Here is a 71190-nt window from a genome sequence, read left to right on the forward strand (position 1 = left end):
GATGTGGGGCTCGATCCCATCACGCCAGGATCACGCCCTGAGCCGAAGGCAGGCGCTTAACCGCTGTGCCACCCAGGCGCCCCGACTCAAGCTTTTTTAAAAATTATTTTAGGGCACTAAATATTTACTGTGTATGAAGTCTCTTAAACTGGTATAAATGCAAATGTAATGATCACACCACCATTTGTAATAAAAGGCAGCACTTAAATTTTTTAAAAAAGATTTTATTTATTTATTTTATTTGAGAGAGAGAGAGAGAGAGTGAGAGTGAGCAGGAGATGGGGGAGGAGCAGAGGGAGAGGAAGAGAGAGAATCTCAAGCCAACTCCCAGCTGAGCACAGAGCCCCTTGCAGGGCTCAGTCTCAGGACGGTGAGATCATGACCTGAGCTGAAACCAAGAGTTGGACGCTTCACCTGAGCCACCCAGTGGCTCAGCACTTAAATTCTGAAGCTAAATTTTAGATGATTTGTATATATATATATATTTTTAAATCCCTAAAAGCAGTATTTTCTATTTTGCTGTAAGCCAAGTTAGAAGCTATTCAGCTACATTTTTCTTTTTTGTTGTTGTTCAGCTATTTCTTAAATACTATTGAGCTTTGGGGTACTTCCTCAAACTGAATTCATGAATCAATGCACCTTACACATTTAAACAATTTTTGTAAATTTCTCAGATTTTTGGTGCCTATAAGCTAAATCACATTCAGGATATATGTTTTGGCATTTGAAATACTTCCCACAATTCTGTAAATTAAAAGAATACGTATTTGCAGTTCTAGGAATTGTGAAATAAATGTTGCATTGAAAACATGAAAATGAAGAGTATTGGTTTTGCATTGCGAAAAAATTAAAATAAAAACTAAAATCTGTTATGGTTTCCTCCATCCACTTTGTAGGTACAGTAAATATTTGGTAAAGGATAGCGGGGCAGGACATAGAATTGTAATCCATACAGTGCAGTAGTTACGAGTGCACATTCTGTCCTCAGAATCAGGCTTTAAATCCCTACTATGGGGCGCCTGGGTGGCACAGCGGTTAAGCGTCTGCCTTCGGCTCAGGGCGTGATCCCGGCGTTATGGGATCGAGCCCCACATCAGGCTCTTCCGCTATGAGCCTGCTTCTTCCTCTCCCACTCCCCCTGCTTGTGTTCCCTCTCTCGCTGACTGTCTTTCTGTCAAATAAATAAATAAAATCTTAAAAAAAAAGTAAGTCCCTACTATAGCACATTTAGCTCTGTGAGCTTGGACAAAGTACTTTATGCTTCTATTTCCTCATCTGTAAAATGGAATAATGACAGTATTGACCTCATTGAGCTGTGATGATTTTTTAAATGACGCAACACATGTCCAATGTTTAGAAGAGTGTCTGACAATTAGCAATTGCTCAAACAACATTTGTTCTTTTTGGGGAAGGTAGAGTAGGGAAAGGTTGAAATCAATTGGGGTGCGGGAGGGAGAAGACTACGATAAGTGTTTAAGTTACACCCACTGAGAATTTGTCCAAAAATGATTTATTAATTACCAACCACATGCCAGGTGCTGTGCTAGACACTGTGATTCCAGCGAGGAGTGAGACCCAACTTTTCTCAAGGAGCTGACTCTCCAAGTGGGGAGACACAGCGAATGAGGAGCTTAGTCCGCAACTTCTACAATTCAACACCAAAACAACACACGATCCGATTCAAAAATGGGCAGAGGACATGAATAGACATTTCTCCAAAAAAGACATGCAAATGGACAATAAACACATGAAAAAAATGCTCATCGCTAGTCGTTAGGAAAATGCAAATAAAAAACCACATCATATCCATTAGGATGGCTCTTATAAAGTAATCAAACAACACCCAGAAAGTAACAAGTATTGGTGAAGAAGTGGGCGAATTGGAGCCTCATGAGAACGTAAAGTGGGGCAGCCACTGTAGAAAATAGTTTGATGATTCCTCAAAAGGTTAATTACCCTGCGATCCAGCAAGTCCCGAACTAGGTATATAACCGAAAGAATTGAAAAGAGGGATGCAAACAGATACGTATACACCAATGTTCACAGAAGCGTTATTTGTAACAGCCAAAGGTGACGGCAGCACAAATGGCCATCAACAAATGAATGGGAAAAGAAAACGTGGTTTACATATAACAGATAATGAAATATTGGTAAGCCGTACAAAGGAATACAATAATGACACATGCTACAATATGCGTGAACCTTGAAAACAAGCTCAGTTACACAAGCCAGACGAAAAGGACAAGCATTGTATCATTGCACTTGTACGAGGTACGTAGAACAGGCGAATTCATAGTCAAAACGCAGAATAGATGTTATTAGGAGCTGGGAAGACAGAGAAATGGGGAGTTCCTGTGAAAGAGGGACAGAGTTTCTGTCTGAAATGATGAAAACACTCTGGAAATGGATGGTGGCCGTGGCTGCAGAACGTTGTGGATATATTTAATGTCACTGACTGTACGCTAAAAAATGGTTAAAATGGTAAATTTTGTGTCCTTTCTATTTTACCACAATTAAAAAAAAAATAACTAGCGTGGTCTTGGTTTTCTGTTACTGTGCTGTAGAATCCTCTGACTTAGGAGCTGTGTTATAATGCGATTCTGACTTATGCCGGCGGGTACTTCGTCCCAGGGAGTTAATATGTGCCAGACACCACGTAAAGTGCTTTTCATGCATTCGATCATTCGATCTTTATAAGAGCCATGGGAGGAAGTGTCCATCACCCGCAGTGTGCAGAGGGGGAAATGAAGGCTTGAGAACCTTGGGGAATATTCCCGAAGTCCATGTCACTGAGTGGTGAGCTACAATTAGAGCCCAGATCCCTCTGCCCTGCTCTGTTGCTTCTGTTTTTCTGTGGCTGAGGCATTCCGTGCCATCTGCCAGGACCCAGCCAGAACTCGGGGAAGGACCCTGGGCCCGGGGGTCTAGAGCTGAGTATGGAGCCTGGCTCGTCACCTTCTGTCTCAGTCGAGCTCATCCCAGTGCCACAGCAACCGTGCGACATTGGGTGAACGATTTCGGCTCTCTGTTTCAGATTCCTCATCTGTGAATGGGACTATCCCACAGATTAAAGGAGATAAATCATATCACATGCCTAGCAAGTAGGAAGAATAGCAACAGCTTCCGCTCACTGAGTCATTACCATGTTCCAGGCCCTGTGTGGGGGGCTCGTTATAGACACCATCTCTTTCAATTGTCACACAGCGATACAAAGGAGACATACAGAACTTCCATTTTACAGGAGAAGAAACTTAGACTCATGGCGGCTAAGTGTCTTGTGGCCCAGAATCCTGCAGCCAGCATGTGTCAGAGGCCAAAGCTTGTGCCTCCACCCCTTGTCTCTCCCACCTCAGTGGGCCACGCAGTCAAGAAGACACAGGGCTGAGTTAGAGCAGAGCCTGATGGCTGGGCCGAGGGGGGAAGGGAGGCCTGGGCCAGACTTAGGAGACCAGGGCCATCGGAGGGAAAGAAGGGAAGCCAGGACTGGGCCACAGTGATGGTGGCGACGGTGCCAATCCCCTGGGAATCCTCACGGGGTACTCATTTCTATTATTTATTTATTTAATTTATCTATCTATCTGTTTATTTAAGAATGAGCAAGTATGAGTGGGGGGCAGGCAGAGGGAGAGGGAGAAGCAGACTCCCCACTGAGCAGGGAGCCAGACGCAGGGCTTGATCCCAAGACCCTGAGATCGTGATCTGAGCTGAAGGCAGACGCTTAAGGGACTGAGCCGCCCAGGCGTCCCAGGGCACTCATTTCTAGAGTGTAGAATGAATGTGGGCAGATGCTTCTGTCGCTTACTTGCTGTGCACATTCTCCAAAGTTCATGAACCTCTCTGACCCATCATTTTTTCACCTGTGAAATGGAGGTCATAACCTCATTGCCGTGAAGGGTTTATGGGGTGATGCCTAAAATCACCAGCCCAGCACTTGCCACATAGTTGAGAAGAAACAGAAGACACCTGTGGTTAATGACACCTAAAAGCTATGAGCTCAGTCCTCACATTCACAGTGTCATGTGGGAGGTGGCTGTGGCACAGAGAAGCTAAGTAGTTGCCTGAGGTCTTTAGAGCTCACGGGACAGAGTGGTGTGAGATTCAATTTCAGACAATCTTCTTCAGAATACGTGGTCTTTAATAATTAAGTCATACAATGACCAGAACATGCCCCTTCCCACTGTCCCCATCACACCTCCTCATCCCTCATCCCAATCGGCCCCAAGAAGACAGAGGATGCTCTGTGGGAAGCCAGACCCTGCTTCTGGGACCTCCCCAGGCCTTCAGTGTCATTGGCCTGGTGGGATTTAGGATCTGAGACACTTGACAATTGATTTGGGGACCTTTGCCAGCACCCCTTCCTTGTTACCGGGTTCACTATTGCAACAGCCCTGGAGTTCGCCTACACGTGGTCTTGTTGTTCGTTAGAGCTGCTATTGGCATCTGTTCGGGGCCCCCAGGTGTCCCAGTGCAGACTCCCCCTTTTTCTCACCCCACCGAGACTTGGAGTTTGGCCTCCAGCCAGAAGAGCAGAACCAGACCACCAGGCTGGCTGGGGCTTACTTGGGCCCAAAATGCTTTTCAAAGTCGCGTTGCACCCCTTCTTCATCCACAGTTCATTTCTCTTGGGCCTCTCGGTTCTTAGGAGACAGCGTGGGTGGCAGTTGAGAGCAAAGGCATTTCTGGACGTTGATGTTTGTTCAGGAAGGATAGGCAGGATGCCGTCGGGAGGAGATTCCCGAAAATCAGCTGAATATGTCAGGCTGCATGGGGACGGGGTTGAATGGAAGGTGCTCCTTCATGTTCAAGCTGTTGCAGTAGCTTTCGTTACAGCAGAGGAACACGTTTTTCTGCCCCCTGGCGATGCGGACATATTCCACACATCTTTTGGGGCAGCCCAGGGCGGAATATTGATAAGAGTATTCTGAAGAGTGACAGAGAGGCCCAGGTTAGAATTGGAACGTGAGGGCATGTGGCTGAGGAAGCAGTCCCTGCCTTCCCTCCTGTCCCCTGAGGCAGAACCTGAGACCTGTGGCCCCTCCGTACCAGGGACAGTCTCCTTCCGGGACAACTCACCCCGTCCCCAACACCCCCACGCCTTTACAGCCAAGGACCAGCCATAGCTGTACTGTCTTAGGGATTCAGTCACTGAACATCAGGGATGGATGGGAATTTGGAGGTCAACCATAAAACCCGATCGTTGTGTAGACAAAGACATTTGAACTCAGAGAAGGCAAGTTATATGCCCTAGACTATTGGCTGAGTTAAGCCACAGCTGGTGAGCCTAGACAATTTGGACTCCAGATCCAGTGCACCCCCCCTTTTTTTTCTACCAGAACAATCATACAATTCAATCTCCCATTGCCCTCCTTCTGCCCTCATCTTACCACCAGTGAAATGTTGAATATACACTTCTTTGGTCTGGCATGCAAAGTCAGGATATCTGGATCGACAGGTACCTAAGTTCTTTCTGCAGTTCTTGCCAACGAATTCATCGCAGGAGGTGCAAAATGTCCCTGCAGGATCTGGACATTATGTGAGAACCATAGGGTGAGACTGAGGGACGCCAAGTCGTGAGGTAAGAGTGGGGGGGTCACCACTGCTCATGTTGAGATTGAAGCCACGACCCTTGACTTTCCAGACTTCCCTTATCCAACCTCCGGGGACCCTCCCTACAGAGCCTGGATTTATCAAGGAGGCTGGTTTTAGGAAGCCCTCTCCCTTCTTTCCAGGATCAGCCTGCAGCTGCAGCTGCAGCTTCTGAAGGAGACGCTGATACGGGCATTTCCGGCGGGTAGGGATGGGCTAGATTGGCTGAGAGGGACCACCCAGGGTGGAGTGAGGGAAAGGAAAGAGGAGGATCTCTCTTCTGAATTACTTATCAAGACCTGGGTCTTAGTTGGGAGAAAAGGTGATGCAGCTCTCTAGCTTGCCGATCTGAGGACCCCAGTGATCCTGCGTCATCGTTCCCCTCACACCGTTCCTAGAGTGAGAGTCTGGTGAAGCTCTTGTGACAGCAGCAGAAGCAGGGTCCCCAGGAAGAGTTTCCATGGGGGGCATGGAAGGGAGTTTGCAGCAGCCAGAGAGGCTCAGGGCCCAGACCCCACCAACATTGTCAGGACTTTCTAGGACATTACTCCCTGAACCCATCATCGTGCTCCCTCTGCCTCCCTGCCACGGGACTCACCCTCTGTGGAAGACCAACACAGAACCAGAAGGGCTCCTGGGAACAGGAGGAACAAGAGCCAGTCCATGGATGCTGGGGAAAGGATGATGAGGCAGGCAATAGAGCTCCAGGAAGCGTTCGGCGATGGAGCACAAGACACGATGTGGGTTGGAGAAGAAGCTGTCTCCCACTCTGTGAGGGACTGTCCTGGACTGTGAGAGGCGCAGTTCATTTACCTGTCCTGGAAGGCCCTGCCTCTGAGAGAGTGGGCGTGTGCTTCCTCTCCCCACTCCACAGCCAATGCAGGCCCTTGGCCAAGAAATTTGCATCGGAAAAGGGCGACCTTAACTCTCAAAGGAAGGCAGCATAGCGATGACCTCATCCCAAAGAAGGCCAGGGATCTCAGTGAGGCAGAGATGGGAGCCACCTTCAGATCCCACAGTTTCTCTGTTAATTCAACTTTCTATGTGTGATGCTACCAACTGGCCCCACGGAGCCCAGCATCAGGCTTTGCCCCACAGGCATGCAAGGGCATGGTGTACCCGGGTGTTGCGTTGGACTCCTTGATTCAGCCAAATCACCAAACATGGCTGTAAGACTCCATTACTTTCAGAGAGTTTCACAGTACAGTCCACCTAATAATCTAAAATCTATTCAGAGGAAGAATTGGTCTTGACTGGAAGAAGGGAACCACAATTTATGGAGGGGGGTAATGTAAAGAATTGCAGGATTTGACTAAGCAGAATCAAGATCAATGGCATTCTGTAATGAGACAAAGGTGCGTGTGAAGTTCTAGAGATGGGAACCTATGTCACAGATCAGATGTTTTTCTCATAATGTCTTTGTCTGGTTTTGGAGTCAAGGTAATGCTGGCGCCATTAAAGCAGTCAGGACAAATGAACTCCTCTTCAATTTTCTGGAAGACTTGTCCTGGAAGTAGTAGTTTACCTTCCTGAAATGTTTCACAGCGTTCACCAGGGAAGCCATCTGGGCTTCCCTCGTGAGGTTTTTAACTACAAAGTCAATATTTTCCATGGATAGAAGTCTATTTAGGACTTTTGGAGTGTCCTTTGGTAGCTGGAGTCCTTCGGGACTGCCCATTATCTGGCACAGTAAGCACCATGGGTTCGCCTATTGCAGTTTGCTTTTGTGAGGACTTCATACAATCTATTTGCAGTGTTTACAACACAGAGAAGGTGCTTAGAAAACCATGGTCATTTTTTTTTTTTTTTTGAGAGAGAGAGAGAGAGAGCACAAGGAGAGGGAGGGGCAGAGGGAGAGGGAGAAGCAGACTCCCCACTGAACACACCGCCTGACACGGGGCTCGATTCCAGGACCTTGAGATTATGACCTGAGCCGAAGGCAGACACTTAACTGACTGAGCCACCCAGGCGCCCCTATAGTGATTATTATTGCTATCTTCTAAGGAGAAAAAGAGCCATCTTTAATGAAGACAAAAACATTCTCTGGGTTAATTTTATACTTTAGAATGACAGGAATTCAAAAGATTCAAGTACTAACACCCAGGAGGAAGACAAACATCAGTATTGAACCCCAGGGGCTTTTCATTGCTCCCCTTTGCTCTGCTCCGAGCTAATATGAACCTTTAAGCAGCAAGCAATCATCTCTTCTAAGACTGTCTCTCTACCCCATAGAGGGATAGAGAAATGTCCGAGAAGTCCTTTTCCACAGCTCAGGGGGCCCGCAGACGACTGGCTCTGCCCTCCTTCTGTGGCTCTGGTGAGGAGCTGCAGCTGAGAGGTGGGTGTCCTGCATTGGAGACTCTTCCAGTAGCTCCACCCCGGTCCCAGGAGCCCTTCGGTGCAAGGAGCAGGCTAAGTCACCCCGCGCCCGTCCCACGTGTCTTCTGCCTCGGGACGACCAAGGTGATTCCTCAGTTAATTCTGGTGGAGGTCTTGGAGGAAAACTCTTGAAACATTGACCCTGGACTGTTTTCTCTCCTTGAAGCATCTTTCTACCCATTTCACAGGTTTGAAATGGAAGCTGAGAAAGGTTTGGCGATTTGCTCAAGTCAAAATGCTAGAGAGCAGAGCTGTGATTTCAGCTTGGGCCCGTCCCCAAGCCCAGGCAGGTTTTATTTTTTATTTTTTTGCATTTCAGCATTATAGAATTATAATTGACAAATAAAATTGGAAAATATTTAAAGTATACATCATGGTGGTTTGAGATACACACACACACAATGCAAAAGGACTTCCCCATCCCCCCACCTAGATAATTAACATATCCATTATCTCACATATTTAAATTTTGGCGGGGTGGGGTGTGTGTGTGTGTGAGAACACTTCAGTCCTACTTACTTTCTTGGCAAATTTCAATTACACGGTACAATGTTGCCAGCCGTAGTCTCCATGGTTTACATCTTCACCCCTTATTCACCTTGTAGTTGAAAGTTTGTACCTTTTTATGAACCTATCCCTATTTCCCCCACCCCACACCCCTGGCAACCACTTTTCCACCCTGTTTCTATAAATTAGATCTTTCTTTCTTTTTTTTTAGATTCCACATATAAGTGGTACCATGCGGTGTCTGTCTGGCTTATTTCACTCAGCATAATGCCCTCAAGTTCCATCCTTGCAGCTTTTTTTTTTTTTTTTTTTTTAGAGAGAGAGAGAGAGAGGGCAGGAGGAAGGGCAGAAGGAGAGAGAAAATCTCCAGCAGACTCCCCGCTGAGCATGGAGTCTGATGAGGGGCTTGGTCTCAGGACCCCAAGATCATGACCTGAGCCGAAACCAGGAGTTGGACACCGGACTGACTACACCATCCAGGCGCCCCATCATCCAGGCAGCTTTTATTTTTTAAAAAACATTTATTTATTTATTTTAGAGAGAGAGAGAGCGAGAGAGAGCAGGAGAGGGGCAAAGGGACAGGGAGAGAATCCTCAAGCAGACTCCCCAGTCCTCAAGCAGACTCCCCGGCAATTGCTGAGCACAGTCCCAGGACCCTGCGATCACAACCTGAGCCAAAACCAAGAGTCCAATGATTAACCGACTGAACCACCCAGGCACCCCTGTCCATGTAGCCTTTAATCACCATGCCAGATGATGTGTGTAGGGCGATGGCCCGGTGACTCGGACACAGCAGGGACTCAGCATTTTTTCTGTTTGCTCTCCATCGGAAGCACAGACATAACTCTGCTGTCTGAGCAGAGGTCAGTAAGTTAAAATGTCAGAATGTTAAAATATTCTGGAGCACTGAAGTCTGCAAGGAAAGCCAGAGGGGCTGGTCCGCGTGTAGGAGACCGGGGAAGCACATCTGGTATCAAGGCGAGGACACAAGATCAGCCTGCTTTCATTCCTGAAAGGGGAGGAGGGGGGCACGTAGCTCACTGGGTAAAAAGATCCTCTTGGGAGCCAGGCATTCTGCATTTAAATCCTTGCTGAACCTCTTAACAGCGCTCTGATCTTGGGCAGATTAGTAACTTCTCGAAGGTTCCATTTCCTGAACGGTAAAGTACAGATACGAACTGTAGCCACAGCACAAGCTTGCTGTGATGACTGAGTGAGTTAATACAGGTAAAGCTGTCAGAGCAGTTGCCGGCGAACGGCTGGTATTTCCAGTTGGCTTACGGCGGGCTGGGGCCAGAAGAAGGGGTGGCTCCAGGATGGGAGACAGGGTGTGAAATCGCCCTTGAAGCTCTGGCACGACAAGCAGGCTCAGGCTGCACGACGAGATCGTGTCCTGGAGAGAGAACCACACGGATGGAGTTTCAGCCTGGGGCGCTTCTGGGAGCCCCACGCGCCACTGCGCCAAGCACCTTGCACAGCTCATGATTCCTTACGAGTTTGGGGATCAGGGATCGTCCCCGTTTCTAGATATGAAGCTAAGACTCTTCATCAACAGAGGAGCTGAGACGTGAGGCACAGTCGATCTGATTCTGCCGCGTCGGCTCTTACAATGGTGGATACACCTTTGTGGGTAAGGTGCCGAGGAGGCTTGGCACCCTGCAAGGAAGCCGGGGTGAAGCCGCCAGAGGGAGGAGTGTGCGGGCTTGCAAAGAAAGCAGAGCGATCCGGGAACTCTGTCTTTGGAGGAAACACGCCTGCTTTCTGAGGCCCTGCCCGAGGGGGACCAGCCACAGGCTGCCAGGCGGTCCTCCATGTGTCGTCCTGCAGTGACTCTCTTTCTCCTTGGGGCCTTTTAAGTATTATTTCTTCTTTAGGCCTCTTTGCTAACCCCCCCACCCCCTGCCTCTTTCACTGCCAGCTTTCACTCTTCTCTCTCCAGACCCAAGAAGGACCGTTGTCATCGCCCCACGTACTAGGAGTTCCGCTTCCTGGAGGGAGCGGAGGGTTCTGGCAACATTGCTTAGCATGGCAGTGAGGGGCTGGCTACAGCAGAGCTGAGGAGACCAAACCCCTGGCACCCCGGGGTCAGAACAAGGGCACCTTCTCTTGTTTGCTCCCAACCACAGACCTCTGTGGGAGGTGACAGGCTGCTCACTTTAGGGGTGAGGAAACAGAGCTCTGAGAAGGTGCGACCCGAGGAGAAGAGGACTCTCAGCGCCCTGTGCTGTTGGGACCACACTATACAATCTCTTCAGTTTTCAGCTGAATGTAGGGGGGTGGGGTGTGCTGGGGGTGGGGGTGGGGCTTCAAAACCTATTACCTGGACACAACCCAACCCTACCCCAAACCCATATCCCTCCCCATCTCATACTATTTGTGGCAAACCCACGTCCTGAGAAGATGAGGGGGAAACACGTGGCCATCTTTAGCCAGAGAAGTGACTTTTCAGGAATCCAAGTCTGGGGAGTTTTTAGAGAGCAGTTGCCTTTGTGCTCAGGACTCAGGGAGTGTGTCCAAGTACAACAGGCTGCAGAGAACCTGAGGGAGAGGAGGAGTGGGGCTCTTCGCCCTTTCCCAGCTCTTCATGGCTCCCTCTGGACCCCAGAACTCAGTGTCGTCTCCCTACATTGTTGCTGCGGCTCAGAAAGAAATGTGGGAAGCGAATTCCTACTGAGGTGTTTTGTTTGTTTTTTAAGATTTTATTTTTTTAAGTAACCTCTGCCCCCAACGTGGGGCTCGAACTCACAACCCTGCGATCAAGAGTCGTACATTCTACCCACTGAATTTTGGCACAGGACCCCCCAGGGGTATTCCCATGTATTCAACACATAACGAAGATCTCAGCACTCCAGAAGTCAGTGTTAGGGAACACACACCGAAGGATGGTAACTGTTAGCCCACAGGAGGAACTGCTGGCGATGGGCCTGGCCCTGCGCCCTCTGGGCACAACCATGAGATAGTCATGACAATAATAATGATAAAATAGCGACCACACACTGGATACTCATTGCGCATCAGGCACTGTGCTCGATTTTGTATGTATTATCTCATTTAAGTATCATAACAACTTCGTTAGTATTCCCCTTTCAGGTGAGGAACCCAAACCCGACAATGTTAAATTATCTCACTCAGGTGTCATTTTTTTTTAATTTAAAAAATTTTTTAAATTTAAATTCAATTAGCCAACTGGTAGTACATCATTAGTTTCAGGTACAGTGTTCAATATCAGTGTTATTTCTAGTCAGTGGCAGAGTTGGGATTCATGCCCAAGTCTGCTTAACTCCAGGCACGAACTTTTAATCACTTTGAATGGGGCGATGGCCATTTTAAGAAGCAACTGGCTAAGGTAGAGGTGGCCCTTTTAGGAAGGATTCTTTGGGGTGTCCTCTGGGCATGTGTTGAGAGCTAAGGAGGGAGGAGCTCTATCGTGTGAGTTGTAACACGGACTTGGTGTTCGCTTTTTTCATGACTTTGTCTTGTTTCTATTTTTTTGGGAGTTTAGTTATTAATTGAGATAGAGCATGAGAGAGAGAAAGAGAGAACAAGGGGGAGGAGGGGCAGAGGGAGAGGGAGAAGCAGACTCCCCTGCTGAGCAGGAGCCCGATGTGGGACTCGATCCCAGGACCCCAGGATCATGACCTGAGCCAAAAGCAGATGCTTAACCTACCGAGCCACTCAGGCGCCCCATCTTATTTCTATTTTTCTGGGGTTTAATCATTTCATTTAGCCTGGGGGTGGGGCTCAAGATCTCTGCCACGACCCTCTGGCATCTTCTTCTCTTGGCCAGCTTCCCTTTCCCTTTCTGGGGTATTCTCTTCATCTCCCTGAGGTTGTTTTCCTTCAGGGTGGTCACTGTGAACTTTAGTGGCAGGTTGATGGGATGGCCGGTCAGGGGCAGAGACACCTCCACCCACCTTGACCAACTTCTTCCTCAGCCCCAGGCTCAGGGTGTCCCGTGCCTCACTGTCACGCTGTGGCTCCCAGTGTACCGGGACGGAGGGACTGGGATGTAGGGAATATGTTACCTTGAGCCACCGCCTCAGGGTTTCAGTTAATTTTCATGCCCAGTCCTGGCAGAGGGTGCTACCCAAAATATGTTTAATGAACTGTTAAACTAAACCCACGTCTTCCTAGCTGACGTGGGAGAGAGTTGACATCAGCTCTCCCTCTGCGTGGGCATTACAAGAATATCTGCACACAGACAACACTCAGTTCACCTGTGCTTCTCGAGCTCCTACCCTTGGCCCAGCCCTGTCCTAGGCACTCTGGAGAATGCAAGTGAACATAAGTTCCCGGAGGCGCTAACAATCTAGTAGAGAACAACGTGGCTAGAGGGAGGAAATGTTCCCAATGCTAAGAGTTTCCAGTGCCCCGGAAGTATTTTTTTTTCAATGGCAGCTCCCTTTGAATCTTAACTGCCTTTCAAACAAAGGACAGGATAGCTTTACAGAGGTAGGGAATTAGAGAGCCATATTCATGTGTGTGTGTGGGAGGCAGGGGGTGGGGGAAGGAGAGGAGGAATATTCAGGAAATACAAGGTACTGGGAAAGACAAAGAGAAGAAGAGCGGGGGACGGGTGAGGTTGGGAGCAGATTGGGTAGAAGGTATGATGTTGGTGTGAGAGGGGATATGAAAACAGTTGTTTGATTTTGGACACGTTGAATTTGAGTTGCCCATTCAAATGGAGATGAAGATGATGAGGACGCGGAATACAGGGGAGGTTCAGTGGGGTGGAGTCCGGAGCCGACGACCAAGAAAGAATTCTTGAGGCATCTTTGGCGCAAAATTGGTGGTTTATTAAAGCACAGGGACAGGACCCGTGGGCAGAAAGAGCTGCTGCACCGGGGTTGTGAGGGGTGGCTGTTATATACCATGGGGTTGGGGGAGGTAAGGAAAAAGGGAGGTTGAGGAAGTACTTTCATATGTTAAAGAAGATTCACAAGATACCGGAGGCCTTGCCATTGTCAAGTGAAGGTGGTTTTTCACTCCAGCAAGGCATGAACATTAAGAGGGTTGGGAACTTCCTGGAGGCTGCAGATTATGAGGACATTTAATCGTATCTACATTCCCTTTCGGAAGCTAGTTTATTGATAGAAATGCTTCGTTCTTGTAAACTGCTAAGACATTTGTAAACTGAGGGAGACTTAAGTCTTGCAGGATTGTGTTTTCTATAGGTTAACTATGTCTTTGTCTTTCGGGGCAGCCAGGGGTGCCTGAGGAATGTCACATACAACCCATGGTGGGGGGGGGGTTTGGGGGTGTCAGTCTCTGCTTTGTCCTCAGGTTGCCTTCTGTTCCCTCATCAAAGAGAAGGCCGAGGAGGATTCAGGAAGGGAGGTAAAGATCTGTGGGTATTTAGAGCCAGGACACGCAGTCGCTGGAGGAGATAACTAACCGGGCAAGAAGGCCAAGGACGGAGCAAATCCTATTGATGAGGGAAAAACAACTTAACTCAACAATGGCAAGGCCTCGGTATCTTGTGAGTCTTCTTTAACATATGAAAATCCTCTTGAAACCTCCCTTTTTCCTTACCTCCCCCAACCCCATGGTATATAATCAGCCACCCCTCCCAACCCTGGGCAGCCTCTTTCTGCTCCCGGGTCCTGTCCCTGTGCTTTAATAAACCACCAATTTTGCACCAAAGACGTCTCAAGAATTCTTTCTTGGTCGTCAGCTCCAGACTCCACCCCGCCGAACCTCACCTGTATCCCACAACATCACTATCATGTCCACAGCCTCAGGGTTTGGGTGCTGAAAAGAAAAAATAAAAACCTGAAACTCAAGGGGGGCCTGGGTGACTCCGTGGGTTAAGCGTCTGCCTTCCGCTCAGGGCATGATCCCGGGGTCCTGGGATGGAGCCCCGTATCAGGCTCCCTGCTCAGTGGGGAATCTGCTTCTGCCTCTCCCTCTGCTGCTCCCCCCGTTTGCTCTTTATTTATCTAAAGATAAATACAATCTTTAAAAAACAACCTGAAACTCCAGCCGCTAGGTATGATTATGGCTCCTACTGTTACTTCGGCAGTGGAGCTGCTCGGTGGTTTGGGACAGCGGCCACGCGCCTCCCTGTAGAGAGCGATGCGCCAGGTAAGCACCGTTTGCCTTCTGCCTTGCACCTGCAGCCGAGGTCCCGAGCTGCTCACGAAGACTCTGGAAGAGTCTGGTGGGTGTGTGCCTGCCAAGTGCGCCTCGAGGGGCAGCCCACACCAGAGGGCGTCGGGAGCATGGAAGGGCCAAGAAGACAGCCCCCACCCCAACACCCCACAAAGCCAAGTGCGGCGCTGAATGGCAGGAGGTGGGACGGAAGACAAGCTGGGAAGCCGCCCAGTTCGCTGGCCAGTAGCAAACACCAGAAAAATGACTTGATAATTAAAAAAAAAAAAAAGAAGAAGAAGAAGAAAGGAAGAGAGAAAAAGAAATTATGATTCTAATCATGCGCCATTATACCTGTGATATTAGTCTTGGCTCTTGCAACCATTTTGAAATTATGGAGACGCAGGGACCCCGGGGGATCTGAGCGGAGAGCTCTCTGCAGACCACCTTTGGACATGCGTTCCAGACTTCTGTTTGGAGGAGGAATGTCCCCGGGCCCAGGAGGGGGGTTTGGAGGTGTTACAAGTATCTCACTTCCTTATACTCTGTGCGAGCGTACATGCTCAGGAAATTTCTAAGACATCCTCTTTCTAGCCTTGGACCTAAATCTTTGAAGTGATAAGCGCTGGGGTTGTTTTCTTCCTGGAGAAGACAGCTCTCTTCCAAATGCACCTCTCACGCCTCCCCCGCCCACCTCTGCCTGGCGCCAAGAGTTCAGCGCTCCTTGTTCCCTTTTCTCATCTGATTAAGCTTTTCACGTCTCAACTGCTGCCGGTCCGGACTTTAGGGATCAGAAGCCACGGCAGCTCAGGGCCCCAAGGAGAACGTGTTCCGTCCCTCTAACCCCGAGGGCTGGGGCCCAGGCTCTTCCCGGAACGCCGCTCCCGGGCTTGTCAGGAGGACATGCCCTTGAACTACTTACTATGTCCACAGCCCGCCTCCCCCCCCCCCCATCTGGAGCTACACGAAGTCTCCCCCCGCCCCAGCATTATCACCCCTCCTTGAGAGCAGGGATCCAATCGGACTTCCCCCCGCATTTCAGGCCCTGAGCAGGGGATGCATTTCTCTCGGGGCTCCTCTTCTTGACTTTCCACAACCTCCCCTTTGCAGTTCTCTCACGTTACTACTCCCTCCCTGGCATCTGCCCGCAGCTTGAAGTGCTTGAAATAGTCTCTCCTTCCAGCTCCTAGATCCTTCTTCCTTCATCCCTGCACGCAGCTTCGGCATCCCCGCTCTGGAATAACAGCCTTCCTTTCCTCTAAGGAGCAGAAGCGGAGCTTTCTCCTCTAATCCCGTGCTCGTGAGACCCCACGCCAGCGCGTTGAACTCAGTGCATGCTTCCAAACTGAGAGAAGAATGGGCCCCCGGGGGAGCGACACGAACGGGAGAAGGGAATGGGAGTCGGGACGGCATGGAGACAAACGGATGCGACTCTGTCGCTGGTTTCATGTGCACTGGGAGAGGAGGAAGGGTCCAAGCCAGGGCTGTGTTCACAACACGGCTCTCAGCGGTGCTGTGGGAACCACACGGGAGTCGCAGGAGGCGTCTTCGCAGAAGGAAGGTTCTGAAGTCTACAGACTCATCAGTTTGAAGCAATGAATCATTAAAAAGTACTTTGTCTCCCCTGGGAGAATGACATGCATTCAATATTCACGTAGCTTATTCTTCTATATATAATATGCAAAGCTTTCCTTAACAGTCAAGGGTACGATATGCGTAGTGGGAGATTAGACCTTTACAGGTGAGGGAAAGCAACTTCAGAAATGAACTATTTTCTTTGCTTTATTATTTCTACCAAGACAGAGAAGTATTGTATTGAGACATATCTATTTTCATAATCAATACGTGCCTAAATTATATTTAATCATTTCACTCTGTACTATATGTTTTCAATAATTAGAGAATGTGTGTTCATCCACTTAGGGGTACCTCTGTAGACATAGCCTAAAACTGCAGAAGACTCTGAGAGATCTAAACGTGGCATGCTTCGAAATTGCAGATTTTGGATCTAATGTGTACTGCATTAATGAATGATGTGAAATGTTAAAAACAAGCACAAACAACCTGAAGTTGTAGAGGCACGTTCCTAGGAAGGAAGCGGGGAAAGCATGTGCGAGAGAGAAGGGGGAGTCTGCCCGGGACTGAGGAAGGTTCTCCACTGTGCGAGCCTAGGGTGCCAGTTGGGTGGGGCCGTCTGCAGAGGGGCAACCAGCAGTGAGCACCCCTCCATTCTGGGAGCTTCCCAGGACCCCTCGGGCTTCCCTGCAATGACCCCGGGGGACTCAACTGTCTTTCTTTCCTCCCAGACTGCCACTACCCCCTGCACGTTGCGGAGATTTTCTCCATTTACGCCGGCCCATGAGGTAGGCTCCGAGGCTTCCTCTGCCTACGTAGTTTTCAGTTTTAGAATTTTGCTGCCAACCACTTCAAACACAGGAATAGTACAAGAGTTTTTAAAATCTGACCACTTTCTTATAATCCGTGAAAACCTGCTACCGTCTTTCCGCAGTTGGCCGTTACAGCGCCGTGATCAGGAGACAGATGACATTCTGTTTAAACCTGGATTCTCCAGTTGCTGCTCGTGTGACCCTGGGGGTGTCCTTCAGCCTCTCTACCTTCAGTTTTTGTCCTGGAAAAAAAAATAGTAGTATCTATTAGGAAGAATTGCAAGGACTAAATTAGTACATCGAAGCTATTTAATTGTTTTTAAATATCATACCTTTTCAAAAAAAGATTTTATTTATTTATTTGTCAGAGAGAGAGCACACAAGCAGCGGGAGCGGCAGGCAGAGGGAGAGGCAGATTCCCCGCTGAGCAGGGAGCCCAAAGTGGGACTTGATCCCAGGACTCTGAGATCATGACCTGAGCGGAAGGCAGACGCTTAACCCACTGAGCCAATCAGGCACCCCAACTTCTTGGGATTCTTAAATTATATCAAAATAAATTGCATCAAAAGAAAAAAATTTTCCTTTTTTTATTTGATCTTTTATTTGATAGCGTATTTGATCTTTTTTTTGGTGAGACTTCATTGAATCTATAGGTCTAGAGGAAATTAATTTATATTATTGAATCTTCCATTCAGTAATCATGGTCTGTTTCTCCATTTATTTTTGGATTTAGTTGGCTTTTTAAAAAATGATTTTATTTATTTATTTGTCAGAGACAGAGAGAAAGAGAGCACAAGCAAGGGGAGTGGCAGGCAGAGGGAGAAGCAGGCTCCCCACTGAGCAAGGAGCCCAACGCAGGACTGGATCCCAGGGATAATGACCTGGGCTGAAGGCAGACATTTAACTGACGGAGCCACCCAGGTGTCCCTTAGTTGGCTTTTCTTAATTATGCTGTTTTCTCTTCAGAGAAATTACACAACTTGTATTAATTAGATTTATTCCTAGATACTTAATATATTCCACACTATTTAAAACTTCATTTTTTAACTTTTTTTGCTAGACATTTCATTCTTTTTAAAAAAGATTTATTTATTTATTTAGAGAGAGAGAGAAAGAGCACAAGTGGGAGGGGCACAGGGAGAGGGAGAGAAGAATCCAAAGCCGACTCCACACCGAGTGTGGAGCCTGACACGGGGCTCAATCTCAGGACCCTGAGATCACGACCTGAGCTGAGACCAAGACTTGTATGCTTAACTGACTGCACCACCCAGGCTCCCCTAGACAGTTCATTCTTTATCCTTCTCACCTGGCTTCCTCTTCTCTCCTTCATTCTTCTCACGGAGGACATGAATGACCTCTACGTGCTCAATCATATGGGCATCTTTCCGGCTTCATTTTAACTTAGTCTTAGTAGCTATCTTAGTAGATGAACTTGCACAGCATCCTTCCTGCGTCCGGGTGATGCTTTTTTATGAACCTCTTGAGTACCAGGGATACTGCTGGCCCAAAGATAACATGTCTGTGTTTTCCTGGGTTCAGTAAGAACACTGGACCCACCTCTGAACATTCAAGAACCATGGAGGACGATTCTGGGGTTGGGATGGCTGGAGGATGGGCGGAAGGACCTAAGGAAGTCTGAAGTGTGAGGCCTCTGTGGACCTGTGGAAAAGGATGGCAGCATCCGAAAGGTCCTCCTCTGCTCCTCTCCCTCCTCCTCCTCCTCCTCCTCGAGTGTAGTTGACACACAACATTACATTAGTTGCAGGTGTACAACACCGTGATTGGACAGGTTTATACATTATGCTCGGCTCACCACAAGCGTAGCTGCCATCTGTTATATACAACGCTGTTACAGTAGCATTGACTATATTCCCTACGCTGTGCTTTTTTATTCCTGGGACTTACTCATCCCAAACCTGGAAGCCTGTACGTCCCATTCCCCTTGGGATTTGGCCCATCCCTCCCCACCTACTCCCCTCTGATAACCATCAGTTTGTTTTCTGTATTTATAGGTCTGATTCTGCTTTCTGTTTTTTCTTTTTTAGAGTCCATATATGAGAGAAATTGTATGATGTTTGTCCTTCTTTGACTTATTTCACTTAGTGTAATACCCTCTAGGTCCATTTCTCTAAGTGCAGATTTTTTTAAAAAAAGATTTTATTTATTTATTTGAGAGAGAGAGCGTGCCAGAGAGACAGCACGAGTGGAGGGGAGGGGCAGAGGCAGAAGCAGACTCCCCACTAAGTAGGGAGCCCGATGCGGGGCTCCATCCCAGGACCCTGGGATCATGACTCGAGCCAAAGGCAGCCACTTAACCAATTGAGCCACCCAGGTGCCCCTCTAAGTGCAGATTTGTTGATGGCATTACTGTTGCTTAACAATGTCTTTATTCCACTTTATTTCTGAAGACTGGTTTTCTCTGGATATAGAATTCGATGCTGGCAGTTCTCTATTTCCAGAGTATTGAAAATATCATCCCACTGACTTCTAGTTTCCATTGTTCTGATTGAGAATTCAGCTGCCAGTCACTCTTTTGCAAGTATTATGTTTTTTTGCCTTCTGATTACTTTTAACATTTTATCACTTTCTTGGACTCTCTGGAATTTCACTGTAATGCTGGATTTGAAATGTTTTCTTGCTTAGGATTTCTTCAGGCTTCTTGAATCTCTGAGCTGATGATTTCCATTGGTACTGAAAAGTCCTCAGCCCTAAAATTCACACAATGGAATATGACATGGGAAAAAACGTGAGGCTTCATACAAAAACATGAATAATTCCTAGGATGCATACCATTGATTCCATTTATATCAATATTCAAAAACAAGCAAAAATATAGTGTGGTGGGGTGCCTGGGTGGCTCACTCAGTTAAGTGTCTGCCTTCGGCTCAGGTCATGATCCTGGGGTCCTGGGACTGAGCCCTGCATCAAGTCAGGCTCCCTGCTCAGTGGGGAGCCTGCTTCTCCCTCTCCCTCTGTCCCCCTGCTTGTGCTCTCTCTCTCACTCTCTCTATCTCAAATAAATCAATAAAATCTTTAAAAAATACATAGTGTGGTAAAACTATAAAACCAAATAATGGTTAAGTTCCATAAGAGAAAGGATGCTTCCCATTAGATGAGGAAAAAGGAGAATGTAGTTAGGAAGGCGCACTTGGTGTGGGGAATTTTCTGTGGTTCTGGCAATATTCGATTTCATGACCTGGTTCACGGTCAGAGATTTAAGGTATGCACTCGTGTTTTCCACTCTTTCTGGTATGTGTATTATTTTCATCAGTATATAGTGTAAACACTCAGCTCTACACACACGCTCACACACACTCTCTCTCTCTCTCTCACACACACACACACACACACACACACACAGGAATTAAGGGGGAAAGTTGCTTTGGTCAACTCATCTGGGACAGTCTCTGAACACAGAGAGATTATTTTTGTAATCTGAAGGGATTCATTTAAATAGTATGTCATAAACCGAGCAATACAGAGAGCCATGTGTCACCGCGGGAGTGCCTAAGGTTTTGCAAAGAGGTCTCTGAGTGTGGCCTTTGTGTTCTGGTGCTTTCCCATGGAAAGCACAAGAGGATTCCCTAATTTCTCCTTAGCTGACGTCACCCTCCGACTGAGTTCTCCTGGTGAGAGCTAGGTTTGTTGATACAGTGTATTGACAGTAGAGGAGATTTTTGTTTTGAGCTGTAAGCCATGAGAGAAAGAATGAGTAGATGATTGGTGACTTCTGCACCCTTGAATTCTAGGCTTACCTCCCTAGTCACGTCAATGTCCACACTCTCTTCTCTGGCCCTCGGCATCACAAGAGGGAACCATGTAGGGAACTGTGGACATATTGAACAATTCTGAGAGTCCTAGGAAATCCTAGGGGATCATGAGTCTCGTGAAAGAAAAGGGTACACACCTAAAGGCTCCCCAGATACACGCCTTTTACGTTCTTTCTTGGACCTGCTCATATTGTCTGAAAAGTTCCTGTTTTCACCTCGCTCCCTAGGGTAGAACTTCTCTGATGTCATCTCGTCTCAGTTACCCAGGGCTGTGCTGGTCACTGGCCTGAGGGAAAAGAGGCAGGCTGTTCTGATCGGACCATTTTCCCAAACACTGATTAGAAGAAACTGTCCTGTCCCTGCTAGATCACCGGAACGAGTCCTGTGGGGGCTGGTTCCACCCCGAGGCCACTGGTGCTGCACTGGGACAAGAATTGGGGTTCTTCGTTTGCTCGAGCCTCCTTATACATGGGATCTGCCTCGGCCGAGGTCTCATTCCTCAGATTCCGCTGGTATTCACCTCCAGCCCCGTGAGCCTATTAAAAAGTCATTATGTGAAAATATCTTCATTACCAATGATTTTCTGGATATTTTGCTGTATTCCCTGTGCAGAGTAGATCTGTTTCTTTTAAAAAAAAATAATGATAACTTGGGACGCCTGGGTGGCTCTGTCAGTTAATCATCCGGCTCTTGAGTTCAGCCTAGGTCATGATCTCAGGGTCTTGGGATGGAGTCCCGAGTTGGGCTCCGTGCTCAGTGGGGAGTCTGCTTGAGGATTCTCTCTCTCCCCCTCTGCTTCTGCCTGTCCCCCTCCTCATGCGCGTACGTGCTCTCTCTCTCTAAATAAATAAATCTTAAAAAAGTAAAAATGATACTTGAGCATTGCAAAGTGAATTCCCATTCAAAAAACACCATTTTGTTTTCACTGTTTTACGTGGCAACATTGGAGATGCAAACCAAAAATGTTAGTACCGAATCGAAGCAGCTTCCAATCATATACATGAGGACCCAACTGGGCACCCACCTGGTCACTCCCAGAGTGGAGGAGCTGGGCTGCTCTTCTGGACTAACAGGTGTAACCCCAGAACTCTGTGGTGGTGAGAAGAGAGAACATCACGAGCAAAGGGATTGGGACGGACCTCTAGAAACTTCGGGGTAATCGGCAAAAGGGACTCTTTCCTGAATACTGTTAAGTCATAGGTCTGAAATATATGACATAAAATGAATTATGTGGGGTGCCTTAGGAGGATAAGAAAAGAGTAAGGGGCACTGAGAAAAGGAAAGAGGGGGCCCGGTAAGAAAATCAGGTATGATGGGCTACTCATACTGGAAATATAAATTTGGGGAGATTTTCAGAGAAAAGTAAGTCAATAAAATAAGGTTCACTGTAAGCTAGGGATACAGGCGGATCGCGAGGCTAGGAGAGGAAAATTCTGCTTTAGAAGTGGTATAATCATAGCTCAGGAGTGTCACTGGGGAAGAGACAGTTTCTGAGGAGGCGAAGGAAGAAGGAAGAGAGCATTTCCTTCTCTCTTGTGGACTGCCATTAGCCAAACAATGAAACATGGAATTCCTAGGAGGTAAAGAAGGGAGAGCTCGAAAGGTCAGAGAAAGGAATGTAAAGATGGTTTAGATGCTAAATTCCTGGGCGACGGGAGGAGGGAAAGGGAAAGATCTGTTCGTAAACATGCAGAACACATGAATCAGTGATGTCATTCGTGTGTGTGTGTGTGTAAGTAACACATAAATACTTAATGGTCTTACTTCAAAGCTTCACCAGGGTCCTAGGTGCCCCAGGTAAGCTGTTAACTAGTTATACTTATAACCTCCGATATATCATGGAGAAAATCTCCTCCACACATCACTCTCGTCCCCTGTGTCTTCAGCCAACATCTGGCTTACACCAAGATCCCACTTTGCTCTGTAGCCCTAAATTGTGCCCCATTGCAATCTGCTTCGTTCCAGTTGCTGTTTCTCTCCCTCTGTTGCTTGGCCCTAAGCACGGACATGCACGTTTCCCTCAATTCCTTGCGATGACAGCAGAGAAGAGGCTCTACTCCCCACAGGTGTGCCTTTTTAAGGGTCTATGCTCGGTGTGCGTCTATGCTCGGCGTCCTTCCTGTGTTGCAATGATTCGTGCTCGTAGACTCTGTAGGCTCGTGCCAAGACTAAACTTGGCATAGATGTCTCTGAATCCTACCCACCTAGCTCTGACTTATCCTCGTATTGTCCCACAGTGTGGTACCATGAAAAAAAAAAACAACACGGCATCAACCATCCTGGGTGGTCAGACTGGAATAAATCAGGTCCAGGACCTGATTTGAAGAGCTGGTCCCTTTTCTCCCCAGTTCTGCAAAAAGAGAAACACAAAGTCACCGGTTTCCCTAGGAGCTGAGGATGCCTTTCAAGCCCTTTTGCAGTGTCCCCACCCCTAACCCCTCCTAGGAAAGCCAGCCTGGCAGAGGTATAAATAGGCGGCTGGCAGCTTCCTGCCCTAACCTGCTCCTTTCTCTTTTCCAAATGGACAAGCCCCTGCTTTTGGGACTCCCCATCCTGCTCGGCTGCATTAGAAGTGAGTCCCTAGGGTTGACAGTTGGTGAGGTGTGTCCAGAATAGGGGAATGGGTCAGAGCTCCCACGATGGGGATGTTTTTATGGGAGCCGCATGCCACATACCATGCCATTCGCCTCCAATGCCTCACATCCCTGGAACCTTCACCAGAGGCTTCTTCTCCCCCTTAGAGGAGGAAATAGGTGGATTATAAGGGAATTGAGACGATTTTCATAGAAGCTGTGAGGCAGGGTTTGTAAAATGAGGTCTGCAGAGCACGTGTCTTTTTCCCCAACAGTACTGTCTGGGTCACTGCATGAGAGCGAACACACAAGTGAGTAGAAATAGATCGTGGTGTGGGAGGGGGAAGATGGGAGGAGGGAGGAGATGAGCCGGGCAGAGTGGGCATCGGGTGTTGAAAGGAACCCAGAGATAGACCTTGAATTTCAGCACTCAGCAGCCTCTGAGAGCAGGATGGGTTGGGCTGGGAGCTGATGTGAAGGTTGACAAAGTAGCAGGAGCCGCAGTCAACAAGGCTCAGGGTGAGTGAACTACAGGGCCAGTCAAGGGGAAAGGAGGGAGCGCAGTATTGACTTTACGGGCACTAGTTGGCCAGACCTATCAGGTGGCAACTTCATGAATTTCAGATTCTTTTCCCCACTGTCAGCTTCCAGGCACATGTAGCTAAGAAAAGCACATCGGTCAATTACAAAGAGGGGAATGAGGGGGAAACAGTGCGTTTATCTTTCTCCCCTGGTCTGTGCTATAGGGGTCGGTAGGGTATCTGAGAGGCCCCACGGAGGTGAAGGGAATTGAAAGGAAGGAGGACGTGCAGAGATGCCAGGAGGCAGCTGCCAAGGCTTTGGAGGGACAGAAAGAGCCTAGAGTGGCCCCAGGTGAACAGCACAGGATGGACCCCGTGTGTCACAAGCATCGCAGGGGCCCTATGCAGGGCTAAATCTTGGACAAAACTGTAGACTGGTTTTGTTTCTCCTTGCCGGTACAGTCCATGAACTATTTGCTGAGGATGCCCATTATCCCAGTGAGTATGAAGAAGACCTGATTATCTTGATCTTGATTTCGTTCTTTTCCTTGTCCCGCCCCTTTCTTTTTTCTTTCCCCTCCCATGTTTCCCAGGCCAAACTCCCGAGACCATAAACTCCAGTCCTTCTCCTGGCTTAGCCTCTCTTAATAGAGGCAGAGGCCCACCCTTCATGGGTCTCTGGGAAAGCCTTCCAGACTCCAAGCCGACTTCAGATCTGAAAGGGAGGCGGGTTTTCTCATGGCTGTGTGAAACCGCTTCTCACTTCTATTCCCGGTTTTCCCGCCCCAATGACAGACATCGTTCAGTGTAGGATGTGCCATATCCAGTTTCCAGGAGAGAGGTGTTCCAGAGGCAGAGGGATATGCACTGCGGCAGAAGATGAGGGTTGCATGACTGGCAGGATTTTCAAGAGTAAGTTGGGGGATGGGGGTGGGGGAAGCCGGCCAGGACATACGAGCCATAGGAAAAAGCAGGGGCTTTATTTTGCCCCACGCAGCCCCAGCCCCGGGATGCCTGATCTCTCTACGCCTATCATAGGCCATAATGAAAACCGGATGGAGGTGGTCACCGAGGGGTGGGGATCTGTAGCTCTGGAACCAGTATTTTGAGAAGCCTGCAGAAAACTGGGAGACTGGATAGAGAGAAGAGGGGAGGCACAGTATGGCCAGTGGAGAGTAGGTGCTTGTTGGAGTGGGGAGCGCGGCTCCTTGTCTGTCCCTGCCTGGACCTTCTTGGGGGTGGTTTTAAACTGTGGAGATAGGGGGGTCAGTGTCGCCAATAGACACTGGCTTCATGGCCCTCTCGGTTTTCCTACGGTTCGTGCTAAGTGAACCCTTGGCATTTATAACCCCGACTTCCGCCAGCGCTAAGATTCTCCACTGAGACCTCCAGCTTTGGAAATCCCTCCACTGCTGCTGTCATCACCTCCCCACACACCAAGAATTTTTTCAAACTATTCTTCCGCTGCTTTCCTTCCGGGACGCCTTCAACTCGCAACATCTTGCGCTTTTGAATAACAGAGACTTGAACTGCACACAAGGCGGTTCTTGTCTGCTGGTCTGGGCTGGAAAGAAGTTTCTTTGCAGAAGCCTCTCTGCTAATCTGTTTTTCCTTCCACCTGCAGAAGATGGGACTCTGTGGTTAACCTTCATGGGCTGCCTGAAAAACTGTGCTAACGTGGACAAGATAAAATGGAGTGTCTACTGGGTGAAGTTCAGATGCTGCCGGGGCTATGACTTATGCAATGAAATCCTGTAGCGGCTGCTTGTCCTTCAGGCGCCCCGATCTCTGGATGACATTCTTGCCCCCGCCTCTTCCCAGTGATTTCCTAGAGAGCCATGTTTCAGGTCGGAAACACATGGTTCTGCCTTCTGCATATGTAGGAAAAAGTCCTCTTCTTTTCTAGATTTTTCCGTCTTGGTTCCTGGTGGTGGCGGTGGTGGTGGAGTGGGGGCAACAAACACTTTGAGAGTAAGACCAAGGTCTCCTGCAGGTTTTTACGAAACCTAGTGCTTTCACTGTGTGCCGAAGTTGCTTCAGAATAAGACGAGAGGTGCCTGGGTGGCTCAGTCAGTTAAGTGTCTGACTTTCGATTTTAGCTCCAGTCAAGATCTCAGTGTCTTGAGATCAAGCCCTGCTTTGGGCTCTGGGTTGGGCGCGGAGCCTGCTTAAGATTCTCTCTCTCCCTCTGCCCACCCCCCTCACGTGCTCTCTCTCTTTCTCTCTCTCTCAAAAAAAAAAAAAAAAAAAAGGAAGATGAGATAGGTCCATTCTTTTCCTGGCTTTTCCCCTTCTTTCTGTGGTAGGATCTTCCCTTCCCTTCCCTTCCCTTCCCTTCCCTTCCCTTCCCTTCCCTTCCCTTCCCTTCCCTCCCCTCCCCTCCCCTCCCCTCCCCTCCCCTCCTCTCCCCTCCCCTCGCCTTCCCTTGCCTTCCCTTCTTCTTTCCCTCTTTTCTTTTCTTTCCTTTTTTCTTTTCTGTCTTTCCTTTTTTCCTTCCTTCCTCCCTCCCTCCCTCCCTCCTTCCCCCTTCCTCTCTTTCTTTCTTCTTTCTTTCTTTCCTCTTTTTAAATGCTTCTCTCTCAATATTATCCTTCTTATCATACTCCCACTAAAGCACATAATCCTGGCCTCTTGAGGAGGGAACTAGCAAAGTGAAAAGAGATAGCTTGGGTCTTCTTGAATTTTGTTCACGAATGCTATTCCCAGAGTGAAGAGAAGCATAGAGAGTAGACAGGAACTTTCTTCAGGAATCCTGAAGAGAGAAAGCTTTTCTGACTTCTAGAAATGAGACTCTCTTTGAGGTTGAGGGTGGGAGAAGAGCAGAGGACGTCTAGGGGGTCTAGAGATAGTAACTTGCACCCTGCTTCCCTGGCAACCTCACAGGAAGGCATCCACCCCTAGATTCGGAAGAGCTGCAGGATACTTCCAAGGAGATGAGACCAGACGCAGCCACACAAATAGTCCCCTGTGTCTAGCAGGGCATGGAAGAGGCTGAAATTGGTGGGATCTGAGCAAGCCATGTGAGTCTGGCCACTGGACATCTCAACAGTACCTCTATACAGAGCTGTGCCCATGAGCGGATGCTTCCGCCGCCCCCTCCCTCACGCACACTCAGGCTTTCCAACTCTGTATGGTTCTAGCACCCTGGGAAAAATAGGAGTGGGAATGAGCATGCTCACACGGAAGGAGACTGACTTCTAACAAACTGGTAGGATGAGGCCTATTTATTTGATTATATAAATATAAGCTCATTTTCCTATTTTTGTTGAACTGATTATAATCTGTTACTGTTGCTCATATTTTAATGTTTACATTTGGTCAGCAAGAGTCACTTCAAGTTTGCTGCTAGTACCTTTCAATATTCTTCATCGTTCTTGGAACATTTCCTTATATCTGCAGGAGCCAAATAGTCCAGGCTCATTTTGTACTTTCCCTCTAGGAAGCCCTGCTTCTTCTCAGGGGGAAAGTTATTTAGAAAGCAAAATTGGGGTACTAGGTATGCACATGGCTACTGGAGTCTCACTGCCCTTAGCACTTCGCCATGGTCAAAGGTGAAGAATACATGTGTGTACGTACATATGCAAGTGTGCACGGGTGTGCACACCCCCTCCCCGCATACATACTTCCATCTAGAATTGATTCTCATTTTTTTTCTCTTCCCATGTTTATAAATCCTTTCTACAAAACTGAGAAATGGGGCTCCTATTATCCTCAATACATTTCTTATTTTGTTATTCCCCTCTGTATAAAACCGAACTCCCATTGCCACCACCTGACCCTTGGGCTCCAGCACCCCACCGCAGGCTACTCCAGTGTTACGCCCACTTGCAGATACCCTCCTTGCAATTTTCAGGCGCCAAATCCTTTTTTGGGTCACCATGCACCCCACTTACATTTCAATGTGCCTTACCAGCCTGCCACTGCTGTCCACCCCACAAGTTGCCCTCCTCATGCAGTTTGGACTCCAGTGACCAACAATGGACCAAGTGACACCCTGCTCGATCCACTCAGTCGCCACCCGCCCATGTTCACCCACCTCTACCACCACACCACTCTGCAGGGACACCCTCCTCGCCAGAGCCAACTCTGACAATCCGCACCAAAGTGCATGGATGTTGTCCTCACCCACGGGGGCTTCCAACAGCCTATGTTGGGCCCATACCCAGTAACCTCCTTCATGGAGATCTACCTTGCTCAGCCCAAATGGCTTTAATTTTTTATTTTTAAAGATTTTTATTTCTTTATTGGACAGAGGGAGACACAGCGAGAGAGGGCTGAGCAGGGAGCCCGGTGCGGCCCGATCCCAGGACCCTGGGATCATGACCTGAGCCGAAGGCAGACGCTTAACCAACTGGGACACCCAGGTGCCCCCCAAATGGCTTTTAGACTGAATTCTTAGAGAAGGAAGCTGAACATTAAAAAAAAAAAAATTTCCTGGGGCACCTGGGTGGCTCAGTCAATTAAATGTTGGACTCTTGGTTTCAGCCCAGGTCATGATCTTAGTGGGGAGTTTGCTGGAGATTCTCTCCCTCTTCCCTTCCCCCCACTCGTACGTGTGCCTGCGTGTGTGTGTGTATGTGTGTGCGCGTGCCTCTCTCTCTCTCTCTCTCTCTCTCAAATAAATGAATCTTTAAACAGTTTTTTCTATGCTGCTTTTTCATAGTTTCTATCATTTCTCTCATTTCGTGTAGTTGCACTCAAAGTATTGAGTTTCTATCCATTTCGAAGCCATATTTTCCTGGCATCCTTTTGTTTTCTATAAGTATAGTGTTCAGTGCACTTGTCTCATCACATTATATGGGGTTTCTCTGCTGTTCTTTTATGTCATGCATGGTTAAATTAAATGTGTTTTTCCAGGGAGATTCCTATGTTGGGGCTGGCGGTGGGCCGGGAGAGCTTTCGAGCTTCATCTCTTGAAGGCATTGAAAGGGAAGTAGTTAAAATTTTTCATCTCTCTAGAGCAACCCCCATAGTGACTTCCAGGACTTGCTACCTGCCATCCCCTCTCCCACCCAGGATTCGAACTTTCTCTTGCAACTTTCGCCTGGATTCCCTGCTCGACTTCATTGCTACGGACTGCTTCTTTCTTCCTTAGAGTGGAACTCTGTGTTTGTGTGAGGAATTTTAGTGGCATATTTCTAGTATTTCTGAGATCTTTGAGGTCTTAGGCCACCCCAGCAGACCCTGCTTTGGGGTATGGCACTTTCCTTTTGCTGTCCTAGCTCTTCTGCCTTACTGATCAGAGGTGCATAAGCCACACTGCTGTCTCTGACTTGTCCCAACAGAAAGACCCCAGTCCTACCCGGATGGTCCTAAGCAAAGATTTAAAATCAGCCCAAGAAGTTTAAAGCAGGCACTTTCAACCTCCAGCCAGCGTTCTTCCAGAGGTTATTTCCTCCGCCTGAGGGCCAGGGGGAAGGTTTTCCTGCCCTCATCCGTCTGTGATAGAACTATGACTAAACACGCACCCAAAGTGTCGAAAGAGTACAAATAATGTTTATGTTTCCAGTTTTTCTTTGTCATTTTTAGCAGCACCCCCCACCCCCCAGAATAAATCAGGCAATCTGTACGTCTGTGTTGAATACTTACAGGGTATATTTTGAAATATTCAGCAGTTGTTTTAGAGTTTTGTCCATAAAAAAACCATGAGATCACAGAGTAAGCCCGGATTCTATAACGTGTCTGGAGAGTATCCCATATCTCTGCGTGAGGCTCTGGAGCCAGCCTCCTGGTGTGTCAGTATGACTGGTGCAAAATTTGTGAGCAGAACAGAAGTTTTGAGGTGTGGTTTTCTGAGAACTTGTCTATCATGAACACATTTCTATTGGGTTTCTACGATTTTACACACATTTCTACACAAGAAACCCTCTTTTCCTACTATTCATAATCCTCCAGATTTCTTTTTTTTTTTTTTTAAAGATTTTATTTATTTATTTATGTGACAGAGAGACAGCCAGCGAGAGAGGGAACACAAGCAGGGGGAGTGCGAGAGGAAGAAGCAGGCTCGCAGCGGAGGAGCCTGATGTGGGACTCGATCCCGGAACGCCAGGATCACGCCCTGAGCCGAAGGCAGACGCTTTAACGACTGTGCCACCCAGGCGCCCCTATAATCCTCCAGATTTCTAATTCCATACAATTGGTTTGTCTTCCTTTGATCAATTTTTCCACCAAGTAAGGAAACTTTGGCCTCCATGAGTGTTCTGGATCAGAATCTAGAACTAGGGTGCATGTTCAGGGTCTGTCTGCCCTCTTGTTTCCTCTTTTTCCTATCTTCCCCACCCCCAAACGTGAAGAACAGAGATGTACTCCACTTGGGCAAGACAATTAGGAGGTGTTGGGGTATTGTAAATGGCGCAATAGGGGAGTCAGAATCTCACGGGAATCCAAGATGGGAAACATAATACGATGGGCTCCGAAAGACTGGACCTGGGAGGCCAGTCTGGATATGATGAAGCTCCGGGGGCTTTGCCATAGTGGTTCCTGAAGCTTCACTTCAAACTCAGCTATAACATTGTGCAGTGAGTCTCCCTCTGTGTGTATCACTCAGTGTCTGTCTGCTAGTCTTCCTGCTACTGGTTACCGTCTTCACCATCTATATTGTTCCCCTTCTCTAATCTGAAGTTTCCAGTTTTGACTGGGTTGGGACCATTCTAGGCACTACCGACACATCACAGGAACTCCGCCCTGAATCACTTCACTGTTGGAACCTACTGCCACCGTCTCCCTTCCATCCATATAAACAAATGAAGCTACCCTGAACGGAAGTGCCTACCGTTATTTTCTACTCCTCAAGATGCGAAAGTATAATACACCTGCTGACATGACACAATTTGGGGCAAATACCAGCACACATATATTGCAAATACTTCAAAATCAATTGGTATTTTAAAATGTTTTATTATATCTGTGCAAATACAATGTGGTAGAAAGCAACAAGCAATTATAAGCCTGGGTCAGGAGGAAAATTACTAAGCATGGGATAACATTATATTTATATATATAATTATTCAGCTAAAAAATAAATATAATAGTTTCTGTAGATTCTAACACATAGGAAGGCAAACATGGTAAAAGAAAAGTTTAACCTAAAGTGAGTGAACAATAATTTGGGGATTCATTTTGTCACTTCATGGCTTATTATTTTTGTTAGACCACTACGGCGAACTCTGAAACTCTTATCTCTCCTTGACATAATCTGTTGCAGGGTTGTGCCAATAAACATTCAGCTTTTTATCAAGGAGTTCATTGAATGCAAGGTAATATTTAAATATTTTTCAGAACTGGGTGGTACAGTATTCCTCACATGCCAGGAGACAGAGTAGTTGGCCAACACGAGGCCAAGTGCTTATCCTGATGTACTTGGATTTGGCCATGAAAGTAAGATAAGATCATTAGAAACATGGTAGCTTAGGGCTATGTGTCAGGTGTAGCTGTGGTTGGTACAGTTTCCCCAAAATGGCAGCAAACACAAAGACTCTCTTGTCTAGTTCATTGACTATTCCTTTTGTGGAAGTTCGAGTTTCCTCTTCACGTTTACTTTGTCAAGCCCTTGCTTAATACAAGCCCTTCCTGCCCTCCACCAAATACCTCTTCTATCCTCCTTCCAAATATTTCTTCTAAAATCTCCTGTGATTTCTTGTCCCTATTTTGATCCATTCTGCTTTCTCTTGATCTTTACTCAGAAGCTATACTAGAAAAATACTTTGTGCCCTTTGCCAGAGATTTTACCCCAGGTTTAGCTCAGAACTTAAGGACAGTTACAGATTGCCAAGCGGTATCATGTGGTAAAGACAGGGGAATCCAAGCAGAAGGCAGAGATGGGTGATTCCATTTTCCTCTTGATGAAAGCACTGACACAGGAAATACGGAGCTCCCACGGATAGATCCACTGCCACAGAGTAGAGAGTAGGCTCTGGGTTTTGAGGTAATGCACAACGATGTGGCCATTGTGTAGGGGAAGGGCAAAGATCACTGGGAGAGATGTTGAAGTTCATTCACCACTAACTTATTTTGGTGGGATATCATCATGTACAGTGTAATCTGTATCTTCTCCATACAGCGCTGACTTTTCAAGATTATCCTTTCCTGTATTACACATGTTTTTATTAGTGCAGCAATGTGTTTCTCTCAGTAAGTCATGGAATACTTGGAACATTCCCTCTTCACAAGGTTTACAAGACAGTTTTGTAAAATGAAACAGATATCTCCCTAAAGACAGAAAAAAAAGCAAATGTGATCGCCTTGCTTAATCACAGCGTCTTCCTAGCAATGACATCTCTCCAGAACCTCATTGGTTTTTTGTGGACAGGACTGAGTCCCCAGAGCTGTGTCTACATCTCATCTAGGTCTCTCTGCACAGGATCAGGCAAAAGACATCTGCCTCCCACCGAGCCTCCACCCCAGGTGGGTGTATGGAGAATTCCACTCTCCCAAGTCTCTCCCGTGGTCCCCGTTTCCCTCCAAACCTTAACTTCAGGGAAGGTGGGCACCATTGTTAATGTCTTGTGTCTCTCTTTAATCCCCACGTACCTGTCGCTCGATCCCCAAAGTAATAGTGATCTGTGGTACAACTCCTGTTGTATGGCAGGAATAAATTAAACTTCCAACAGCGTTTCATGTGACTACGACATTTGAATCCATCAAAGAAATCACATTCATTGCAAAATCGAATCCCTAAAGAAACAGAGGAAAGACTGAAAGCAGAGCTCTAGGGAAAGTTAAGTCTGCTTCAGAAGCCTACCCTAATATCAACATTTACACTGTAGAGGTGTAGACCTCACAAGAAGGAAGTTGACACCCTTCCCAACTTCTGCCAGGGGTCTCTACTCCCTCGAGTGGGTGACAGCTATGATCCCAAGGGTTCAAGCCTCCTCCCCCTTCACCCAAGGCTGGGGGCAGAAAAGGCATTAGAGCAGTGAGTGAGGAGAGTAGAATATAGTCAGGGAGGGTAGAGAGACAATGTTTGAAAAAATCAGGAATGTCCCCTCTCATTGTGTCATTATTTATGCAAAACCTGCGAACCAATGGCACCATACATTTCAATTTTGAGCCACCGTCCTCTGCGAAAAGAAGAGAAAAATTCTCCTTGAGACATTTTACAGCAGCCCAAAAAGTCAAGGTTAAAAGCCACCTCCCTTTCCTCCCCACATAGCCTCTCACCACCTGTCACCGCCTCCCTCACCAGGCTTTACCTTCATCCATGAAGACCAACGTGAATATGCCCAGCAGAAGCAACTGGAACAGTCTGAGGCCCATTCCTGAGGCAGTCCCAGAGGGAGGCTCCAGCTTTATTTATTCCCATCACCTGCCCTCGGGCATCCCACTAGATCACAGAACCATAAATTTCAGATGAAGCCGCCTGGATCCTCTCTACAATGTTCCCAGGAGAGGGTACACCCTGTGTGCATTTGTACTCCTCCTCCAGACACCCCATTTCATTTTATTAGGTCTAGTATAAGGTACTAGTTAATGCTGGTAGAGAATCTCTCTTGCTAGTCCCTCTTCACTTCACTTGTAGTTCTGGAAGTTGGCCTACAAAGAGCCTGTCTAACCCCACATCCACAGGACAGCCTTTCACATACGACAAACCTGGGGTCACTGAGCATCTGTGAGGGAGTTGCTCAGTCCCTTTCAGGTATGACCATCCTGGACACTGGCCTCAGCATGACCTCCAGCGTACTACACCCCTCCCAAAGTGGGTCATCAGGACCAGAGCCTGACGCTCCAGATGTGGTCCGACGGGCCAGTGTAGCAGCCCTCCGAGAGATGGATGGGACAGTTCAAGACAGGGGGGTAAGAGGTTTAGATGATCTGTTTCCCTTGAGCTTTATTCATTAATATGTCCAAGGGAGACAAAGACCAGAAATGATTATAGTGGGAGAGACTTACACTGGGGGTGATGGGGAGAGAGGAAGCCATATTTGGATTAGTCACTAGAAATGGGGTGTGATCGGGGGGAAGGAGCAGGGAGGCCTGGAAATGAGTTTTCCCATCAGTTCTCTGCCTTTGCCTCACTCCCTCCAGACAGCGCCACGCAGTTGTACCTTCCTCTTTCATCTACTAAGTGTCATTCGATTAGTGGGGCCTGCCGATGTGCTCATGGGTAAACAGGAAATATCTGCATGTGTGTGCAAAACTCTCTGACCACGCTGGCCACGTCCCTTTCCAGTTTTCTCGCACATGCTTAACCCAGTTTGTCACTCGCAGGCTTTTCCTTACTTATGTGTCTTGTCTCTTTCCCCTCTCAAGGACGAATGTGCCATGAATGCAGGACTTTCCTGGATTGTGTTCACTGCTTTCTCCTCAGCACCTAGAAAGATGCCTTGCACCTATCAGATAATCAAAACCAGCTGATGAAGACATGAATGCGTTGTTGGCGTGGTTAACCCGAGAGGCACAAGGGAGCAGTGCCCCTGTACGGACAGCCCCTAATTCCCAGTTCACAGGATGACATTCCTTGCCTACCTTGCAGTTGGTGGTCACCACAGAGAACGGACAGGCATTGATCATGGCCGATTCCCACCGTGGGGGAAAGAGTGACTGTGGGGCCCATTGATCTTGAGTGGGCTCATTCCCAGAGCCAGAAACAGGCTACCCCAATGTGATCCTTTCCCTGCACATCTGGGATGGAAGGTTCAGGGTGCTACCTCCCTGCTATGTGATCTGAAACAAGTTATTCACTTCTCTGTGCCTCTGGGACCTCACAGGTGGAAACAAGGACTGCCAGAGGTACATCAGATGTAATTGTTGGGACTTAAGAAATTCACATATGGAGGGGCGCATGGGTGGCTCAGTCGGTCAGGCATCTGCGTTTGGCTCGGGTCACTGGCTTGGGTCACTGTCTCGGGGTCGTGGGATCAAGCCCAACGTCAGGCTCTCTGCTTGCCGGGGGAGTCTGCTTGTCCCTCTCCCTCTGGCCTTCCCCCCAACACATGCTTTCCCTCTCCCTCTCTGTCTCATAAATACATAAAGTCTAAAAAGGAAAGAAAGAAAGAAAGAAAGAAAGAAAGAAAGAAAGAAAGAAAGAAAGAAAGAAAGAAAGGAAGAAAGAAAAGGAAGAAAAGAAATTCACATATGAATCATGGCCAGAAAGACCCTACTTGGTGTCAAAGGTTCTTTGGGCATATAGAGCACTTGATTCCTTTGAATTCTCTGAACAACCACATAGGTTAAAAAGAATTGACCTCATCTTCCAGTTGAAGTCCAAGGGCACTTGGAAAGGAACTGTTTTCCCCCAGGGAATAAGGTGTGTATCTGTTTGATCAGGTGGGCCATTATCTTTCCTCTCTCCCATGCTCTTTCCTTCTCTTTACAATCTAGAGAAGGGTTCCCAGGGCTGGAGATGACTGTGGAGAGAGAGGAAGGGAGAACAGGTAAGAAACCGTCTGTCTCCATTAAAAATAAATAAATAAAAAAAGAATCTCTTTCTGCCTGGCAGAGACAACATTCACAAACTAAGTCCCACTAAAACTAGGGTGTCCCACAAGCCTGGCTAGGATCTATAAGACTTATGAGCCACGGTCTGGGAAGTAATTCCCACAGGGACCACATTCGTGAGTCTTGCATTTGGAACGTGTCAGACACAGGCACCAATCCATGGACAGAAGTCCTGAGGGTCTGAGTCGGGAGAACCAAGCTTATGCTTGGAAGCGAAGCACCCCATGTTCTGGCTGGGAAGATGCTCTTGCACTTGATCTGGGCAACCAGGGATGAAAATCTGCAGCGAATTCCAAACTTCGTGCAACGTGTCTCTCTCCTGTGTTCATCCGGGCAACTTTGAACAACATTCTACTGGGAGTAGATGTAGCAGAAATTGTGCAAACACACCAAACTCCTACGAAGTACATAAAACTCCCTTTGTGCTTCCAAATCTGAGAACAACTGCGAACGTGTGCCGTGCCTCCATACAAGAATACTTCTGTGCATATACCACAAGTCCACGTTCGTAACAACCATCATCGTTCACACGGTATATATGAAGTTGTGATTTGTTATTGTGGAAAGTGCGCCTTTATCACCGGACCTGTCTTCCCCTCCTAGTAGGTGAGGCCCAGAGATGGCGGGAGGTTCTGGAGCTGGTCCCCTGGTAAATCCCTTTACAAAGGTTAACACCCGACTCTGCCTTCCAGACTCAGCCAGAAGCTTTGGCCAGCTGCTTAGCCCTTCAACACCTCTCATCTGAGGATCTTAGCGTGGGCCCCAGACAGACCTTGGACACCTGTGGCCACCTCTCCTTCCCACAGATAGAGAGGATGTGCTCTGTAGCCATACTTTCCTCCCCCGTCTCTATCTGAGGCCCTGAAAACAGGTTCCCAGCCCTCCCCCCTCGTGGGGCTGAGAGTCTGCACCTTCTCCCCTCCTCTGGCCCCCATTCAAAGCCTTTCCACCCTGCTGCCCCTTCCTCCATGGGAGGTTGGAGGACATGCTGTCCTGCTCCTGCCCTGCCCAGGGGTTCTCCCTGTACCCAAGCCCTATGTCTGTACACGGAGGAGAGATAATGGACTTGAGGCCACATTCGGCTCCTTTGTAGCCAGCCCAAGCTTGGGCTCACCTTGCCCCTGCAGGAGGACAGTGAAAGGGCAGGGAATGCAGGGAAAAGAAAATAAAAACAGAACCCACCTCTGACCCCACCACCCCGAACCCATAGATAGTCTCTGCATTCAGCAATACCCTCTTCCATCAGTTCTGCCAACCTCCAACAAGCACTTCCCCTGGCCCTGCTCTGCAAGGAGCCCACCCGAGAGTGGGATCATCTGGTTCCAGGTGAGGCCGTGAGAAGACGGAGACTTGCTGTATTACAGGGCTCCCTCCGAGCTCCCACACAGGCAGGAAGAAGGAAGTGTGTCATGGATGTCCAGTCCCATTTCTTCTCCGTGACCGTTTTTTCTGCACATGATGGCAAACCTGCCTCACTCCCAGGCCTGCAGGGGACATAGGGTCTGGCTGACTAGCTCTCCTGGCCTGCAGTCCACCTAGGCCTGCCTCAGACCCACGCTCCCCCGAGCGGCTGGACCCACCCCACCACACTGCCCTGCAGGCCTGGGTCTCACCCCAGAAACCCTTGCCCCCTCCCCCATACTCAACCCAAATCAGCCTCCTGACCTAGCCCCACTTCCCTCCTTTAACTGTCCTCCAGACTTTCTAGCTGTGGGCAGCCTGGAAAGTACCATATTCCCAAACGGGTCAGTGAGTTGGGCATAGAAGCCACAGAGCCCCATGTCTTTCTTTTATGCCTAAGAGACAGGACGGAACTGAAATTTCACCAGAGCGTCAAGGCAAAGGGAGATCCTGATCTGCGTCCTCTCAGCTGTCAGTTCAGGGATCGTGTCTGACCGGTGACAGAAGCAAGGAACAGGAATTTGGGGTCAGAAATGGATTCTGGGTCACCCCTTCTCATTAGTTCAGCTCCTACCACAGGTGCTGCTTAAGACCTTAACTCACCTAACATAGTTGACAGGGGTCGACTGTGGGGAGGCCAGGAGTAACAGTGGACTTCTTCACCGGGACTCCTCCTAAAGCTTTCTGCGTGAGCACCTTTCCTGAGGCATTTCTTAGATGGAGTCAGCAGGCTCCGAGGCTGAGAGGGCTTTGCCCTGAGGCCTTTCCCTGAAGCCCTGTTCCACTGCCCCAGCCTACTGCCTTCCAGCCCCTCGTGCGGTTGTTGCCCACCACATTTTATAGTGATGAGTACAGGGTGGGAGGTTCCCACCTGTTCTCGGCCAAACAGTAGTTCTCAGCCAATTTCCAGGACTGTGGTCACAGCGGATGTGCTCCTTTCTACAGGCTGCTGGGCTTTGACAAGTCAGGTCGGAGAAGAAGGGCTGGAAGTTATACTGCCCCCTAGCTGTCACTTCTGCACGTTCTTGTCTTCAAATGCATACCCAAGTGTGAGGTCCAGGAGAGTGAGAACATCCACTTTAACTTCATTTGAATTTGCTCTGAACGTGCACCGGGAAGAATGGAGGCTGACATCCCAAACGTGCAATGCGGGATCCATTTTCTCTATTTTCCCAGGCTATGAGTGAGCCGGTGTGCGCTCAGCAGGGCTACCAGTATAGAAAGCTGCGTGATAGGGCTGAGATAAGAACTAAGAACACGAAGCACTTTGTATTTCTGGCTTTCCATTGTAGGCCAGACCTCTTGGTCAGGTTAGATGTCAGCAACTTCAACCAGCAGGAGCCAGTCTCGAGAAGGTCACCTGTTCATAGAACGGCAGGCTCAGGCCTGCAGGTTCCCCGCTGGTGTGGGTGAGGAACAACCGAACAGTGAGGGCAGCTGCAGGAGTGTCCTGATAAGGGTTAACTGCCACTAAGGCTGAGATTTGTCCTGTGTGTTGAAGTGGGTGCAAGAACTGTTTCTTCCAGAATAGACTTTGAAGGTGGAGACTCAAGTTCAGGGCAGACTCTGATTTTCCTTGGTGGGTAAATAGCACAGATGTTCACTGAGCCCTGATATTGAGCCTGGACAAGACTGGTCCCTTCACTATAATTCTGGATGGCCACAGCCTGGGGAAACACCCAGAGAACACACAGAGATCTTAAAAAGCTCATGTTAAATGACTAGAGAGGTTCTCTTTGTGTGTCTGCTTCATTCGTAGAGTCACCAACTCTCGGTGCTTTGCTGGCCACCTACAGGAGCCCTTCTAGATGTTCCAAACTTCTGGGAATAGGTCATCTTCTCTAGGTGCTGGGGGAGGGGAAGAGGAAGTAGTTGGGAGGAAAGGGAAGGGGGTAGCCTACAGGGAGTATCAGGATTTGGGGGAGACAATCTATATTCTGTGCATGTGTGGCTCAGGAAAAATTTCCCAAGCTTTAATACACTGCTATGGGAACTTTATCAATGACTCAATTATTTCTGGAAGGCCCCGGCTCACGTGAACTCACACATCACCCTCTGTTAGATAGGAAGGTCAAACACTCCCTCATGCATACTACAGTTAGCAACGGGATCCAGGACCTCAGCAAGAGAGTAGGAGAGAGCTTCAGTCGCAGAGGGAGGGAGGAGAAGATGCCGCCCCCTAATCCGGAGGAAGCAATCAACAAAACTACAAGGCAACCTACTGAAAGGGAGAAGATAGCTGCAAATGACATCTGATAAAGGCTTAGTATCCAAACTGTATAAAGAACTTATAAAACTTAACACCTGGAAAATGAATAATCCAATTTAAAAATGGGCAGAAAACATGAATAGACATTTTTCCAAAGAAGACATACAGATGGCCAGCAGACACATGAAAAGATGTTCAATGTCATGCATCATCAGGGAAACGCAGATCAAAACTACAATGAGCTATCACGTCACCCCTGTCAGAACGGCTAAAATCCACATACAAGAAACAGCAGGTGTTGGTGAGGATGCAGAGAAAGGGGAACCTCGTGCACTGTTGGTGGGAAGGCAAGCTGGTGCAGCCACTATGGAAAACAGTATGGAGGGTCCTCAAATGTTAAAAATAGAACTGTCCTGTGATCCAGCAATTGCACTACTAGGTATTTACCCAAAGAGTACAAAAATACTAATTCAAAGGGATCCATGAACCTAGATGTTTATAGCAGCTTTATCTACAATAGCCAAAATGTGGCAACAGCCCAAGTGTCCATCGACTAATGAATGGATAAAGAAGATGTGGCATATATATACATATATATACGTGTGTACATACATACAGTGGAATATTAGTCATAAAAAAGAATGAAATCTTGCTATTTGGAGCAACGTGGATGGAGCAAGAGAGTACAATGCTTCATAAATAAGTCAGTCAGGAGACAAATGCCATATGATTTCACTCGTATGGGGAATTTAAGAAACAAATGAGCAAAAGGGGGGAGAGAGAGAGAGAGACAAACCAAGAAACAGGCTCTTAACTATAGAGAAAAATGTGACGGTGACCAGAGGGTAGGTGGGTGGGGGGATGGGGGGGATGGGAGAAATAGGTGATGGGGATGAAGGAGGTCACTTGTGGAGGTGATGTATGGAAATGTTGAATCACTGTATTGTACACCTGAAATTAACATTAACACTGTATGTTAACTAACTAGAATGTAAATAAAAACTTTTAAAAAAGCCACAAGTCCCACTTCAGGCTCTCTGCTCCGTGAGGAGTCTGCTTCTCCCTCTCCCTCTGCCCCTCCCTTCCACTTGTGTTCTCTCTCACTTTCTCTCTCTCTCTCTCAAATAAATAAATAAAATCCTTTTTAAAAAATTATTTTATTATGTTCAGTGAGCCAGGATACACTTTATTTATTTATTTTTTTTAAAAGATTTTATTTATTTATTTGACAGAGAGAGACAGCCAGCGAGAGAGGGAACACAGCAGGGGGAGTGGGAGAGGAAGAAGCAGGCTCATAGCAGAGGAGCCCGATGTGGGACTCGATCCCGGTACACCAGGATCACGCCCTGAGCCGAAGGCAGACACTTTAACGACTGCGCTACCCAGGCACCCCCAGGATACATTTTAAAAAGAAAAAGAAAGAAAACGTCAATATCTGTAAGACTCAGTTTCTACATCTGGGTAATAAAGATGATGAAAACACCTATCTAAGTGTTTTAGGGGGTTGAGATGAGATGTATGCACATTGCTAAGCTCTTGGAAAGTGCTCAAAACATTTTTAATTATTATCTGCCTCTTGGAGCCATGAAAACGACACTGCAGCTGGTGTGAGTTGCTTTATACATACCTGTGCAATGATAAATGGAACTGAGGAAACATTTTGGTAGTTCAAGGGTTTTGTATTATTGACTGGTCTTTCACTGGTACGTTTGCTATGCGGGAGACATGAGTGATGATTTTATTATCTGTTTTTACCAAGCCTAGCAGATTGCCAGCAGTATCATAACTGGAAAGAAAGCTAAACAATCTTCTACTTTGATGTCTCTGATTCACTGAATAATATAGTTTCATCCTATTTAAATTATTTCTATCCTTTATTTAATTTTAAAAATAAAAACCAAGCTTCTATTTTGGGGGGGCAAGACACACACAGACGGCCCTGAAGTGTCAGAACCCTGGGAGGGCTCCCACGGAGCCTGCCTGTGTGTTCAGATGGGTCAGCTCCCATGCACGTTGCTTCTTCTGCACCTGCTGCCCTCCTGTTTTTATCCCCTCTAGAATTGGTGTGAGCAGGGGGGCACAGGACCATTAAAAAAAAAAAAGAAAAGAAAAGAAAAAAGAAAGAAGGACAAAAATGTAAAGTATCTATCATATTATTATTATAGGAGATTTTCGGTCAAATGGTTCCTTATTGTATTTTTCACCCCTCTGTTGGGATTCCCTACTGTTCGTTCATGTCTCTCTTTTGCTGTAAGTTTTTGAGAATATTTATAATAGGAATTTTAAATTCCTTGTCTGTTAATTCCAACATCTGGGTTGTTGCAAGGTCTTTTCATATTGATTCTCTGAAACTTTCTCCACGATTTTACTTCCATAGGAAAAGAAAATAAACTTATGCCAGAAAAGTGTATCACTCAATGCTTAGAATCAGTCAATACATTAAAAATGTACAATTTTCTATGATTAAAATTTGATGAATAAAAAAGTTGACTGAGAGAGAGGTAGATACAGAATACATTTTAAATGAAAATGGGATCAAGCTAGACTATTTTAAAAACTTTTTGTTTACTGAACATATTCTAACATGTTATAGAATCAATAAATTTGTATTGATATTATGTCACTCTAAGGATGCATGGTATTTCAGTATAAGGATGTATCATATTTGATTTAAGCAATCCTGATTGTTCCTACTTATTTTTTTTTAAGATTTTATTTATTTATTTGACAGAGAGAGAGGCAGCCAGCGAGAGAGGGAACACAAGCAGGGGGAGTGGGAGAGGAAGAAGCAGGCTCATAGTGGAGGAGCCTGATGTGGGGCTCGATCTCAGAACGCCGGGATCACGCCCTGAGCCGAAGGCAGACGCTTAACGACTGAGCCACCCAGGCGCCCCTGATTGTTCCTACTCTTTGACTTTTGTTACCAACACTACCCTGAAGTTTGTTTCCTCACATGTATTTTTTTATCTTGTCTCAATCTTTCCCCCAAATTAAAATTATTTTCTTGTGATTTGTTTTTAATTGAGGTGTAATTGACATACAGAATTATATTATATTAGTTTTAGGTGTAAGACATCATGATTTGATATTTGTATATATTGAGAAATGATCACCACAATAAGTCTAATTAATATCCATCACCACACACAATTTTTTTCTTGTAATGAGAACCTTTAAGATCTACTCTCTTAGCAACTTTCAAATATGCAAAGCAGTATCATTAACTACAGTCACCGTGCTGTACATTAGATCTCCATGACTTACTTATTTTGTAGCTGGGAGTTCATAGCTTTTGATTCCCTTCACCCATTTTATCCATCCCCCACCCTCCACTTCTGGCAACCACCAATCTGTTTTCTTGTTCTCTGCATCTACGAGCTTGTTCTGTTGTTTTTGTGTTTTTTCTTTGTTTTGATTTTAGATTCCACATATATGTGAGATCACGTGGTATTTGTCTTTCTCTGTCTGACTTACTTCACTTAGCATAATACCCGTTAGGTCCGTCTGTGTTGTTGCAAATGGCAAGGTTTCATTCTTTTTGATGGCTGAATAATATTCCATTTATATTTATCCATTCCATATATATATATATAGTAACTCACATATATAAATGATTGCTAAAGCTTTACCACATCAGTTTAAGGAATTATGGGCTCTTGGTGTTGCCAGTTGTTCCTGACTGGCCCTTTGATGTATGTGCGCGTACACACACACACACATATACACACACACACTTTTGTATGTGGTCAAATCTGTCAAACTTGTCCTGTTTTGTCATTGATGTTATGATTAGAAAAGCTTCCTCTGTCACTAGATTATGTGAATATTTATAAATATTTTTAACATAATAGTGAGCTTAGAATAAGAGAGCACCTTGGGATTGTGTAGATAATGGATCCAATGCCAGCTGTGCCATTAACCGGTTGTAACAAACTGTATTTTCCACAGATGGCTGCAGCAACTTCTCCCACACCACAAGCTCTTCTACACCTTTGCTACTCTCCAATCAAAAAGTGGAACTTGGCCAGGCTTGTGACTCACTTTTAACCAACTGAATGTATCAGAACTAGTAATGCATGACTTCCAAAGCTAGCCAATAAATGTGGTGCAATTTCCACTTTGTTAGAACACACACACTTGCCTTTAGAGCCCTAAGCTTCTGTTTAAGAAGTCTGGAGGCTCCGGGGCGCCTGGGTAGCGCAGTCGTTAAAGCGTCTGCCTTCGGCTCAGGGCGTGATCCTGGCGTTCCGGGATCGAGTCCCACATCGGGCTCCTCCGCTAGGAGCCTGCTTCTTCCTCTCTCACTCGCCTGCTGTGTTCCCTCTCTCGCTGGCTGTCTCTCTGTCACATAAATAAATAAAATCTTTAAAAAAAAAAAAAAAAAAAAGAAGTCTGGAGGCTCCATGCTGTGAAGAGGCCCAAGAAACATGAAGGTCCATATGGAGGTATTCTGCCCACCAGCCCCCGGTGACATCACAACCCATACCAGCATCAACTGCAAAGACGTGTGAGTGAAGACTCCTCCATGTGATTCCAGTCTCCGGTTCTTGAATCACCACCAGACTCTGAGTCTTCCCAGTTGAGGTCCCAGACATCATGGCGTAAGAGACAAGCTATCCCCATTCTACTTTCTGAACTGTGACCATAGTACCAGTCAGTACAATAATATTTTTATTCAGCAGTAATAACTGGAAAACCATGTGACACTTGTCAAATTACTAGACTTGCCCATACTTGTCAAGTTATCCAGTTAGCTTCCGGGAAACCAATCTGTTCTTCAGGTTTCTCCTCTATTAAATTGTCTTACAATAATTGCTACTCCATAGGGAGTTGTGAAGATTAAATGAGATCATACATGAAAAGTACTTCACATGTGTCTAGCACACTCTGAGGTCAAACAATAATAGTCACAGCAGTATTAAAAAGTCAGTTTTTTTGTTTATTATGTTTAAATCTTTTAATACATGTGAAATTTACTTTGGTCTAATGTGTAAGGTTGTACGAATTATTTACCAGTCACCTCCAAGTTAACACTTAAATTAGTACTCAAAGTACCACCTTTTGAAAGATATATGAAGAAAATTATCCTGATCACTATGTACAGATATGAAAGAAGAGCATGTGGATATCAGAGGAGTGATACTTGGGGATGGTGTCACGTGGATAAAGAAATTTTCACCCAGGTCTTATTGTGTTCATTTGTTCAAGTTGGAAAAAGGAACTAAGAAGAAAATCCCAAGATGGGGTAAACCAAAAGATAATCTCCAACCTTAGAGCACTTTTATCTACGTGGTAAGGAATCCCAGTAAGAAAGATTCTCCATTCCTCCATTCTCTCCATTCCTAGTGATGGTGGAAAACATATGGTCTCCTCAGCTTACAGTTTGGGGGCGGGGGAACGGAAGCAAAAGAGGTCAGGGAGAAAATGTTAACAAGAACATGGTCTCAGCTGGAGACGGGCTTTGGTCAAATCTCATGGAAAAGCTCTGGAACACAAAATGTGCCACAGACCCAGTCCCATCTTGATGCAAGGAGTCATTTATTGGCTGAGGTCTGTGCTCACGTTGGGAGCTTAGCATCTGGGCAAGGCAGCTCCCATTGGGTAGAGTGCAAATCTGCAGAGCAGTAAATAGCTATGAGTTGCCATGAGCCAACACTCGATGCAGCTGGACAGCAGAAGCACTGATCAGTTAGGAGGATTTGGGCAGGGCACCCGAACCAAATGAAAATCATTCACTACATTAAAAAAAAAAATTCAATGCTCCGATGCTGAGAATGCCAACATTTGTTCTTGACCACTGAGGAAAGATTTTATAACTAGAACTTTTTGTTGTTCAATAAAGCCCAGCTGTCTAAACAATGATTCACAAATATTTTTAAAGTCTGTTTTGAGACCCAATGCAAAACAATAATCTCTCTCTCTTTTTTTCCCTAGACTGATGTCTCCCATCCCCAAAGATTCAGTGGGTGAGTGAACCCATACACAACTAGGAATATTTTGTTTCCCTAACTCGAAATATCTATGTTACATTGGCTTTTCCAATCTGCTTGTCCATTTTCAAAAGGTTGTCTTCATGTCTTTCTGCATCCTGGCCCTGTAAAATCCCAAATGAGAATTCCTCGGAAAGGATCACATTCTCAGACTCTCAGACACAGACAGAGAGCACCAAACTAATCAAGCAGAGGAGTGGTTGGTTTATTGTTAAAATTTTTATGTGGCCTAATGAGGGAGGAAAAAGCTCATGGAAATCCAGGACCAAGAACTTCAGTGTGCCTCATAAAGAGAGAAATGGCAGAGTTATTCTGTACCCAAGGAAGCTTCGCCACCTTGGTCACACTCCACCATCAGTCCTACTCCATTTCTCTCTGCCTATTTATTTCACTCAGTCTGCTGCTTCTCTTCCCACCAGTACTAACTTCTGCTCTCTTACACCCTCTGTTTACTCATAACTTCATCTTACATGGGACACTTTCTAACTACAATACTACCCATGGCATCTCTGTTCATTCTATTATCTTCAACTACCATGCCATCTGCTTTATTATTTACATTTTCCCCTTCATTCTCCCCCCCCCCCATTCTTATAACGAGTGCTGGCCATCCTTGAACAAGGTTTCCATTCCCAATTAAACCACCTAGTTCAATCTGCTGCTGGCTGGCCAGCAGGGCCCTGGTAATTCAAGCCAATTTCAGCCACACCAAATGGTCTCTCAAATCTTAGTTTCCACAGACTGAAAGTTCCCTACAATTTTCCTTGATGCCTCATTCCTATGCCTGCCCAGTTTTCTTTCTGCCTGAGATTCCCCTCCTCCAAGAGTTCTACCAAAGAAAGATATGGCTCATGTTGCCAACAAACTGGGAAGCCAGAGTTATTCCTCTTTTATCTCTATAACCCACGGGTAAAAGGAGAGCACCAGATGTCAGGGTTAATCCAAAGAGAATCTCAACTCCAACCAGAGGAGTGGATATACATGAGCAAAAAGTATGGTCACAGAGTTGTCAGTGCAAGTTTGGAATTATTTTGACCCAATTCTTTGCATTACCATATAGGAGATAATAAAGAACCAGTTCCAAACCCAACCCTATTTGTGGCAACCCTATTTCCATCATAAGGAAATCAAAACTGCCAGGTGTGAGCAACAGGGATTTGCAAAACTTCTGTCTAGTCTAGCCCTCCACCATTAATGAGACTCAGCTACCCTCCACTCTCTCTCTTTGTGACTTTCGCCAGCTGGCTTTCTCACTCTCTACCATTGGTTGGAAGAAGAGATCAAAGTACAGGTTTGGGGGAAGAGATAAAGGGGATGGTGAGTTGAAGAATGAGTCAATCCAAGAAAGACGCAGAACTAGACTCCCTCAGGGAGGTTGCAATAGTTACTATGTTTGCAACATATGATCTCCGTTCTTTTTTCAAAACTCAAGAAGTTGATGTCCTCGCAATTGGTCATACATGACAGTTTGGAATAGTAATACATACTTCGCCCTGAGGAGACGAAAGAGAGAGAACACAAGTGTAATGACTCCATTTCCTGCTATCATGTTCCAAGGAACAACCTCTCCTCAGAGCTTCACAGACCTTTTGCTAAGCCCAAATGAGCTACAAGGCTGAGGCTATTCAGGATTGACCAGAGAATGGATTGTATTTCCGCAACTGATAAAAGACATCAATCTTTCCTTTACTCAATTCTGTCTGAAGGAAAAGTCCATCTTTGTCATCCCCGCTACAGACCCGCCCCATCTTTACCCAGCCACTCACCCACGCACAGGCCACGCTCTACCCCACGTCACCTTTCCTCGTAAGGAAGTACAGGTTCTCAACAGCACAGGACTGTTGGTGCTTTAGGGTGCAGGTCCTCATGACATCATAGCACAACCCGAGATGGTATTTGTCACATTTATAGCACGCCTTTGTAGTCTCTGCCAGACACAGAAAGAGGTGTTTAAAGGATGTAGTCTGAAGATTCTCCAGGCCTGTGGGTTTCTCTACAGCAATTTACTATTGCCCAGTGGTTCCTAATCTTTGTTTGGCCATTGACCCCTTTGATAATCTTGTCAACAATAACTTACATAGACATGAGTCAATTGTTGGATATGATCTCAAAAGATCAGAGTTGCTATGAAGTTTATCTATGGACCCATTATTTAACCTGACAATTTCATCCAGTAATGGTAAAGAAAGAGATTTCAACTTCCTTTCTCCAAAAAATGTACTAAATTAGTCTGCGAGGAGATAAAATCCTAGGAGTGTAGAGTAAGAATGGATTATAGCCCTCTCTGAAGATTGAGAGGTTTTCTCTTCAACATGTCACAAATGACCTTTTTACCAAGGACTGTAGACTAGCCGTGGTTATACCTCTCAGATGTTCCTTCAATTCACCTGGGGGAAAAAAAAGAGAAAAGTCTTCTTTGTCAAAATCTCAGACACATCTGCCAAGATCAGGAAACACACATCTCCTGAAGAATCAACTGTGGAAATTTCCCCTTTCCCAGCCCATCTCTTAATCAACAAACAGCTCTCCCTCTACCTCCAGGACTTACCCTTACTTGAGCAGACCAGAAAGACTATGCCCAGCAGAAACACCACCAACATCCTGGAACTTTTGTCATGTACAGTTTTCTGTGGAAAGTGCTGGTTGATGTCCACCAGTGATCTGTCCCTGGGCTATTCATCCAGATCATATAATCATAAAATTTCAGGGGCAGACGGTACCTCAATGTTCCCATAACTAAGCCACCAACTTAAGTCTCACTACCCCTAAGGCATCTATTTTTTTTAAAGATTATTTATTTATTTATTTATTTATTTATTTGAGAGAGAGAGAGCACGAGCAGGGGGGAGGAGCAGAGGGAGAAAAATTTGTCTACTTTGCCCTCAGATGTTACCAACTAATTGATTGATATTCTACTTAAATAATTTCTAAGCATATACCAAATGCCAATATCACAGGAAGAGGCAATGCCAAGCAACCAGGACATGAATCAGTGGCCTCACAGAGGTTAAAGTCTAGTTACAGAGATCACAAGGACATCAAGCACAGTTGGCTGCATACACCTAGATGAGGGACATTCAAATTCGACTGCCTGACCAGGGAAGGTTTCCATGAAGAAGGGGGTTGAGCAGGACTTGGAGGGCTAGCAATGTGTTAGCTGGAAAAAGTGAGTAGGAACAGGCACCCAAAGGGACAAAAATGTCAAGAGATGTCAAACAGCCTGTCACACTGTGAAGAGAGTGGGCCACGTGGCTGCAGAGACATGAGTGAGCCAGAAACTCACGCACAGAGGGACACAGCTTGGTGGACCTGATGGCATAAGGGTGGAGGGAGGGGCTCAAGGGGACATTGCACTGGTCTTGCTGCTGAGACTACTTGCTTGTAGGATGAAATTTCTTTTTTTTTTTCTTTTTTTAAGATTTTGTTTATTTATTTGACAGAGAGAGACAGCCAGCAAGAGAGGGAACACAAGCAGGGGGAGTGGGAGAGGAAGAAGCAGGCTCCCAGCAGAGGAGCCCCATGTGGGACTCGATCCCAGAATGCTGGGATCACGCCCTGAGCCGAAGGCAGACGCTTAACGACTGCGCCACCCAGGCGCCCCTGTAGGATGAAATTTCTTGCTCACTACTGTGCAATTGCAAGATGTCAGTGAAAAGAGCCATTTTTCCTAGAGTTGGGAAAGATATGAAAGTACCCACTCCCCTGCACCAATACTGAATTCTGGGACACCTCCCTTAATCCCAAACTTAAGTTTGTGACACATATGGACTCGAATCCCGACTCTGCTATTTGCCAACAATGTGACTTTGGGTGAGTTACTGATGTTGAGAATAATTGTCATCTCTCATAGGATCAGTATTAGGATTATATTAAAGTTTGTGAAAAAAAAAAGAAGCTTATATTTGTTAAGGTCCTGGAAACTATCAAGCACTGACTCCCTCTGCAGGGCTTACAATTTCAGAAGTGGCATGGGCCCTTTAGCTAGGGTAGGTGTCAGAAACTTCCATCATAAGGAGTCATATACAGGAAAGGACATCTGGCTAGGCAAGGCGTAGGGTAGTGGCTATAGCTGTGGTTCTGGCATTCGAGGGGCAAGAGCCTGGCGGTGAGGGAGGTACCAGGAGCATCCTGTCAAGGGTCAACTTTCAACAAGGCTGACATTTGGGTTTGGGTGTTCGAAAAGATGGGAAGTTAGTAACCATCTCTTCTAGAATGGACTTTGAAGACAGAAAGTCAGATTCAGAGCTAGCTGTCTAATTTGCCTTGGGTAAGTGAGCAGCTAGGAGCAAGTCGAGTTCTGACACACTGAGACTGGGTGAGAACTGGGTCCATTCTTACAGGTCCCACAGTTTTTATAGTCTTGGGGGGAGTGCCTTGCAATGCATGGCTCAAAATATACAACCATTAAAAAATTATATATGTTTGGCTTCATTTTAAAAAAGCTTCTGAAGCCAGGGGTGGCGTGGGGAACGAACCGCTAACTTGTAAGCAAAGTCCAAATAACAAATAAACAACCAGTTACAAAATATTTGCAACTCATAACGCAGACGGAGGGCTAACTCTTCCTATTATACAAAGAAATCCCTAGCCATCAGGGAAATTCAAATCAAAACCGCATTGAGATACCACCTTACGCCAGTTAGAATGGCAAAAATTGACAAGGCAAGAAACAACAAATGTTGGAGAGGATGTGGAGAAAGGGGATCCCTCTTACGCTGTTGGTGGGAATGCAAGTTGGTACAGCCACTTTGGAAAACAGTGTGGAGGTCCCTTAAAAAGTTAAAAATAGAGCTACCCTATGATTCAGCAATTGCACTACTAGGTATTTACCCCAAAGATACAGATGTAGTGAAGAGAAGGGCCATATGCACCCCAATGTTCATAGCAGCGTTGTCCACAATAGCTAAATTGTGGAAGGAGCTGAGATGCCCTTCAACAGACGAATGGATAAAGAAGATGTGGTCCATATATACAATGGAGTATTACTCAGCCATCAGAAAGACCGATTATCCAACATTTGCAGCAACATGGACGGAACTGGACGAGATTATGCTAAGTGAAATAAGTCAAGCAGAGAAAGACAATTATCATATGGTTTCACTCATTTATGGAACATAAGGAATAGCAGGGAGATCGGTAGGAGAAGGAAGGGGGGGTAAACAGAAGGGGGAATGAACCACGAGAGACTATGGACTCTGGGAAATGAACTGAGGGCTTCAGAGGGGAGGGGGGTGGGAGACTGGGATAGGTCGGTGATGGGTATTAAGGAGGGCACATATTGCATGGAGCACTGGGTGTTATACGCAAATAACGAATCATGGAACATTACATCAAAAACTAAGGATGTACTGTATGGTGACTAACATAACATAATAAAAAATTATTATTAAAAAAAAGAAATCCTAAAAATTGATTAGAAAAATATTAACAATTCAAGAAGGAAGGTAGATGGTTAATGATAACATTAGTTCACAGAGAAAGGAATAAAAATGGTTCTTATACAATATGTGCTGAGCCTTACTCATAATTTGAGAAATGTGAACTGAAACTAAACTCGGGTACTATTTTGACATTACAGATTGGCAATCATCGGAATCTGATAACACCCCTAAACTGCCGAGGTTGGAGTAAAGCCGCACTCTCACACATCGCTATCGGAGGCTAAGTGAATACATCAGTAAGGAAGACAATTAGAGAGCGGCTATCAAAATTACAAAGATCTCGCGATCTTACCCAAGTCATTCTGCGGAATTAGCCTTGCACATGTGTGAAAAGGTGAATACACCTAGTTCTTCATAGCTTGATAACTGCAGGATTGAAAACAACTTATACTAATCTCATTTATCTGTGAAATCTAAAAAAAAAAAAAAAAGTCAAACTCAGAAACAGAAAGAACGGTGGTTACCAGGGGCTCAGGGTGGGAGAAATAGGGAGGTTGGTCCAAGGGTACAAGCTTTCACGTATATGACGACGTTCTGGGGACCTAATAACGTACAGCATAGTGATGATTGTTAACAATACTGTGCTGTGTACTTGGAAGTTGCTAAGAGAGTAGATCTTAACATTCTCACCACATACACACACACGTGAGCACACGTATGCACACACACACAGAGGTAATTATGTGGGGTAATTATGATAGATGTGCTAAATAACCTGACTATGGTGATCATTTCACATTGTACATTTTCAGTATATATAATTTTGTTTGTTACATATAACAAACAATAAAGTTGGGAGAAGAAAGAAGAGAAAGTCTATGGACCAGTCGGGAAGAGCTAAATAAATTATGGTACAACCACACAACGGAATATTATGCAGGTGAAAAAAAAAAGAAATGAAGAAGGCTTTTTTGAAGTGAATTTTAGTAACACATCAAGTATGCCTTTTAGACTAAATGAGCAACATCCTATTCGGCTGAAGCTGAATTTAACCTCACAAAATGATCTAGGAAATGAGGATAAGGCTGAAATTTTATCAAAAAATCATTAGGAGACTATTACATAAAAATAGAGATTGATTTGAAAAGCCTGCTGTTAGAGTTCCAATACAGTACTTTCTCAACACCATTCGCTTTTAGATTGCCCGTCTGGCCACTCTTCTGCACATTCGCAATACTCAATACCAGCCCATTTTTAACTGAATTTAGTGAAGGAATAAAAAACCTTTAAGCCAGCTCTGCCAGCCACAGATACTGATGAACGTCATATAACTATCCGGATTTGGGGCACTTCTTTCCCTCTAATAATAATTAACTAAAAAACAACGATCTCCACTTCAACTCCTGGTCAGTGGTGATGATGCAATCTCATTGAAGTCCCCCCATAAACTGAAACTCTGTATACTGCTCCATCATCCGGGTTAGGAAAGCCAACTTCGCCAGTCCCCCCCAGAAGCCTCTCCATGTGGCCCATCCCAGTCCCAGCCCTTTTCTTCATACCCAAACTGTCCACTCTTCTGAATTTTGTAGGAATCACTTCTTTCTATTTCTTTATGATTTTATCACTGGAATATGTATCCTTGGAAACTATAGCTTCATCTCACCCAGTTTTTTTTTTAATTTAGTATGTTTTGAAGACTCTTTTTTTTTTTTTAAAGATTTAATTTATTTATTCGACAGAGATAGAGACAGCCAGCGAGAGAGGGAACACAAGCAGGGGGAGTGGGAGAGGAAGAAGCAGGTTCATAGCAGAAGAGCCTGATGTGGGGCTCGATCCCATAACGCCGGGATCACGCCCTGAGCCGAAGGCAGACGCTTAACCGCTGTGCCACCCAGGCGCCCCAGAAGACTCTTTTACATTATAGGTACTTGAAATTTACCTATTGAAAAATCAAGGCTGTTTGATTTGTGGAGTTTCCTACAGCCAAATTTTGATGACCGCAAACTCATGGTTCAGTTAAACACGTTCTTATGTCTGCATATTTCCAACAGTTCAAAACCGGACCCATAGACTTGATCAGACTCAGATTTGATATCTTTGGAAAGACAACAGGTGATGTGCTGTCGTTTAAACAAGGGGCAGAATATGTCTGGGCTTCTCTCTCTTTGTGCTGGAAGCAGCCATTTATGCTTATTATTTAGATTCATAATTCATCCGGTTTTCAAAATGGCGATTTTCCCCCAAGTTTTTATTTAAATTCCGGTTGGTTAACCTACAGTGTAATGTCAGTTTCAGGTGTAGAATTTAGTGATTCAACACTTACGTATGTCACCTGGTGCTCATCACAAGTGCCCTCCCCTCTGGTCACCATCAGTTTGTTCTCTATAGTTAACAGCCTGTTTCTTGGTTTCCCTTTCTTCCCACCCCCCCCACAGCCATGTTCATTTGTTGTTTCTTAAATTCCACATATGAGTGAAATCATATGGTATTTGTCTTTTTCCGACTGACTTATTTCGCTTTGCATAATACTCTCTAGCTCCATCCGTGTCCTTGCAAATGGCAAGATTTCATTCCTTTTATGGGTGAATAACATTCCTTTTGTATATCGATACCACATCTTCGTATCTCTTCATAAGTTGATGGACATTTGGGCTCTTTCCGGAATTTGGTTATTGTACACGATACCGCCACAAACAGTGGGTGCCTGTATCCCTTCAGTTAGGATTTTTGTACCCTTTGGGTAAATACCTAGTAGTGCAATTGCTGGATCATATGATAGTTCTATTTTTAATATTTTGAGGAATCTCCATACCGTTTTTTACAGTAGCTGCACGAGTTTGCATTCCAAAATGGTGATACTTAATCTCCCAACTCATTTTTAGTTGTTAGCAGGAATAATTTTATAGAGACACTTTCCTGATCTACTATTTGGTTATCCAGTGGTTCCATTCATATGGGTCCTAATTGATTACCCTTCAAAAGTAACCAATTTTTTCTAATATCATTTTGAACTCATGAATTCAAACATATTTTATCAGTTTCAATATACTATATTTCTTATCATTACTAAAGCTCAAATGATTACATCTTTATGGGAGCCATTTGAAGTTGCCTCTATTTGACCCTTATGGTGTTTGATAATTATCCTGTTACATGGAACGAAAAGATGTTCCAGTTATCTTGTATGTTGCTTGCTCCAGACTAGAAATTCAAGAAATTCTGTAATTTTGTAGTCAGGACCAGAATCTTCTTACCTCTGAATTGGTCATTATTCCTAAAAATTTTCAGGGAATAAATAGATAAATAGATGTCAAATACCTTGTGAGTACCAACTGATATTTCCAATTCGAATACTTAACTTCTTTTATATCTCTTTTGTTTCAAACTGCAAATTCTGGTTCTTAAGGACACAGAATAAAATTAGAATCATATATAACATGCATAACATAAAATTATATCTATATGAATTACAATATTGGCATATATAAAACTGAATAAAATAATTGAATAGAGTTAGAATATCCCATAATTAATTGTTTGCTTTATCCCACATTACACACACAACAGTCTAAACGTAACAATGTTAATGCTACCACCACGAATTATAGTTACTAAAATAGTTTTAAAATTTTGCATGTGCTCTCCACTTCTTAACCATCATCACTCTTTTTTTTCTTTTTTAAGTGATTATATTGTATCTACATCCCGTCCTAGAGCCATTACCTGCTATCTTCTCTGGCTTTTAATTTTCATTGAGTTTTTATTTTACTTGAAGGTTTACACTGAAACTCCACCAGTAATTCATATGTTGAGGTCTCTCTAGTCATTTCCTTTATCCAAAGCATTTTTTCCCCAACGGATTCTTTAGAAATGGCTTATGGGAATAATAATCCTGAAATTCTTGTATGTTCAAACATTCTATTGTTCTTTGCACTTTTAAGTGAATTTTGCTAGGCATGGAATCCTTGGTTCACATTTTCTTTCCTTACATACCATAAACATAGTACTTCCTTCAAAAACGTCTAATGATTAACCAATTTTCTATCCCTTGTAAGTTATGGACATTGGCCTAACAGCTCAAAGGATATTTTTTCCCTTTTTTTAAAGTTTGGTAATTTTACAAGAATATGTCTTGATGGTGAGCGTTCTAAGTTGCTATCATCAGTGACACAGTGTGCTGTTTCAGTGTAAAATTTCAAGTCTTTTAAAATCATTTCAGAAAAATTTTCTTACGATTATTAATTTTTAGTATTCTGTTCTTTTTCCTTGGTTTTCTTTTTTTCGGAGCTTTTCTTATGGGTATGTTGAATCTCTTTTGTTTATTTAAAAAATTACAACATTTTAAAATCAATACATCTCTTCATTTCTTTTAGATTTTAAAATGTCTGCCTTTTTCACTTTCTGTTTTTCTTTCTCTTTCTGTCCGTATTTCACTGTTTATGCTTGTATTCTTCAACGTTGGTTAGTAGAGATGGTGGACCTCGGCCCTGAGCATCACAGCGTCTTCTTTTTGGGTATGCCAAGATGCAAGGCCTTGACTACTCTTTTCTCAGGCCATCGCTCAGGGTTGTGCTCACAGAGAAAAAGTGTTGACGAATGAGGTAACGTCTCCCTCAGGACAAAGAGCAGACTTGCTTCCACTTAGTATATAAGCGGTCGATTCCTCAAGCTCAGTGTTCCCCAGCTGTGACAGAAACTCACGGCGAGTAGCATCTCGCTGGACCTCAGCTATATTGCCCCATGGGACTCGGGGAACACGAGCAACATGGCGCTCTGGCTTCTGCTCTCACCGAGAATAAAGTCCTTTGCCTCAACATCTTGCTCCCAGGGAAACAGGGGGGAAAAGCTGCAGTAAAAAATGAAGTAAACATGTAGACTATAAAAATCCCACCTGTATGATCATAGTATAAAACTGCAACCTCTTGAATCTGTACACAGACTAAAACTGGAAGTTGTATTAGAAGAATAAAAGTACTATCTTTGACTTCAAAAAATAAAAATTAAAAAAATAAAGTCCTTTGTCTCTGACCCAAGAGTTCTGTTTCTCCTACCAGCATCTCTAAAACAAGAACAAGCCAGCTTGTTAGCTTGCAAGTAGGAGAAAGCCCAGACCCTTCACTGTTCTTGACAGTTTGGGAGATGAGGATGAGATAGTGACAGGGACATGGCTTTCTGGAAGATGAAGGACAAGGGCTCCCACGGGATTGGGTTAAGAGACAGAGAAGACGTCTTGGGGTCCAGTAGCAGGTGCTCTCACCCTAAGTGGAGGGAGGTAAGGGAACGCCCCTTCTCCTAGCTGTTTGTATTACTCACCTATTGCTGCAGAACAAATTACTGTACACACATGGCTTAAAACAACACAGATTTATGATCTCACAGTTTCCGTAGGTCAGAAGTGTGGGCACAGCGTGACTGGATTCTCTGCTCAGGGTCTCACCAGGCTAAAATCAAGGCGTGTGGTTCTCATCCGAAGCCAACAACCAGGGAAGAGCTCAATCTGTGAGCCACCATGTGAGCGAGCTTGGAAGTGGATCTTCCCCAAGCCGAGCCACAAGATGACTACAGCCTGGCCAACACCTTCATTGTGTCTGTGAATGACTCTGAAGCCAAGGACCCAGCTAAGCCACACCGATTCCTAGCCCAAAACTTTGAAGTAATACAGTCTGCTGTCCTAAGCCACTAAAGTTTGGGAAATTGGCTATGGGGCAATAGGTAATGGCTATATTAGCACGTGCGGGGATAAAAGGAGAGAGCCCCAGAGAATGGGAGTTATGTAGGAGTGAGGGAGGCAGTCCTAATAGTGAGACAAGGTGCAAAAGAGGGAAAAGCCTCCCCTTGCTCCAGCCATCCCTGCAGACTAGCTTCTCTTCCTCCCTGTGTGCACCACACTCCTGACCAGAGAACAACAATCTCCTGGCAAGTGTGTCTGTTAAACAACCGGGTCTTTTTCCCATAGGGGGGAAAAAGCACCTGGATTCAAACGGCAGGATTTGGGGAAAACGTGCAGTGGGGCCCAAATAACGTAGCTGTGCTGGTCCGCTCTCCACCTCTGAGTCTACAACACTAACGGCCGCTTTGAGCTACAGGCACTGTCACTGATGACCGTCTGCTGGAGCTTCTGGCAACAGAGAAGCAACATCCACATGGAGATACTCCTTGGAGATGTGGACTTGTCACCTCCTTGGCATGGCTCTAGCCCTTTTGGAAAACAGCTATTGACCTGCTACAGAGTGCTCATGAAAACTGAAGGCCGATCCAAGGGAGCCTTGTGATGTCTTTTCTGGCCTGATATTCACATTTGGGAGCGAGTCAACTCAGACTCAATAACTTGATAGGTGGGAAGGGCCCCAAAGGCCTCATTAATCGAACAAAATGGTATATTCATGAGGCATGGGAGGTATTTTCTCCTCAACTGTGGCTGACCTTTGTATTTTCTTAGTAGTGATTTTTAAAAATCAAAAGACATACATTTTGATAAAGTTAAATTTATCATCTTTTTCTTCTGTAATTTGTGCTTCCACGTTCTGTTATAGAAATCTTTGCCTACCTGACTCTTGTGAACATTTTCTCCTAAGTTTTCTTCTAGGAGATTTATCATTTTAGTTTGTACATATCCGTATACGATCCATTTAAAGTTAATAGTTCTGTACGGTGTAAAGGAAAAGTTACATCTTTTGCCGTATGGATATGTTGGAAAGACTACTGATTTAATAATTCACCATTAAGTGGATTTTTATAGACACTTTTTATCAAATTGAAAACGTTCTCTTCTACTGCTCTTTGATGATAATTTTATTATAAATTGATACTCAATTTTATCATCATATTTTGTTTTTCTTTTTCCATGCATGTGGACAATTAAATTGATTCCTTCTTCTAACGTTAAACATCACTTGCATTCCTGAAGTAAATCTACCTGGTTGAAGTAGATTATCCTTTTTGTATATTATTATTATTTTTTAAAGATTTTATTTATTTATTTGACAGAGATAGAGACAGCCAGCGAGAGAGGGAACACAAGCAGGGGGAAGTGGGAGAGGAAGAAGCAGGCTCATAGCAGAGGAGCCTGATGTGGGGCTCGATCCCATAACGCCGGGATCACGCCCTGAGCCGAAGGCAGACGCTTAACGACTGCGCCACCCAGGCGCCCCATCCTTTTTGTATATTATTGAATTAAGTTTTGTAATGTTTGTTTTGGAATTTTTGCATCAGAGTTTGAGAGATCAGTCTCAAAAAATTTCCTAACATCCTTATCATGTCAAGGTTATCCTGGACCCATAAAACTAAGTTAGGGAGTGCTTCCTGATATTTTGTTCTCTGAAGGAATTTGCATGAGGTTTTTTCACTTGATGTTTGAGAGAAGTCACTGGTAAAGACATCGAAGGTTATGATTTCCTTAGCAACAGAGTTATAATTACGGATCCAATTTCATTAGTAGTAATATTTCTTCTTTTGACAGTTTTCACAAGTTGATTTTTTCAAAATGTTGTGTTTTGTGAAATTGTTAAATTTATCAGTATAGATAGATTGTTACACTATCCTCTTTATTTTCTTCCAAATGTCTGTTGGAAATGTAGTGATACAGCTCTTTATTCCTCTTACTCTTTTTTTGTTTTTTTCATTTGCCTTTTTAAAAATCTTGTTTTTAAAATGTATTATTCATTTATTTTTGTGGAAGTCGAGTTGACACACAAATGTTCCATTAGTTTCAGGTGCTCACCACAGGTGTCGTAGCGACCATCTGTCACCATACAGCGCTAGGACGATACCATTGCCCAGCCTCTGCTGTGCACCGGATCCCCGTGACTTACATTCATTCTGTGACTGGAAGCCTGTACCTCCCACTTCCCTTCACCCATTTTGCCCGCCCCCTCTTCTCTCCCCCTATTCCTGATATGCGTAAGTTTTGTTTTCTCTCCATTTTTCTTCATTAAAGCTGTGATTTTCAAAGAAATACATTTAGGATTTGTTGATTTCGTCTTTTGAATATTTACCTCTGCTCTTCTCTTTATTTCCTTTCTTACATTTTTGCCAGGTTTGAGATGCTCTCCTTTGTCTAGCTCCTTGAGGTCGATACTTAAATAGTTAATGTTCTGCATTATTTCTTTACTACTATATCCATTTTAAGACTATAAACTTTCCTTTTAGCCCTGTGTTAGCTGCTTCCCACAATATGAATGTCACACATTCATGAGCACTCACTTCAAATTATTTCTAATTTCCATTATGATTTCTTCTTTAATCCATCAGTAATTTAAAGGTTCTTTTTGTTCCAAACAGTAGGGAAATTTTCTAGTTTTATTTTTATAATTGACGCATTCCTTAATTCCACGATGGTCAAAGAATGTATCCTGAATGCTTTCCAAAAATTCTTTTGGAATTTTTACCTCTTGATGTGTTGCCCAATTTTGGTAAATATTCCATGTGCACCTAAAAAGAATATGTACCCTGCCTTTGTTAGAGGTACTAGTCCATATCTGTCAACTAGCTTAACTTTTACTACCCAGATAACCTATACCCTTAAACTGATTTTTTGTATGTTTGTTCTATCAGCTATTGAGAAAGGTGTAATAAAATGTCTCCTAAGGAGATACCTCATAACGAGATGAGAAATAATATCTAATTCCCTTATTAGTTCTGCCATTCTTTTGTTTTCTATATTCTGATGCCATGTTATTAGGTGCACAAATACTTCAAATTATGATATCTTCTTGGTAGATTAACCCCTTTTTCATTATGAAAAGTCTCTCTTCATCAGCCGTAAGGTTTCTCGCCTGAAAGTATACTTTTTTTTGGATATTTGTATAACCTGCCAGCTTTCTTTTTTTTCAGTTAGGGTTTTCATGGTGTGACTTTTTTTAGTCTTTTACTTTCAATCGATCTTGTTTTTGATAGAGCTCATAAATACCAGTGTTGGGTTTTTGAAAATACCATCTCACAATTTTGGACTATTAATTAGAATATCTAATCTTTTGTATTTAATTCAGTTACTACTGTCTATAGAAGATTATATTTAGCACCTAATTTTTTTTCCTATTTTGAACTATCTGTTTTGGGTTCTTTTAAATTGTTTCCTGGACTTCTTTTGGATTTCTCAAAAATATTTATTATTTCATTTTCACTGTACTTATTTGCTGTACTTTTTATTTAAGCTCTTCTCTAAATTGTTACCTTGATAATACTGCTTACATCTTTAACTTAATACAGAAAATGGCCAATTATTACTTTTCCCACTTTACCAGTAATTCTGGGACCTTAACACACATTCATGTAGGCCTACCTGGCTTTTGTTTTATTGTTGTAATTATTTAAAAGCTACACAGCCAAGGAATAACCAGTGAGCTTGGAAGATAATGTCAAGAATAACTTCCAAAACTGAAATGCAAAAAGAAAAAAAAATGAAAAAGATAGAACAGAATAATCCAGCCTGTGGGGTGATTAGAAAAGGTGTAACATGCACAGTGGGAATGCCAGAGGAAAAGAAAGAGATAAAGGAATGGAAGAAATACTTCAAGTAATGACGGAGAATTTTTCAAAATTAATTAGAAACACCAAACCACATATCCAGGAAGATCAGAGAACACCAACCAGGATTTTAAGAGATAATAACAGACAGCTGCTCCATGAGCCCCAATTCCCAGCCCTTCTTCCCTACTGCCCACACCGGTGTTCCCCCAGACTATGAGATGCTCAAAGAGGAGCACAGGGTGGCTGTACTGAGGGTACCCCAGAGCTCAGCTCCCATGGTGACCACCGTGATCATTGTACAGATAAAGAGGGGCATTATAGGCTTTTAAATGGGTCAATTCTCCAAGAAGGCATCATAATCCTTAATGTGTATGTGCCTTGCCACAGAGCACCAAAATATGTGAGGCAAAAACTGATAGAACTGCAAGGAGAAATAGATGAATCCACTGTTTTCATTGTAGATTTCAGCACCCCTTTATCATTAATGGATGATCCAGTCGGCAGAAATTCAGAAGGACATAGCTGAGTGAATAGCACCAATCAATCAGTTAGCTCTAATTGACATTTATAGAATATATTATCCAACAGAATATGCAGTCTTCTCAAGCTTGCACGAACCTTTCACCAAATAGACATATTCAGGGCCACCATACCTTATTAAACTTATTTATGTATTTATGTATTTATGTATTTATGTATTTATTTTTAGATTTTATTTATTTATTTGACAGAGAGAGAGACAGCTAGTGAGAGAGGGAACACAAGCAGGGGGAGTGAGAGAGGAAGAAGCAGGCTTCCAGTGGAGCAGGGAGCCCAATGCGGGGCTCCATCCCAGGCCCCTGGGATCAGTCCCTGAGCCGAAGGCAAACGATTAACGACTGAGCCACCCAGGTGCCCCACATTAAACATATTTAAAAGAATACAAGTCATACAGTGTATGCTCTCAGATCTCAATGGAATTAAATTAGAAATCAGTAACAGAAATATAGATGGAAAAAAAAAATCCCCAAATACTCGGAGATTAAATAACATACTTCTAACTACTGTATGGGTCAAAGATGTCTCAAGAGAAATTTAAAATATTTTGTACTAAATGAAAACTAGAATATATTATCAAAATTTGTAGGATGCAGAGAAAGCAGTATTTAGAGACACGTTGATAGTACTGAGTGCATATATTAGAAAAGAATGAAGATTTAAAAATCAGTCATCTAAGTTTCCACCTTAGGAAACTAAAGAAGAGAAAATAAAACCAAAGTAAGCAGAAGAGAAAGAATACAAATTAGAACAGAAATCAATCAAATTGAAAACCAATAGAAAAAAAATCAACAAAATTAAACACCAGTTCTTTGAAAGGATGGGTAAAATTGATAAAGCACTAACCAGGGTAGCTAAGGAGAGGGAGAGAGAGAAGACAAATTGCTAATATTAGAAATGAAAGGGAGGCCATGGTTCCTGATCCCATGGACATGTAAGTGATCATAAAATAATATTATGAACAACACCATGCCTACAAATTTGATAACCTAAATGAAAAGGACCAATTCCTTATAAAACATGATCTGCCAAAACTTACACAAGAAGAAAGATATAATCTGCATAAGTCTAGATCTATTAAAGATATTGAATCAAGGGTTAACCCCCCCAAAATAGAGAGCCCCTCCATACCCTCTATAGGTTCACTGGTGAATTCTACCAAGAACTTAAGGAAGAAATTATACAGATTCTCCACAATCTCTTCCAGAAAATAGAAGCAGAGGGACTATTTCCTTAAAAATATGGAATAAAACTACTTACTCTATGGATTTTTTAACAATAATAATGAGCATTATTAACAACTTAAACATACACAACATTATATGTCAAGTATGTGCCAATAAATCTGAGAAAATTAATGAAAGGAGCAAAAGATTTGAACTCATTGGAGAAACGCTAATTAAAACCACTTCACTCATTAGAAAAGCTAAAATTAAAAAGACTGATCCTAGCAAGGGTTGGCAAGGATGAGGAGGGACGAGTGAGTGAGCACTCCTGGTGAGTATGTAAAATGGTACAACTTCAGATAATAGTTTGGTATTTTCTTAGAGTTAAAATTATATTTACCATTTGACCCAGCTATTCCACCCTTAGACAATTCCTTAAGAGGAAAGAGTGTACGTCCATATAAAGATTTATACATAAGTGTTCATAATTGCTTTATTTGTGATAGCCAAAATCTGGAATCAATTCAAATGTCCTTCAACAAATGGATAAACAAGTTGTGGTATGTCTACAGAGTAAATACTACCAGGCAATATAAAGGGATAAACCATTGACTCAATAATGTGGATGAACCACACAAAAGATATGCTGACTGAAAGAAGCCAAACCAAAAAAAAGTACGTGCTGTATGATCTCATTTTATAAAATTCTAGGAAATGCAAACTGATCTAAAAGTACCAGAAAGCAGCTTAGTGGTTGCCTGCAGATGCTAGGAGGCGAGGGGAGATGGAAGAGAGGCATGACAGAAGAAATTATGAAGGGTCACATGGAAACTTCTAGACCTGATGAATATGTTCACTGTCTTGATTTTGGTGATAGTTTCACAGGCATGAACATGCCAAATATTATCAAATTGTACATTTTAAATAAGTGCAGCTTTTTGGATATCAATGATACCACAATAAAGCTATTATAAAGAAAATTATTTTAAAATAGAATGTAATGTATTTTAAAATCATAATTGAGGGACAGATGGACATTTTGTACTCCAGATATGTTACAAAGAAGGACAAAATATCACCAATGCAGTATTTCAGCCTTGAATGCATAATCTAAGACTAATCACGAGGAATCATCAAATGAACTCCAAATGAGGAACGTTCCGCATAAAAAGGAGGGAGGACTGTATGATATATATGTATATATATAAATGCCGTGGAAGACAAAGAAAGGCTGTGGAAACCAGATGCAATGCCTGACCCTAGACTGGGTCCTGTACCCAAGGAGGAAATTGGACATTATTGGGTCAAATGACAAATTACAATATGAGTGATCAAGTAGATGAAAGTATTGTATCAGTGTTAAATTTACCAAGGTTGATAACTTGTCACTGTGGTTATGTGACACAATAACTCTATTCTTAGAAAATAAACACTAATAGAGTTTTAAGTGCTCTAAAGCCATGATGCAGGTAACTTAACCAAAATGGTTCAGAAAGTGGGGAATGAGGTGGGGCTGAAGGGGGCCGTAAATGAGAAAGAGCATACCGCAACTAGAAAAGCAAATGGGATTAAATGTTAACAACGTGTGAACCTGGGGAAAGGAGAAATGGTATTCTTTGTATTGTTTTTATTTTTGGAAATTTTTCTGTAGGTTTGAAAGAATTTCAATATATAAATATATTTTATATTACATATTATATATTATAAATATATATTTATAAATATATAAAACATAAAATATTGTGGAGGCACCTGGCTGGCTCAGTCAGTGGAACATGCGACTCTTGATCTTGGGGGTGTGAGTTCGAGTCCCACTTTGGGTGTGGCGCCTACATAAAATAAAAATTTTAAAAAAATTTTAAAATATGAAATAGTGTGATTCCTGGACTCAACATTAATGTCATCAAGACAGAAATGACTTTCAAAAGACTTCTGGGGTGTTTCTAGATGATCATGGATTTCTCCTTTCAAATAAATTGACCCAGAATTTTGTATTTCAATTCCATTCTGGTAAATGGAACTTGAACGTTTGCAAGGAGAAAAAAGGGGAGATATTGGTCAAACAGTACATACAAACTTACAGTTAGAAAATGAGCAAGTTCTAGGAATGTAATGCACAGCATTGCGATTACAGGTAACAATCCTATACTACATTACTTGAATGTTGCCAAGGGAGTAGATTTTAAATGTCCTCACCACAGAAATGGCAATTATGTGTGACATGGTAGAGTCATTAGCTAAGGCCACAATACTAGTCAGCTAACTACCACCATTGGGTTGTATCCTATTGCAATATGTAAGTGTATAAATCAACACACTGTACACCTTAAAGTTACACAAAGCTATATGTTAATTATATCTGAATAAAGTTGAGGGGGGTACATACATTTGCAAGGATATTGGCCTCTACCTTCTTCATTCACGTTGGCAATTTAGCCAAGAAAGCTCTGATTTTTTTCAGTAGCACCTTAACAATATGTTCTTGACCTTGAGTGCAAACATTTATCACATTCAGATGGTTTAAAGTATCTTTGAGATGAGCCTAGCCAAAGGCAGATGCCCAACCCACTGAGCCACCCAGGTACCCCAGAAATATGCCAAGTTTTTCAAACTGATCTTTCTTATTAGGAAATATTCCTAATATTCCAGACAGACAGAAGTGAGACGCAACTTCATTGTATCTGGCTTCACACTTGCCTTCATGAGAATATTTACACACATACACACACACACCCACTGTGGCCTTTGTATCCTAGTAAGTTCAAAGATGCAAATGAAAACATCTAATTCCTGTTCTTTCACTTACTTCTATTAGTAATAAAGTCTTGGGCACTGCTAACATTTTGCAGTTTGTTGCCAACATTAAATATGGAAGAAAATGAAATATCCTTTATAGTGTAGGAACCAATAGCAGGCCACCCCAAGGTGGGCTGCTTTGGCATGAAGATTATTTTGAGTCAAAAAGCAATCCATCAGGGGCTTCTGGGTGGCTCAGTTAAGCATCCACCTTTGGCTCAGGTCATGATCTCAGGGTTCTGGAATCGAGCTCCACCTTGGGCTCCCTGCTCAGTGGGGAGTCTGCTTCTTCCTCTCCTTCTGCTCCTTCTCCCTAATCCCTCTCTCTCTCTCTCAAATAAATAAATAAAATCTAAATTTAAAAAAAGCAATCAGGGGCGCCTGGGTGGCACAGTGGTTGGGCGTCTGCCTTCGGCTCAGGGCGTGATCCCGGCGTTATGGGATCGGGCCCCACATCGGGCTCCTCCCCTGGGAGCCTGCTTCTCCCTCTCCCACTCCCCCTCCTTGTGTTCCCTCTCTCGCTGGCTGTCTCTATCTCTGTCAAATAAATAAATAAAATCTTAAAAAAAAAAAAGCAATCAATCAGAAGCCAGCAGATTCAGGAAAAGTTCTTTACCTACCCCTCAACAGCCTGAAAGAATGTAGATGGAGACCTGCTCCAGGAAGAGAGCTATCACTGTTGATAAAACTGCACTATGGTAAGAACTAGGTTTGGTAGATGGGGAGGAACCTAACCCTCTATGTCCCATTGTTTCTAAATGGCCCAGCAAACTTCTGTTTACCAAACATTTACTTTTTTATGTTCCAGTAAATTGTATTCCTTTCCTCTGAAGTCCCAGACTCCTACCCCCTTCTCCTTAGTTTGGGTGGACTTATATACCTCATTTTGCCTACCTGGATTTGGAATTTCCATGTCTGAGTGGATTCCCCATATGTATGCTATTAAATTTGATTTTTCTCCTGTTAATCTGTTTCATGTCAATTTGATTCTTGGTCTGGCTAGAAGGACCTTGAAAGGGACAGAAATTCTTGCTTCCCGACAAGAGGTTAATGGAAAATACAAAATTTTCTACCAAGGTTCATAGAACCCATGAAACGAAGAGGACGCTAGACCCCATATTAATAAATTTTGCTCAGGAATGAAGGTAAGGTGCTGACAAAAATCTGCAACTCACATGCATAAGATCAGTCCATAAACAATTCTGCAAGGGTTTTTTGAAACTTTTCATTACACTGGGACTTTTCACCTGAAGTATTATGTTAACAGCAATATTGTGAATGAAGCCAGAATTTTAGTGACATGATCTATGCTTGAACCTCCGCTGGGCTCCTTGATAGACACTTCACCACCAGGGTGTTGTGAGGGCTCCATGAAATGATCTAAGTAGAAGTGCTTAGCCTCATGTGTGGCACATAGCAAGCACTCAATAAATGTTGGTTTTGTTCTTCGTTCCTTCACCTCTTTTCCCACCAGCCATTGGATGTGTGAGGGTGACTTCCCTGGGCCCTGCAAACAGGCTCCTTTCCACCAGACTTTTTAAACAATCATTATCTCACACTCTAGTCTCTGTACACACTCTGGAAAGCCATTGCTGCCCCTGGGAGCCCAGGAACAAAGTAGCCCGATTTCTGACTCTATGCCAAGGTCCATTCCCCAAAACAAAGAGCAGCATTTAGAAGCACAAGTTAAGAGGGTTGCTCACCTGTGGAATCGTCAAGATCTGTTACCTACCCTGAAGCCAAGAAAGACCATGAATATGAGGACACAATGTTCTGCCTTCTCCTCCTCAGAGCAGGGCAAATGGCATCTATGCTGAGTAGATGGCCGTCTTGTCATGGAGTGCATTAATTTGGGACTCTGTATCAGTGGGATAGTGGATGGTGGTATCAGGTGAGGTTTAGCCTTCATTCATTCCCTCCTTCATTTAGCCATCACGTGTTCCGCACATCATCATGTGCCAAGCAAACTGCTAGGTCAGAATAACAGAACTTAGTACCCAACCTCATGATTTACATTATGAAACCATAGAATGTTGAAGTTGTAAGGGGCCATAAGAATGGCTGAAGTCTAACATCACAGATAAATGGCTTGCTAAAGATGCCGTGAATTACGTAGTAATCAACCAAAGGTTTCCAGACTCCCAGGAAAATCCTCTTTCTGTTGTACCACACTGCCTCTAGTAGGTTCTAATACTTATTCTTTCCTATGTCGTGCTAAATGAAGAAAGAAATTGTTTTCAAGAGAAAATCTGATGGATAAGGTACTGGCGGAAGATGAGGAGTAAGTCAGAGGACCCCAGTGTTTGGGTAGAATTGCAAAATTTCACAATCCTAACTGGAACTAATCCAGTAGAAGAGAGATTCAAAACTCAGTGGGCCTTTCGGAAAGCAGCTGCCATGGAAAGAGTAGGCCCCGAAAACCAACTGCTGTTTAACATAGAATGTCCTTTGCTTCCTTTGCGATGGTTTTAAACAGATAAAGCAGAGAAAATGGGTGACAAAGGAAATGCTCCAATGGCCTTGTAAACCCAAGCACCAAAGGCTCAGGGCTTTGCCTTCTTGATAAGCCTTTGGAAAGTCCTGAAAAATGCCATTCAGTTTCTAAGATGCTCTCCTGAAATATGACAGAATAGAAAATTAGATTCAGTCTTGCTCTCCATTCTGCAATCAATTCTTTTCAAAGAAACCAATTCCCTGACTAAGGCTTTTGGCTCTCTTCTTAGGCAAAGATGGGCTCCACACTCTGAGTGGTCATAGAAAAAGAACATTGTAAATTCTGTGGCATTTGAACTAAGACCTATGTCCTCCAATCTTCACCTGATGTCTAAAAATGTCAGACTTGATATGTTTTAGTGAACATATTGTTCCTACAAGAAAGAAGATGTTGTTAAATTAGTTCTGTATGGAAGATTCCTAATATTTCTAGTCAAGGTGCCATCAGCTCACTGATAGGTTTAGGAGCCCTAGAATGCCAGGACTGGCCATGGTTTCCCAGAACTTTATCCATGGTGAACCTTAACTGAGTTAACTTTTGTAGAGACAGATACCTAAATCATAGAAAAACCAGCTGGATCACAATGTAAGTTTGGTAAAGATCATGTTGTGTGATAATTCTAGGGGGGATTTCATAGCCCTACAGAATAAATAGTCTCTGGCTGTGGAGAACAGATTTCCATGAAGGTGAAGTAGTCCTGGGCTGAGAATCAGAAGTTCTAGGTTGAAGGCCCAGCTTGATCATAGATTATACATATTTTCATCTCTTTCACTCTCCTGTTTCTCATCCATAGGGTGAGGAGCTACAGGAGCTTTCCTGACTTACACATTATTCTACTTTCACACGTGGGACTAGGCCTGGCACACAAAAGATCCCAGTAAATGTCTGTTGAATGTAAATAAATCTCCAAGAGGCAGGGCCGCCTGGGTGGCTCAGTCGATTAAGCATCTGCCTTCAGCTCAGGTCATGATCCCGGGGTCCTGGGATTGAGCTCCACATCGGGCTCCCTGCTTAGCAGGGAGTCTGCTTCTCCCTCTTCCTCTCCCTCTGTGCTCTCTCTCAGATAAAAAAAAATAAAATCTTAAAAGTCTCCAAGAGGTACTGAATCAAGGTGGTTACAAGTGTGGCCTCCACTCACTATTGTAATCATGGGTAAGTTGCTAGACCTCATCAAGCCTGTTCCCTCTCCTGTAAATTAGGATAAGAATGATAATGTCATAACTCTAACAATAATTACTATGAGAAAGATTTTATTTAAAAAAAACAAAGCTTAACGTAAACCCCCAAATTTACTAATTATCATTATACTTTGCTATGGGGTAAACAGAGAATAATCTGGAGCTACCAGAGGAAACCTTGTGTGACTGATTCCCTTTAGGCATGAATAATCCCTACCCTATGATGAAGGTTTCGTCCCTGTAGCCTGAAGAGCTGTTCTTGCAGTTCCTGGCTTCTCCTGTGCAAGGGACTTCTGGCTCAGGATGGACAAACACTTCTTGATGGTTTTCTTCCTTTGCTGCTTCATTGTAGGTGAGTCACAGACCTGAGACGTGGGCTCCAGAGACAGGCTGTAGGGAGCCCCTGGAAACTCTGCATGTACTGTAGGCACCCACAGAGGGCTGAGCCTTGACCACATTTATGAGGGAGAGGAAGCCATTCTTCAGAATGCTCCTTCTGCCTTACAGGCCATCTTTTCTGACCTTCTCAACATTCTGCCATTCCTCACCAGGGGCTCAAGCCTCTATGGCTGCCCCTTGGTACTCTTTCTCCATTCTGTCTCTACCATTCCCCATAATTCAAAATCCTAGCAAGATTTTCCTGAGGACATCCTTTCATTCATAAATCTGTATCCCATTCGCTGACAGAGCTGGTCAGCCCATAATGGATAATTCTGTAGTTTGTTTAAGTGCTGAACAATGGCTTTTGATACACTTACAAGGGACTTCACATGAAAACAAATTATTATAGGAGAGGAAATATTGGATGCTCTAGAATCAGATTTTTAAAAAAATGCTTTAGTCGCTGTCTTAAAGTCTCCGTACCTCTGGTTGCTCATCTGAGAAATGGGGAAATACTTACAAAGCTTTTGTGATGATTAAATCAGATACAAAGTGAGAGAACATGGCCCAAATGAGATGCTTAATAAATGTTACTTTCTTTTTGCACCTAGGTGCACCAGGGAGAGGTTTTTTGTTTGTTTGTTTCTTTTATTAAACCTGTATTTCGATTAGCTCATCCCACAACACATGTTACTGTCATAATTTATGAGGACTTTACATAGATTCAGTTCAAAGTTCAAAATTACAGAGTACATTACCTAACAGTATCTTAAAGCAGCAAATGTTAGCAACATAAGCTTGGGTAAAATATTTAAAGCACTCACCCTCATTATTACACTCCCGCCTATCTACACTGCTGTCAGGTAGGCTAGGCCATCATTCATAGAGCCATTTCAAAGCTGGAAAAACCAATGCTATTGCTCTAAGTAATCCAGGTGAAGAGGGCTGAAATAGGGACCAGAAGAATCCTTTTCTTCTCACAATGGCATTTCTCTGGGTTATGAAGTTGGTAAGAGCTCCCAACCATTTACTACCTGCTCTTCTACCCACCGCCAGCTCTTCATCCACCCCTTGCACCCCACCCCCCACCTCCCACAATCTCGATAATTCCAGCTCCTTCCAAAGTCCACCTGGTCTCACAGCAGCTCTATGCCCTCCAGCAGCAACGTCGCTGAAGTGCATGACCTGCCACCTTCGCACACGGACAGATCGCTGTAGAAGAGGCTTTGGCTTCTGTGTTGCTCAGAAGTTCGAGTCATGCATGACTTTAAAGATCTTCCAGGGTAAGTTAGAGGGTCAGGGGAGGCCTGACATTCTTAGGAGAGTACTTCAGTAATTTCATAACATACCCTGATCTTCCAGGGTAAGTTAGAGGGTCAGGGGAGGCCTGACATTCTTAGGAATGTCAGTAATTTCATAACATACCCTGACATTCCCCTGACATTCTTAGGAATGTCAGGGTATGAAATGTCAGTTATGAAATTTCTGAAGGAGAGTACTTCAGTAATTTCATAACATACCCTGATCTTCCAGGGTAAGTTAGAGAGTCAGGGGAGGCCTGACATTCTTAGGAATGTCAGTAATTTCATAACATACCCTGATCTTCCAGGGTAAGTTAGAGGGTCAGGGGAGGCCTGACATTCTTAGGAGAGTACTTCGGTAATTTCATATCTCCACTCAGGCTAATCCAGGAGAGGACCCAAATAGCAGAATGCTCCTGAGCTCAGGTCCCTGTGCATGCAGACAGAAGAGGACGGGGGAAGATGAGACAGGAGGAAGGAGATGGTGGTTCTATATTCCCAATAAAACTGACCAAACAGATTTGAACTCTGAAGACACCAAAGCACTGGTTGCTAATCTTCTACCAGGAATAGGAATGAAGCAGCTGTAGAGAATTAAGGGTCGTTAGGGACCTCAGGCAAACAACCATGAAGGGGGCCAGTGATTTCTACAACTTCCTGCCTCCGTCCTTTTGGTAGGTATAAGCTGCGAAGCCATTCCTAAACCCACCCTGATGCCTAATTAAATTTTCAGACAGGACTGGTGCCAGGTTGACCTGTCTTTACAGAACTTGGGTCACTGGGTTATTTTCTATGTTCCTTCTTATTACAGGTAACATTCTACAGTTATCATATATGGTGTGTCAGAAATTCTGCAGAGACTTGACCTTTGATCTCAACAATCGGACTTATATTCATAAATGCTGCAAGCACAATTTTTGTAACCTCAAAATCTAAAATACTGGCCCTCCTGAGGTCTCAAGTCAGAATGTTGTCAACGTTTCTCCCCCTTCGTGCTCTGCGTGGCCTCGCCTTCCTACCTTGTCCATCTTTGATGTACTGCAGCTCTCTTTCTTTCAGTGTCATCCTTCCTCATGCCTCCAGCTAGGTTTCTACCTCAGTCAGAGGATAATGATCCTGAACAACAGATTTCTCCCATGACAGGGAATGGCATTTCCATACTCCGAGAAGCCTGTCCCAAGAGGCTCTGTACAGCAAAATTTAAAACATGACTGCTCCCAAACCTTACGATTAGCTTAAATTAGTTGAGGCGGACTAGAAACACTTCAGCTGAAAGTTCACAAATATTTGAATCTAAAACGCCCATTTATTGTTTACTATAACTAAGCAGAAATTACAGCAAAATGGATGGTGGACACTTGAGATTTGCCTCTATGGACACATTATTTTCCCAAGTGGACAGTGTTCACTTCAAACTCAGTTATGATTTTCTTAGCCTTTGCAGAGTACATCCATATACAATGTCAGTACAAATCGGAAAATAAGGAAAATCCTGCCTCTGTGATAGTCACAGCTCATGCACGGCCGCTTGGAGGTCTGTCAAGATGTACACTCAAGATACATGGCAACTCTCCCTTCTTCTCCTTCCTCTCCTAATCTGCTCCTTTCCTCTTTTGCTATCCATTTCCACTATCACCTC

At 44.4% G+C, this 71190-nt stretch overlaps 3 protein-coding genes and 1 long non-coding RNA gene across 6 annotated transcripts; 2 read left to right on the forward strand and 2 right to left on the reverse strand.

The window, feature by feature from the left end:
• The first annotated feature begins 24601 nt into the window (after positions 1-24601).
• PATE1 (prostate and testis expressed 1) lies at positions 24602-25571 on the forward strand. Its single transcript, XM_026505238.2, has 2 exons — positions 24602-24725; positions 25438-25571. Exons 1-2 carry the CDS (start codon positions 24602-24604, stop codon positions 25569-25571), a joined length of 258 nt encoding a protein of 85 aa, XP_026361023.1.
• Positions 25572-30690: 5119 nt separating this feature from the next.
• On the reverse strand, positions 30691-36056 carry LOC130544536 (uncharacterized). The gene is made up of 2 exons (XR_008960891.1): positions 32343-36056; positions 30691-32021 (listed from the first exon to the last, which is right to left on the reverse strand). It is a non-coding gene; the product is annotated as an uncharacterized LOC130544536 (long non-coding RNA).
• Positions 36057-43777: 7721 nt separating this feature from the next.
• PATE2 (prostate and testis expressed 2) lies at positions 43778-51897 on the reverse strand. Of its 3 annotated transcripts, XM_026505464.4 has the most exons (4): positions 47398-51897; positions 47213-47236; positions 46648-46776; positions 43778-46342 (listed from the first exon to the last, which is right to left on the reverse strand). In XM_026505464.4, the coding sequence occupies exons 1-4, from the start codon at positions 47447-47449 to the stop codon at positions 46206-46208; spliced, it is 342 nt and encodes a 113-aa protein (XP_026361249.1). In that variant the 5' UTR covers positions 47450-51897; the 3' UTR covers positions 43778-46205. The 3 variants fall into 3 exon arrangements, 1 of the variants encoding a protein (XP_026361249.1); XR_008960900.1 differs by having other exon boundaries at positions 46250-46776; positions 47184-47236; positions 50583-50693; XR_008960899.1 differs by having other exon boundaries at positions 46250-46776; positions 47184-51897.
• Positions 51898-67839: 15942 nt separating this feature from the next.
• Positions 67840-70487, forward strand: PATE3 (prostate and testis expressed 3). The gene is made up of 3 exons (XM_026505466.2): positions 67840-67843; positions 69414-69533; positions 70363-70487. The coding sequence occupies exons 1-3, from the start codon at positions 67840-67842 to the stop codon at positions 70485-70487; spliced, it is 249 nt and encodes an 82-aa protein (XP_026361251.2).
• Positions 70488-71190: the final 703 nt, after the last annotated feature.

This window comes from Ursus arctos, unplaced genomic scaffold (assembly GCF_023065955.2).
Source record: "Ursus arctos isolate Adak ecotype North America unplaced genomic scaffold, UrsArc2.0 scaffold_22, whole genome shotgun sequence".
NCBI classification, from domain to species: domain Eukaryota; kingdom Metazoa; phylum Chordata; class Mammalia; order Carnivora; family Ursidae; genus Ursus; species Ursus arctos.

Bases quoted from the DNA above. Each gene is read 5' to 3' on its own strand.
- PATE1 (XM_026505238.2), top strand. From the start codon at position 24,602: ATGACAGACATCGTTCAGTGTAGGATGTGCCATATCCAGTTTCCAGGA. The intron at 24,726-25,437 runs GTAAGTTGGGGG...TTCCACCTGCAG, and splicing joins GACTGGCAGGATTTTCAAGA to AAGATGGGACTCTGTGGTTA.
- PATE3 (XM_026505466.2), top strand. The intron at 69,534-70,362 runs GTAAGTTAGAGG...TTCTTATTACAG, and splicing joins GACTTTAAAGATCTTCCAGG to GTAACATTCTACAGTTATCA.
- PATE2 (XM_026505464.4), bottom strand. From the start codon at position 47,449: ATGTTGGTGGTGTTTCTGCTGGGCATAGTCTTTCTGGTCTGCTCAAGT. The intron at 47,237-47,397 runs GTAAGTCCTGGA...TTTTTCCCCCAG, and splicing joins TCTGGTCTGCTCAAGTAAGG to GTGAATTGAAGGAACATCTG. The intron at 46,777-47,212 runs GTATAACCACGG...TGTGTCTGGCAG, and splicing joins ATTGAAGGAACATCTGAGAG to AGACTACAAAGGCGTGCTAT.